At 50.5% G+C, this 68,215-nt stretch overlaps 4 protein-coding genes across 9 annotated transcripts in view; 2 read left to right on the forward strand and 2 right to left on the reverse strand.

Annotated features, from left to right (window-relative positions):
- Positions 1-6,416: 6,416 nt before the first annotated feature.
- Positions 6,417-18,080, forward strand: VSTM2L (V-set and transmembrane domain containing 2 like). Of its 2 annotated transcripts, none has more exons than XM_079321598.1 (4): positions 6,417-6,688; positions 13,934-14,106; positions 15,169-15,219; positions 17,756-18,080. In XM_079321598.1, the coding sequence occupies exons 1-4, from the start codon at positions 6,580-6,582 to the stop codon at positions 18,065-18,067; spliced, it is 645 nt and encodes a 214-aa protein (XP_079177724.1). In that variant the 5' UTR covers positions 6,417-6,579; the 3' UTR covers positions 18,068-18,080. The 2 variants fall into 2 exon arrangements, with proteins under 2 accessions (XP_079177724.1, XP_079177725.1); XM_079321599.1 differs by having other exon boundaries at positions 6,418-6,688; positions 13,937-14,106.
- Positions 18,081-20,842: 2,762 nt separating this feature from the next.
- Positions 20,843-35,333, reverse strand: TTI1 (TELO2 interacting protein 1). Its single transcript, XM_079321601.1, has 7 exons — positions 32,993-35,333; positions 32,335-32,526; positions 31,431-31,573; positions 30,461-30,601; positions 28,868-29,072; positions 28,119-28,206; positions 20,843-22,236 (listed from the first exon to the last, which is right to left on the reverse strand). Exons 1-7 carry the CDS (start codon positions 35,271-35,273, stop codon positions 22,002-22,004), a joined length of 3,285 nt encoding a protein of 1,094 aa, XP_079177727.1. The 5' UTR covers positions 35,274-35,333; the 3' UTR covers positions 20,843-22,001.
- A 93-nt stretch (positions 35,334-35,426) lies between these two features.
- Positions 35,427-59,908, forward strand: RPRD1B (regulation of nuclear pre-mRNA domain containing 1B). 5 transcript variants are annotated; one of them, XM_079321594.1, is made up of 8 exons: positions 35,451-35,886; positions 36,941-37,070; positions 38,098-38,231; positions 44,061-44,173; positions 45,909-46,035; positions 47,129-47,304; positions 56,021-56,076; positions 57,428-59,908. In XM_079321594.1, the coding sequence occupies exons 1-7, from the start codon at positions 35,736-35,738 to the stop codon at positions 56,051-56,053; spliced, it is 864 nt and encodes a 287-aa protein (XP_079177720.1). In that variant the 5' UTR covers positions 35,451-35,735; the 3' UTR covers positions 56,054-56,076; positions 57,428-59,908. The 5 variants fall into 5 exon arrangements, with proteins under 5 accessions (XP_079177718.1, XP_079177720.1, XP_079177719.1 ...); XM_079321593.1 differs by having other exon boundaries at positions 35,474-35,937; XM_079321592.1 differs by lacking the exon at positions 56,021-56,076 and having other exon boundaries at positions 35,427-35,886.
- Positions 59,909-64,212: 4,304 nt separating this feature from the next.
- Positions 64,213-68,215, reverse strand: part of TGM2 (transglutaminase 2) — a 12,734-nt gene continuing 8,731 nt past the window's right edge. Inside the window, 6 exon segments of the mRNA XM_079321328.1 lie at positions 64,213-64,918; positions 65,205-65,341; positions 65,551-65,711; positions 67,284-67,556; positions 67,684-67,923; positions 68,045-68,148. Coding sequence (XP_079177454.1) covers positions 64,762-64,918; positions 65,205-65,341; positions 65,551-65,711; positions 67,284-67,556; positions 67,684-67,923; positions 68,045-68,148 — 1,072 coding nt within the window. The 3' untranslated portion in view covers positions 64,213-64,761.

A 68,215-nucleotide genomic window follows, 5' to 3' on the forward strand; every position in this document is an offset into this window, starting at 1 on the left:
TCAGGCTTTTACAAGGTGGATGACAAATTATTCTCTTCTAATTCCCAAGCTCTTTCAGAGGGAGGAACCCCACTGCTCCAAAGTAGCCCAGTCAGTTTTGATGCTGGTAATCACAGCAGGCCCTGCTCTGCACCCACACTCTGGCACCACACCCCACTGCTGGGAAGCACTGGATCCTCTGCCTTGGTCCTTGGGATAGGCTGGGGGCCTGCCTGGGCACACTGATATTAATTAAGGTAATTATTCAGCTTAATGTGCTCCTCCTGGCCAGCTCATTTGGGCTGTCACATTGAGCAGCACAGAAGAGCCTTGGAGGAGTGAGGATGGGCACCCCGAGTCTTGGCAGTTGTGCAGAATGACATTACTGTGAGGATTAAAAGGTGGAGCTAATAACAGATTTCCTTGAGGAAGCATCCATAGGCTGCAGACAGGGGGTTTTGAGCCCTGCTTTAACCCTGCTGGTTCTGTGGCCCTGGAACAGCAGTATCACTCTTGGCTTTTGTGGGTTTTGCTAATTGTGGGTTTTAAGAGAGGGTGTGAGAGTGGCACAACCCACAGGCAGCACCTGTGGGACTCTGGGCTGCTGGGAGTGATGACAGGGACAGGGTGACAGGAGCCTGGGGGCCTTGGCTCCTCTGTGAGCCCTCACTGTGTTGAGCCACACTCCCCTGCCCACTCTGATCTCAGAATACTGGGCCAGCCTTGGCATAGGGCAGCAGAACATGCAGGGACAGAGACTCCTCCATTGTACCCTTCCCTGGGCCCTGCTTTCTTGTCTCTGATTGTAAACAGATTTGACTAAAGAGGTAAATGAGAAGGTAATTAGAGGGAACATGATGGATGAGGCACTCTGGTGATGGGAAGCAGGAAACTTGCCCTCCAGGAGAAAGGAGCTGGGGGGGTGTTTTTCGGCAAGGCACCCGCAGTGCCTCCTGCTTCCCTCTGCAGCAGGATCCTGGGATGCAGTGGTGGGAGCTCTGACCCCTGGGGACACCCAAGGCTGGCCCAGGCTGAGATGAGCTGTGGGCAATGGCTGCTGCAGGCAGGGATGAGCCCATCACCCAGACATCTGGACTTTGCCAGGGCACTGGTCCAGGTTTGGTACCGGCTGCATGAGACTGCTGAGCACCATTGCAGGATTTGATAGCAGGAAAGCAGCAATGGGTTAAGGAGGTGCTCTCCTTAGTCTGTGGGGTCATCAGATTCCTCTGCTCCATAGAGGTGCTTATTGCAGAGGGGTTTGGTTGGGCTGAGGCCAGGCTGGGCTTGTCTGGGGCTGGGGAAATCCTGGGGAAGCGGGTGTGGGAAGGGGGAGGGAGAGGGATGGTGACACTATCCGTGCAGTGGGTGACAGGGTGGGAGCCCCAGTGCTGGCAGTATCAGGGAGGGTGGGAGCACTGATTTCCTCCTTCTGGGAGTGGCAGGAACTGATGGTGTTTCCCACTGGCCACAGGAGACAGGCACCGACCGTGCTCACTGTGTGTCCAAATCCATCTTCAGCTCCCTCCCGGCTGAGCCTCCCTAAACGGGGAGAAATGAGTGTAAATCATGGCTGAGGAGCATCTCCTGATATCCCAGTGGAGGGACTGAGGTGCTGCTAAATACAGCAGGAGGCTGTCAGCACTGGGAGCAAACCGTCAGCTGCAAAATAAGTCACTTTTCACTATTGATTTTTTTAATATTTCTTTTTTTCTTTTAAGGCCTTACTCTCAGGGAAAGCTTTTCTCCTGGGACGGGAAATTATTTGGAAGAGGAAGGGCTGGTTGGTTTGTGGCATTTTTTGTTTGTTTTTTTACATTTAATTTTTTTGGTGCTTAATGATTTGGAAAGAGGGAACTGTTCTGCAGTGAGGGACACCTGTGATGTTGCTCCTTTCCATTGGGAACCTGGCAGTGGGTTCTGCAGAGGAAGGAGTTAATGGCCTGGAAACGGGCTTGAGTTCTCTGAAGAAATAATTCTTTTCAAGTCATTTTCTTCTGAATTTTATGCTTTGGATATTTCCCTGTGCAGGGGCTGCTCTGGGCAGAGGCCTTTGAGTCCCAAATCCCCCACATGCTGGGGGGGCGGGGGGGTTCTGCTGCCTTTCCCACATTGTGCTGGTACTCCCAGGGCTCTCCAGGGTGCAGACCCAGGGACACAGGGATGGGACCATTGCAACATAGGCAGGGCACCCCATGTCCCTGCCCAGAAATGCTCCCACTGCTCTCCCAGCCAGATTGTGCTGCTGGGAAGGGCTGTGCTGGCAGTGACACAAGGAGCCCACGGTGGTGCTGGTGTCTGGAGCAGAATTCACTCTACCCAACAACCCTCTCCTGCTCAGTCTGTTATTTTTGATGTTGTGGCTGTTGTGGTGTGGGTGGGTTGTGTTTGCTCGCCACTCTGCCTCCCTGGCTGCTCCCTGCACTGGGGATCCTGGCAGGCACTGCCTCCATGCTGGCTGTGCCCAGGATGATTTGTGGAGGAGCAGGCTCTAATGTTGCCTGGCGGGAGCATTGTTTTCCTGCAGCGCACGCAGACCTTTGCAAATAATCTAATAATGCAGGAATGTCAAACTTCAGCTGTGGAAGGAAATCCTTTTATACAGGAATTGTCAAGTCTCTAAACAAGTATCAGAAATGAGCTCAGTATCAATGTGGAGGGTGTTTACTCTGCCCGTCACAGAGATGAACAAGCCAATTCACTCTCCCAGGCAGACACAAATTCAAGCATTGGCTCCTGGACCTCAGGAGAGCTCAGTGCTGAGCCTCGGGGTGCCCCTGCATGAACCCTTAAAGAGGTGAATTAGAAATAATGCATGAGTTAGACCCCAGTGCTTCAGCAGCTCTGGGGTTTGGGGTTTGAGGAATTTTTTCTTCCAGTTGCTGGGCAGCTTCTGCTGTCAAAAGGGAGCATGGGGTGTTGGCATTGGAGTGAGCACGAGCAGCACTTGGATACAGCAGGAAGGACCAATGCTCTTGCTTTCATTCTGGGTGTCCTTGGGCAACTCCAGGTTAGAGCTGTGTCCCCGGGGATGTTCTTTGTGTCACTCAGGGTCTGGGGGGTCCCCCTGAGGCTGATGCCCCATGAGCTGCTGCTGATCTGGCTGACCCCCATCTGCTTCCAACCTCGTCCAGCTCTTCTGAGCTCCACTGCACCCTCCAGCTTTGCAGGTTGCCTTTTCCTGATGGACAGATGTCCCAGAGAATTTACATGCAAACCTCGTGGCTGCACGAGCTCTGACCATGGTGGATGTGGTGCCTCTGGGATCTTTGTGGTTTCACTGTGTGGAAGTGCCCGCTGCTTTCCTCCATCTGGCGAGTGCCCCCCCGAGCAGAACTGAGCAGAACTGAGCAGTGGGCAGGAACCTCACTGACAGAGATAAGGAGTGTTTCATCCTCGAGAGCGAGTCCCTGGGCCCTTTCTGCTGAGAGAGAAGCCCAGTGAGGGAGGTGCTGGCTTTTCAGAGCCAGAACAGTGAGCAGATAAGGGACCTCGCTACACAGCAGGTGCCAGCTTGGCTCCAGGAGCCTCTGGCTCTGATCCCACCTCTGTGTGTGTGACCCCCATATCCCTGTCAGACACACAGGAGGTTCTTTGGGGCCTCATGGAGCTCTGCTCCTGCCTCTGTGTGAGTGACACCCCCCTACCCTCCCCCCCAATCCCTGTCAGACACACAGGAGGTTCTTTGGGGCTGCATGGCTGCACCCACAGGCAGCACCTGCCCGAGGCCTCCTCACTGATGGATTAAATTGAGCAGGAGAACTAAACCTTCCCAGCACACTTAAAATGTGGGCACTGGCACTTCCCTGTCTGCTGGGCCCTGCATGGCCCCAGTACCTGTTTTTCATCCACTGTGATGGCAGAAAATCTGCTGGAAATGGGACTTAATTCAGGCTCTGCCTCTGGAGGTGTTCCTGGCTCCAGGAGGAATTTATGCTCTTTGCTTTCTCCTGGTGTGATTTAAATATCTCTGATGGTGCACAGGCAGATTTCAGCCCTTGAGGTGCAGCTGCATGGCCTCAGCATCCCCCCAATAGTGCTCCCTCGTGTTGGGGTGCAGGAGCTGGGCTGGAGCTGGGAATCCCTGCCCATGCCTGGGTTGTGTGTTCACCACTGTGTGACATCTCCATCTCCTGCTGTGGCCACACCTGTGGTTAGGTGCTTTGCAAAGGGGAGTGCCAAGTCTGGGGGAGCACAGTTTTTAGCTGCCACTTCAGTGTGGGTTTGGTTTTATTCCTTTGCTGGCCAACAGCAGAGGATGGACCCTGGGCCATGAGACTGAGCTAATCACCCAAAATGTGGGGCACACAAGTGCTTGCTGCTGCTGCTTCTCCTGTTAACTCGAATGTGCATGAACCCCATCTTTCAGTACATGAACTCTGTCTTTCAGTGCAAGAACCCCCTATTTTGGGAGCCCATTAACCCTGTCCTTTGGTACATGAATCCCTCTGTTCAATGCATGGGGTTTGCCCTACACATGCCTCTGGGAGATCTGATGCTTTTGCTTTGTCAGGATCCAGCCCAGAGCTGCTCCCTGACACAGCTGTTTGCTCAGCAGCTCCAGGCAGCTTTACCTCAGGACACCCCAAGTCCTTTGCCACTGCTGCTGTTGCCATCCCAGAGTGGGACCCTCTGATCCCAACCAGCCATGGAAACATCTAAATGCAGCCGGGCATGGCCGTGGTGCCCATTTGTCTGTCACCGCCGCTCCCTCCTTCCCTCAGCTTTTAACTCCAGAGGGAGTAATGAACTTGGGCAGAGATCAATGCTCTGCTCTGAGCCAGCCTTTATTCTGACATGCAGCAAATGCTGCAGCAGGCACAACTTTTTTTTTTTTTTTTTAATTATTGATTAGTAACGCAGGTACGAGGCAGCACAGCTTCTGGCCAGGGACTTGCCTTGCTGGAGGGGAATGGGAAGAATACCCCCACTCCTTCTGGAGCCCTGCCAAGGGAAGGCTGAGGAAATACAGTCAGTATTTTCAAATCCAATTTAAAGAATCTCTTTGCAGCCAACATCTGTCATCTCATGGCAGAAAACACCTGAAATAATCTGATTTTTTCTGTTTATCTAGAGAGCAAATAATATCCTTTTGATTGCTGTGTTGCATACAGATACTCTCGTGTGAGTGACGCTTTCTCTGTGCCTCCCCTGGTGCTGAGGCCAGTGTTTAGGAAAGGGATACTGCACCACCGGGCCCCTTGGTGACTTTTAGGCTTTTCAGAAGAGGTGTATGAATTGCACAGGTGCTGGTGCTGTGGTTGTGACCTGCTATGAGGTCTGGAAGTGTTGGTGCTGTTGGTGGGTTTGGCCTCAGGATTTATGCACCCGAAGGGGTATCTGGATCCTACTGGTTCTGTGAAATCCTGCTCGTGGCAGGAGCACGGTGGCTGTTCCAGCTCTCCCTGATGCCACTGGCTGCACTCCAGCCAGGCTCTGAGGGTGCATGTGAGCTTGCAACCCACCCCAGCTGCAGCTTTTCCATTTTGAGACAAATCTTGCACAGTCTGGGACAGCGATCAGGATACACGGGGGGGGGGGGGGCGGTATGTGTCCTTGCTCTTCTTGTAGCGTTTCCAAAACCTCTCGAGCCCCAGATGGGCCGTGGCACTTGCAGTGAAGCCGGAGCACCGGGCACCGCACCCGCCGGGCACTGCGTCTGCAGACGCTGGGGCAGTGCTGGGATGAAGTGGATCGCACTGTACCGTGCCAGACTGTGCCGTACCAGACCGGGCCGTGCCAAATCGGGCTGTACCAGACCGGGCTGTGCTGTACCAGACTGTGCCGTGCCAGGCTGTGCCGTGCCAGGCTGTGCCGTGCCAGGCTGTGCCTTGCCGTACCGGGCCGGTCGGGCGGAGCCGCGCTCTGCGCCGGGCGCTGTCCTGGGTGCTGAAGCCCCGCCGACACCGGCGGTGTCCGGGGTCTCGCCCCGCGGGGAGCGGGGATGCCAGGGAGAAACCTTTCCCTGTGCGGGACCTGTGGGAGCCGCGGGGCTCGGGCCGTGCCAGAGGGGTCCCAGCGAGGCGTGGGAGTCCTGGCAGGACGGGGGGAGGCCGGGGATAGCGGCGGTGCCCGTAGGTCCCGGCCGTGCGGAGGAGGGGTCCGGGTGGGGTGGTGCGAGGAATACTGGCGGTGTCGGGGGGTCCCGGAGCTGCTGTGCAAGGGGTCCCGGCGGGGCAGTACCGAAGGGTTCCGGCGGTACCGGGGAGTCCCGGCGGGGCAGTACAGAGGGGTCCCGGTGCTGCGGTGCCGGGGCTCCCGGCGGGACAGTACCGGGGGGTACCGGGGGTCCCGGAAGGGCAGTATCGGGGGGGTCCCGGCGGTACCGGGGGTCCCGCGTGGGCGCGGCGGGTCCGGCCCCGCCCCGCGCAGTTTAAGAATGAACCGTGGGAAAAAAAACTTGGGGGTGCGCGCGGGCCGGGATCCCTCCGCCGGGCGGGGGAGGCTCCGGGCGAGCCGCGGCACCGCCTCGGCGCGCGGCGCCCTCCGCGCGAGGGAAGAGCTCCGCAGCGCGGCGGCGCCGGGACCGCGGCGCAGCCCCGGGGACAGGGCTCGGCCCGGCGGCGCCGCCGCCCCCGGGACGGACGCGCCCGCGGCAAGATGGGCGCCCTGGCCCTGGCCCTGGGGATTTTCCACTACCTGGGGCTCTACCTGCAGCTCGGCGCCGCCTCCCGGCACCCCCCGTGGGACGCCCCGGCGGCGGGCAGCGGTGAGGCGGCGGCCGGGGCTCGGGAAGGGGGCGGCTGAACGGCGGGAGCTCCCGGGGCTCGGTGCCCGGCGGGGCTGGCGGAGGGTTGGGGCGGCTCCTGCCCGGGCAGCGGGACGGGTGCGGTGGGTCGGGGGTCCCGGTCGGGCTCCGCCGCCGAGGGCAGCCCCGTGTCGCGGTCCGTCGCGCTGGTGGCTCGAGGAGCGGAGGCAGCCGGGGCGAGCTGGGTTTGAGCTCCGCCGCTCCCGTCTCCGGTGCCCGGGGGGCCCCCTCTGCCTTCGCCGCCGGGCTGCCGAGTCGGGGGCTCTGCACGGTGCGTCCCGGTGCCTGCAGCCACCCGCACCCCGTGTCCGTGAACCTCCTGGTGGAGCCGCCACCACCCGCACCCGGTGTCCGTGAACCTCCCGGTGCGCCTCCCGGTGCCCGCTGTCGTCTGCACCCCGTCTCCGTGTGTCTCACGATGTCGCCGCCACCACCCGCACCCCGCGTCCGTGAAGCTCCCGGTGCGTCCCGGTGCCGCCGCCCGCCCCGCCGTGCGGTGCCCCACGCCCCGGCAGCGGGTCTCCTCCGCCGCTCCGCGCTCCTCCGCTCCCTCCGGTGCGCGGTAGTTCGGCGGGTCGGTGCTGCCGAGCCCGCTGGGATCCATCGGGGTTGGGGAAGGGAACCTCTTCTTGCATCCTGCACCCTCCGGTGGGGAGCCTGGCGTAGGGGCAGCTCCCTCGTGGGTACCCAGAAGGTGACGGGGGACCAAGCCCACTCGGAGGAGGCTGCTGAGACCCTCCTGCTGTCTGCGGAGTGACACGGGCACGTTCGGTCTTAGCCAGAGGAGTGACCACGGGGACATGCCGGGTGCCCGGGTCCCGGCTCTTCCTCCGCCCAGTTCCGGGGCCTCCGCTCTGCCCCGAGGAGCCTCCAGGCACACACGGCCTCGGGCCATGCCAGGGTGGAAGGTGCGAGGTGTCCCGCAGTTTGTGGTGTCCCGCAGCAATGCGTGGGCTGGCAGCTACCTGCCTGCCCAGGGGAGGGATGATCAGCCTCTGCACTGGGGGCTCACGGCAGGAGAGTTTGCAGACCTGCCAGCCTGGCATGCCAGACGAAAAGGTGGGTGAAGAGCCTCCATTAGCCACCGCTGTTCCCCTCAGAAATTCAGCAATAGGGAAATAAATAGTGAAATGGTCGCTGTGAGGGAACGGGGAGCCAAGGAGATGAAATATTCTGGGAGGGCGAGTGCACTTTGGAGCCACATTACAGCTTGCTACTCGAGCAGTTCTGCAGCAACTCACTTAATCACAACAGAAACCTTTATTAACGATACTGAAAAGCAGTGAATAAGTGGGTCATGTATAATAAGCCATTTGTGTTCAGTAGGTGAATACCAATTTGATAAAAGCTGTGTGTGCTGAAGACCTGTATAAATCGCTGTTTAGCAGATCGGAGACTGATCATTTCATTACTGGCTGGTACAGCTTTCCCTCCACACCACGAGAGTCCAGCAGGTTGGAGACGTGGAGCGGGAGAGGGGCTGTGGCCGGCGGGATGGGTTCGGCTGTGGCGGGCGGGCACAGGCAGGTCCTGCCGGGCTCTGCCCGCAGCAGGGAGCGCCCGGAGCTCGCCGCCATCTCTGCCCGGTGCTGGAGGCCTGGAGGAACCTCCTCGGCATCGCCTGGCTCTGGCACCGGAGTGCGTTCGCTCTTCCTTTTAACTTGTCCACGCCGGATGCAGCTAGGGAATTGACGGGGTGCAGCGTGTGCCCCGCAGGCAGCGGCGAGCGCCCGTGAGCAGCCCTGGGGCGCGGGCGGGTCGCCCATCCTGCCACCCCACCGTGGGCAGCGAGGCTCTGCTCGCAGGGCAGCCGCGGCTCTGGGGAGGGAAAAGTCACAATCAAAGAAAGTCCTTTACCTGCTCCCGCAGCAAAGGCTCTGCCTTTGGCAGGGATGGAGCCAGGATGGTCTCTGACTGCCCCGTGAGAGCATCTGAGCCGCAGAAATCTTCCCACCATCCCTTCCCTACCCACAGTGCTGCCTCTCCCCCTTCTCTTCTCTCCTCAGGCTGGTGCCTTCAATTATTCATGCCCCCCATTGCAGCCTGTGCACGCTGGGCTGCTGCCATCGGCTTTTTCATGCGCTGGCTGGGAAGCTCCAGCCGCCTTCCCAGCCTGCTGCCTCTGGAGCGGGGCAGGGGAGCCGTGCCGTGAGGAGGAGCTGCCCGGCTTCTCCCGGTGTCGTGTACAGGCGATCTCGCCTCGCCTCAGCAGAGCCGCGGCTGGAGGCTGGAGGCAGCAGTGCCCCGGCTCCCCAGGGCGCTGCCCTGCTCCGTTCCCGCACACCCCGGTGATTATTCTATCAATTACTTCCATAAACACTTTACATTCTGCCGGATTTTTTCACACTTCCTGGTGGGAATTCTCCATGCGATGTGTTTTTCCTGCTGCTGTTCGTGCAGTCATTCAGCGCAATTACATCTGACACCTCTCCTCATCAAATGTCTGGGCTTTCTCTTCCCTTGAAGCGGCTGACAGACGACGGACCAGACACTGGGAATTATTACGTTAGGACAGTGACAGCTAATTTTAATCATAACGTTCCCTGTGAGCGAGGCAGGAATCAGCCAACAGCCGGCAGGGCTGCACGCAGTCTGGGAGCTGTGGGCAGCACGGCAGGGCTGGAGTGAGGACCTGGAGTGGGCCAGGGAGCTGGAGGCTCTGCACTGCTGCCTCCTTCCTCCGAGGGCCAGATGGGCCCTCTGCCCTGCACGGCTCCTCTGGGATTTTGGTTCACGGTGTGAGTGGGACTTGTGCACCTCGGGACAGACAGCCCTTCCTGGCCCCATCCCCGGCAGCTCTGGCTCTCTCCGAGCTCCTCTGTTCCATGGCTCTTTCCCCTCCCGCAGGGCTCTGTCCTGCCTGGCTGTCCCCTCCCCAAGGCTCCGTCTGCGGTGGGTGCCCGACTGAGCACCGGGGACGTTGTCTGGGCTCGGCTCTGGCGGGTGCATTGACGGCTTGGATCGTGTGCTCCGTGTGTGGCTGGGCTGGGCTGAGCTCAGCAGTGGTGGGGTGGGCAGAGCCGGGCAGGAGTGTGCCGTGTCCATGAGCACCAGGCTCATGGTGAGGACAGCTCTCGGCAGCGGCTGCCAGTGGCTCGTGTTTTAGGTGCTGAGACCAGGGGGGTGATCCTATCTGCCCCATCCCATTCCTGCTGAATGATTCCGGCTGAGAATCCTCCCCTGGATGCTGGGAACCATCCCCTGGCAGAGAGCAGCACCAGGGCGAGTGGCGGCTGCACGCCGACTGCACACACTGCTGGAGCCCCACTGGGAGCTGTCAAAAAAAGGCCGTTTTAGGGCTTTGCTGCTTATGCTGTCGAACAGCAGCTCTTCCTTGAGCCCCTTGGGAGGGAATGTTCTAAGAACTGCGAGTCCCCAGGAACCAGATGGGAGCAGCAAGTCCCCTTGTGTGGGCAAAGCTTTGTGTAGCCGGGGCCATACTGAAGAGACTCACCACTGACTCACCTCTCTCTTGCTGAAGGGGTTAAACATTACGGGAGTGGGAAGCAATGGGGGCAAGAGCTGGGGCAGCCCAACGTGATGCGGCACTGGTGGAAATACCTGCAGTTTTCAAGGTTAATTCCAGCTCTCTGGTGAGGTGAGTGCCGGCCCGATCACAGTCACTGAGTTAGGTTTGGGTTGTTTTTTTTTTGTTTTGTTTTTAATTCACATGCTGCAAATCTGAGCTCCTTCTGCTGCTCATATGACAGTAAAGAGGGGCAGAGCAGTGGCGCTGCCATCCCCAGCGTGTGGTGGGAGCCTGCCGGCCCCAGGCGCGGCCGCAGCGCTCCAGCCGCGTCTCGTGGGAAGGGGGATGGCTGGAGGAGAGCAGCGCTCTCCGCCGAGGTTCTCTGGCCGCTCAGCGGCCGGGGCCGGAGCCTCCTGCCCTCTCCCAGCAGTGAGCGGCCGTCACGCCGTGTTTATGCAGCGGTTCGCACCGCGATGTGTTCGCAGCGCCCCGGGGTCAGCATCCCTGCTCGCAGGCTTGTCAGGAGGAGACGCATCCACAGCTGGTAGTGGGAAGGGAGGGGAGGGAGGCTGCGGCCCGACCTGTGCAGCAGCCTCTGGCGGATCCGGTGTCCCGTGGTGGCGACAGCGTGGGTCACACAGGCACTGGGATGGTGCCCAGGGATCTTCTGGATCCATCCGGAGGGTGCCTCCTGTGCCTCTCGATCCCTCGGGATGGCTCTTGGGGGTCTTGCCCAGGAAGGTCTGTCTGTCTCTGGTGTCCCTGCTCTGCCCGTGTTTCGGGATGGGTCTCGGGTGCCTCAGGAGGACTTGGTGCTCCTGGAGCCGGGGCTGTCGCAGTCCAGCAGCCGCAGCAGCCGTGGGTTCCTGGGAAATGGAGGGTGCTGGAGGGGTCATGGATGTCTGGGGAGGGAGCGGTGCCGGAGGAGCTGTGGGTGCCTGGGGAGAGTGTCAGTGGTTGTGGATTCTGTTGGACGCATTTGCTTTTCCTGCAGCGGTGCAGCATAAACCCAGCAGGTCAGAGCCGGCCCCACACCAGGGACGCAGGGCAGGGTCTGGATGGACACTCCAGTGGGCAGGAGCAGCTTCCCCAGGACGTTTCAGCTCCCCCAACCCCTGTCCCTGCCCAGCGTGTGACGGAGCCAGCCCCAGCCCCGCCGCCTGCTTGGCACTTGTCACCCCACCAGCCCGGCTGCAGCTCCAGTGAGGGGTTCCCGTTCCATTGGACACAGAAAAAGATTTCTGACTCCCGGCTTAGAGAAAAAATCCCTCCCGGAGCAGGAACCTGCGCTGACCGAGTGATTAACAGGCGTTTGCAAATGTCCAATGCATATTTCATTTTCCTCTGGTACATCTTTACTCAACAATTAGCCTGAGTTCGTGCCCATGACGCTGCTCTGGTGTTGTCCTTGGTGCCTTGTGGGGGCTGTGGTGGGAAGCTGGTACAGCTATGGGATGGCAGGCAGAGCCCTGGAGAGGCTCCTGGGGGCTGCACGGCTTTCTGTGTGTGCTGTGTGGGGCTATGGACAAGGCAGAGGGATGGAGCAGGGGTCTGTGGTCATTTCCAGGGACTCGGGGCAATGCACGACCTGCTCTTGCCCCAGCACAGCCCCCTCCCCGTGCAGAGCGTGACCAAGGTGATGCCCACCGCGGGGAGGGAGCCTGCAGCCCGTCTGTCTCTGGTTTATGAGAGCACCAAGCTGTCCCAGCAGGCGTTTTCAATTCTGTTTATCTGTGTTTCCCCATTGAGTTCATTTTATTTCCCCTGATTTTTATTTCCTGGAAGATTTATTGATCCTGGTGTTCTCAGTTTATGACAGGTAGCAGCCCATAAAGCACACGGAGCAGCGGCCCCCGACGGCCCCTGCCTCCCTCCTGCTGTGGGGATGCGGCTCCAATGCCAGCGGGGGGAGAGGGACGGGGCCGGGGTGGGCAGGGGACCGCGACACTGGAGGAGCAGGGCACTGGCCACAGTTGGTGGCTTGTCCAGTGTTCGCAGGAGCAGTGTCCAGTGCAGGGTCCATGCCCAGCCTGGGGGCTGCCTGGGGGGACCCTGATCCCCTCTCGTGTCCCGGTGAGGGGCAGGGCTGGGGGTGCAGGGTCACCTCTGTCCAGGCGGCGCCGGGATCCACGGCATCCGTCAGGGAGGGCACACGGTGCTGCTGGAGGACACATCTGAAAGACATGTGTCCCCAGCAAAGGTGATGGCCCTGGGTATCCATCTGCAGGATCTTTGCTCCTCTGGATGTGCATGGAGGTGGCCGAGCTCCGGGGTTAATTAATACATACACTTCCCAATTAAAATCGGAAAGAAAGAAGGCGCTTGATTCAATCCAGCCTTTTCTCAGCTTATCTGCCAAATTCCCGTCTGTGGGAGCAGATTTTAATTGTCTTCCCAGTAATTTGGACCTGGCTGGAGCCCTCAGGCCATCCCCCCTCCCCTGCGCTGATGGAGCTGTGGTGTCTGGGGGCTGGTGCAGGCTCTGCTGGGACCCACTGGCTTTGGCCATAGCTCCTGCCAGCAGGAATTCTGTGGGGCAAGAGCCTGATCCTGGCTGCAGACAGGGAATGGGGGGTGAGTGCTCATTAATCATTGGACACAACAGCCTCAGCACCACCGTGGCTTGGGGCACAGAGGAACGCTTTGTTGTGTGCCAAGAAGATCCCCCAGCCTCTCCCACAGCCCTCGGTCACCAGAGCTGCTCCCCTGCCTGGGGTTCCTTCCACTCCTCAGCAGGTTCCATGTGGCTGCTGGTGCCGCGTTCTGGGTGACTGGGATGTGGGAACAGCTTTGGGAACACCAGGACACCCCGCCTTGGTAAACCCCGGTGCTGGGAATTTTCCTCTGCTCCCTGCCGAGATGGATTAAAGGAAAGCGATAAGTGGATGGGATTTCCACGCGTCCAGAGGGACAGGGAGATATTAGAGGTATTAACTTTTTGTCTGGGCTGGTAATAATTGGTTTTCAGAGGGATCAGGGCTGGCGAGAGCGTTGCTCCCGACAGGCGGTGTGTCCCAGAGGGCCCCGGTGGCTCCGATGGGACCCGCACTGTGGCTGTGAGCCCGCAGTGCCGGCAGCAGGAGGCGGTGAGTGAAGACAGGAGCCACGGGGAGGGAAGCAGTGCCCGGGGTGTGCAGGGGGCCGCCAGCCCTGTCCCCGTGCCTGCCGCGGAGAAGCCGCTGCACGGATCGTGGCAGCAGCGTTTGCCAGTGCCCTGCACGCTGGGGCCGCCTGTACGGAGGAACAACAGTCTCTCCAGAGGAGATGAAAAGAATTCTAATTACATCTCTGAACAATATTTGTTTTGAGCGAGGAAAGCAAACCATATGGCGTGTGGGAGCCTGTTTGGGGCCGCATTAAGTGAGGATTTGTTTTTCAGTTATGTCCTGATCTGAGTGAGATGCGATCATGCTCGATTTATTTCCTTCACCTCAGTGGTGTGGCAGGTCCCACACTCGTTCTGGGGGTCTGAGGGAAGCTGTGGGAGCAGGGGGCTAGAGGCTTCTGCTCCCTCCCTTTCCCTGCTCTTTGTAAAGTACCTGGCAGCTCTGCTGGGGTGGGGAGGAGAAACCTGGGGATGTCAGGGACGTGTCTGCTCTGCCGTAGGGGCTGTGTCTGTTTGGCCAGGGAAGGATCCAGGCTCTCCTGGTGACTCTGCCTGTGTGGCCAGAGCATTGTCCTTCACTGGGACAGTGCTGTGTCCCCACAGGCACCCTCAGCCCTCGCTCTGTCTCCAGCAGCTCTGTTCACCGAGACCCCCCACGACATGACGGCGCAGGCGGGTGAGGATGTGGAGATGGCGTGTTCCTTCCGCGGCAGCGGCTCCCCCTCCTACTCCCTCGAGATCCAGTGGTGGTACGTCCGCAACCACAAGGACTGGACAGACAAACAGACGTGGGCTTCCAGTCAGGTAATGCCCCTCATCCTCCTCCTCCTCCAGGGCAGAGCCCCTCAGGCAGAGTCCTTGCCATGGGAAGGGTTTTGTTTGCAGCCTCTCTTGGGTTTTGGTGAGGGACCCCAACCCACAGCAGCATCACTGGTGCTGGCCAGACCTGCAGAGCAGGGCTTCACCCTCTGCTCTGACAGAGAGCAGCTGGGGGTCCTGTGGTGCAATTAACCAGCTGCATGGGCTGCTCAGCCTCCAGCTGCATTGAGGATGCTCTGGGGCCAGTGGGGCTGGGCTGTCCTGGCTGCCCTTCCCAGCCGAGGGGGTGTCTGGCCCATTGCCAGGACCCGTCCCAGGCTGAGGCTTTGTTTTTGTGCTTGTGCCTTTGCCTATCTCATCACCAGCTCATCCCTCCTGGCCCTGCACCCTCCATCCCCCCCTTGTCCCCTGTTTCCCTGTGTATTGGTCCAGCAAACAGCCTTTCTTTATTTCTCTCTCTGTTCACACAGAGATAAGGGCCAAAGAATGGGAAACAGCTTTGGGGATTTTAATGAGCCTTTATTGTAGTGTCTTTGGCAGGGCTGCTGCTGGTGTTGCCATAAATTGAGAAGCCTCAGGGCAGTGCTGCCAGGATGGGGGGGAGTGCTGCCAGGGGTCAAGGGTGTTGGAGGCACTGGGAGTGCACAGCCAGTGACTGCTGGAGGGGAAGATTGGTGGGAATGGGGCAGGTGCTGGCAGTGATGGGGACAGAGTTCCAGAGACAGTGCCACAGTGATCAGGGCTCCATCCCCACTCCTGGATCATGGGGATCACCTGGAGCTGAGATGCAGTGGGACCTGTGAGTGAGCACCCCATGCCCCATGGCTGCTGTGCTGCTGCTCTTTCCTCCCATCCTGGGTGCCCAGTGTGGCTTCACCTGCCCTGGGTTCCTGAGTTTGCTGGAGCTGGGCAGTCTTTTCTCTCTTCCCCCTTCTCTCTCTTCCATCTTGCTTGGGGTAGCTATCCTGGAGTGGGAAGGGGTCTGGTGGACTGAGCTGACCATTTCTCTCCTCTCTCTGGTCTCCCCCTTCCCTGCTTTTTCCACAGCTGAAATCATCACCACCAGAGGAGCCCGGGAAAGAGGCAACAAAAATCAGTGTGAGTTTGGGTGATGGTTCTTGTGGGGGCTGCACTTGAGGGCTCCCCAGGACATTCCAGGGATCCCAGTGCCATAGGCTGGGAACACCAGGGTGGGAAGAACTGGGTCTGCCTTCGCTCACTCCTGGGGGTGACAGGGAATGGGGGTGGCTGCCCTGCTCTCCCTGACACCGAGAGGCACAGCCTGGACCCTGAGCCTCGTCCAGCATCTGAGTGACACGTTAATGCCAGGGATAAAATAATCCGATTGACTCGGCGGATTAGCAACCAAAGCCATTTAGGCTCATGTGAGCAGAATGAGGAGCCACTAATCAGTTAAATAAAACACTCTTGGCCTTCTGCTGCCAGGTGTGTGTCCCTCTGACTCTCCCTGCCTTGGGGAGCTCTGCATTTAGGGGTGCCACAGACACAGAGCTGTGCTGGAAAGCTTCCCACCATCTCCTGGCACCTTCATTTTTCCTTCATGGAGTGACCAAGGGGGGATGAGGTTGATCAGGCACCTGTGGCTTCTCAGATGGGTGCCCCCCACACCCAGGATCTGTCTCTCATCCCAGAGGAACCTTTCTCAAGGTAGAGCATCACCTTTCAGCACCCATCTGCAGGATCAGTGCATGATTCCCTTGATGGTAGAGAATCCTCCTCCAGGGGTCATGTCTCCTTTAATTAATTGACACCCACAACCCATATCCAAACCTAAGCAGGTTCCTCCAGGGCCTGTTCCTCACCACAGTGCTGTGGCTCCCCGCCCCATAAGCAGCAAAGTTCCAGGACTGCTGCTGGAGCAGCCAGAGGCTGGGCTCTGCCAGACCCTGCCTGCTGAGCTTGGGGGCTGCTGCTCCCTGCATCCCACCTGAGCCCTGCTCCAGGGGCAGGAGGGGCTACAGAGGGTGCATGGAGCCATCCTGGGGCCAGCACTCCCTCCCAGCTCAACCCGTGCATGTTTCAGCATAATTAGGCAGTTAATTGCACGCTGGGATGGAATTGATGGGTGTGCAAGTGTGACCAGGATTTATTTTGAATCATTCGAGGTCTCTGCTGCCTCCTCCAGATCCAGCCAGCAGGGAGAGGCTGGAGCTACAAACCTCTTTTGTTTGTTGTTATTTCAAATGTCCTTGATCATTAAGTGTTTATGGAATGGAGGAGGTAAATGAGCATGGGCGGTTCTGATGGAACTTGAGGTACAGCCACAACAGCAGGTGACAGGGAACAAACAGCAGAGTCAAACAGTGAGGGGGAGATGTAAATCCCAAGGAGGAGCCACCGTGTCAGGCACCCCTTGGCCATGTGTTATCCACCAAACACACCTGGTGCTGGAGATGCTTTGCAGAGATGAAGAGAAGTGAAACAGGATGGGTCTGGGTTTATTTTTTTCTCCATTTGAATCCACCAGCACAGAGCACAGGACTGAGTTGGGACTAGGCACAGCAAATCTGCCCATCCAGGCTGTGCCAGGGGCTCTGCCCTATTCCCATGGGCAGTGAGGACTGATGCTGCCCTGACTGTGCTGGCAGAGCCACAGGAGTTATGGCCAGTCATAAAATCTTCCCTCCTGAGGCTCAGTGACCTGCTGGGTAGCTGCTCCATGGCCACTGGTGGCACCAGCAAATTGGGGTTTTATTTTATTAGTTCTAAATTTCCCAGCCATTAATTTCACTAACTTCTGTCTCTCCTGATGAAGAGGTTTTTTTGAAGCTCTTTTCCCATGATAGTCTCAGCATCTGGACACACTTGCACCAGGCCCTGGCAGCTCCTGTCCCTTGGCTTGTCCCCCCAGAACTCCACTTCCAGCAGAGCAGGACTGGGGCTGCACATGGCCACTGAGCAGCCCTGAGATGCTGTTTGGGGTGGCCCTGGCTGTGACCTGTGGCAGCAGCTGCCTCTCAGCAGCCCACAGTGTGCAGAGCAGCTGAATGCAGCAGCTTGTGTGTGCTCATGTGTGTTTGTATGTGCACGTCTGGGCAGGTGTCATCATGTTCTAGCACTGGATGCCCCCACAGCGAGGGGCTGAGGGGACATTGAGGGGTTCTGGTCCCCACACTGCCTCCTGTGCTGTTTGGGGTGAGTTTTGCCCCTCTCCAGCCCCGTTTCCAAACACCATAAAATCCTCAGCTAACAAATGCAGCGGCGAGTAGAAAAACGGCCTTTGCCATCCAGTGTGATTATAGGGAACAGAGCCAGGGGCCTCGGGGTGGGTTATAAATCTGATTTATTGACCCAGCCCAGAGCAGCCGCGGCTCTGGCTAGTGAGTAAGTCTTAAATTTCATTGGGTGATAAATACTGAGAGCGAATCAATTTGGTAGAAAAGCTAATTAGCCAGCGTGGTTCCGCATCGATCTCTGAGCCCTGCGTGGCCGGGTGCGAGCCGGGGCTTCCATCATCCTGCAGGTCCGGGCTGGGGCCGGGTCCCCCCGCACCGACTTCACCAACCTTTACCGTGTCCTCCCCGGCACAAGGCTGGCACACGCTCGGGTCGGCACTGACCCGGTGTCTGGGGGGCGCTGGGGGCCCCCTGACCGCCCGTCTGCCCCCATGCAGGTGGTGAAGGTGGTCGGCAGCAACATCTCCCACAAGCTGCGGCTGTCGCGGGTGAAGCTGGAGGACGAGGGGACGTACGAGTGCCGGGTGATCGACTCGAGCGACGGCAAGGCACGGCACCACAAGGTGAAGGCGTACCTGCGGGTGGAGGCAGCGGGGGGCCCGGGGCACCCCCAGGACACCGAGCTGCGGGAGGCCCCGCTGGCAGAGCTGGCAGCGCCGGGCTCAGCCCACGCACACCATCACCACCACCACCACAAAGCCGGGAGGGAGCTGAAGAAGCGCTCGGCAGACACCTCCTGTGTGCTGTAGGGGGGCGGTGCGGGGGCAGTCCCCTCCGCCCCGGACTCAGCGGAGCCACCAAGGGTCCCGCACCCCCTGCCAGAGACTGGCCCCACCACCCCGTCCTGTCCAGCAGCCCTCAGCATCCCCCTCTCCCGCAGGGCGCCGCGGGTTTGTCCCCGGCGCGGGGCACAGCGGTGCCGGGCTCGGCGTGCTGCGGGAGCCGGAGCTGTCAGTGCCACGGGTGCATCGCTGGGGCTGTGCCCGGGGCCGGGCCGTGTGCCCACCCTGCTGGTCCCCGTGTCCCGACCGTGTGCTGCCCGTGGTGCCGCGGGCTGTGCTGTGTCCCGGCTCTGTGCCCTCCCTGCCCTCCCCTCCCCTGTGCTTCGCAGACCCAGCCGCCTGTCCCTGTAGGTTGCCCCGTTTAGTTGCTCGGTTCCAGCCCCACAGTGCGTGTCTAAGTTCCAGCCTCCATCCCACGGCCCGTGTGTATCCCCCCGCCTGCCCCGCAGCCCCCAGCACGGCAAGGCCTGAGCTCAGCAGAGGAAGGACGGCACGGCACATTCCTGGCACCCTCCCGGCACATTCCTGGCATCCTCCCGGCACGCTCGGCCATCGCTCAGCCAGGCAGCTGCCCGTGCTCTCCGTGTGCTTGGGAAGGTGTGCTGGCCCCTTGCACCCATCACTCCTCCTGCCCCGGCATTTCACAGAGGATGGGGCGCTCCCGTCCACACTGGCCCCATCCCGCTGCCCGTGCCAGGCTCTCGGCCCCCTCTCGGTCCAGCGTCCCTCCCTCCCTGCCAGGCCACAGCACCACACGGCCCCGGGCAGGGTCTGGCCACGGGCTCCCGTGTCGCAGTGCAAACAGCAGAGCCCGTCCCTGCTGCCCCCACGGGTGAGCACGGCCACTGGGGACGGAGCTGTGGGGAGGGACGGGGGGTCCCCAGGCTCCCCGCCCGCTGCCGGGCGCTGCTCCCCTGCTGCCCCCCAGCCTGCCACCATCAGACCTGCTGCAGCTAATAAAGCTCTTTAAACGAAGCCTCTGCGGGTCTCTGCTCTGTCTGTGGCACTGCAAAGGGACACAGCTTTGGCACTGCCTTGGGTAAAAAGGGGCAGTGCTGACACTGCTGGGCTGGGGCCGGTGGGGATGGGGATGGGCATCAACATCATCACCTGCAGCTGAGGGTCAGAGCTTTAAAAAGCTGCAGCAGGGGAATCCTGCCCAGCCTGGGAGCTTCTGCCCTGAGGGGTGCAAGATACAGCAAGGTCCCAGGTGAGCTGAGGATGCTCCATGCTGTGGCTATGGAGTGCTGGGTGGGCTGCCAGGTGAAATCCTGGCATTCACCTGGGCCCCCAGACCAGATTTCCAGCCTGGTGGTAGGTCCTAAAGCAGGGTGCTAGCTGTCCCTGGGGCCTGGCTCTGCCTCTCCAGTGGGAGAGCAACTCTCAGCACTGGCAGTCTTCTGGGAGGAAGAGAGATTGGGATGTATCAGCCACCAGTGCAGCAAAACACATTTTCCTCTGTGGAAAAGGAAAACCCAGGGATATGCTAGGGAGGGCAGGAGACTGCAAATCACCTCAAATGGGGAGTAAACAAATTGCTGTGCAGCATAGTGATTTGTAAAATCTGGAGGTGAGCTTTAACAATAACAGGTTTTATTAGAAGAGATTAATTCTGCTGAGTTTATAGGAAATCTTGAGAGCAGGAGTCGAGGAGAGAACGCTGCTAGATCTGTGTGTAGCTCAGCCAGGTGCCAGGGTGTGTGTGGGACTGTGTCCCCAGCCCTGGGTGTGGCAGTCTCCCAGGGTCCTGGCTGGTTTGTGCAAGGAGGAGGCAGCTGGACATGGCTTTCTCAGCTCTCTGATCCCAGAGAGGGTGGCTGGAGCTGGGGAAGCCACCCCAGAGTGTTGGGGACTGCTTGGTGGAGGAGAGTTCTGGTGGGGAAAGCCCTGGGCTTGTGAAGGGACTGAGCTTAATATGCAAGTCACTGCTGGGGAGGAACCAGACTCATGAAAATGCCATTTCCACGCAGTCCCTCTCCCAGCCATTATCCTGCCTCAGACAAAAGCAATTTACTCAGCCTCCAATAAAGCAAGGGTGATAACAAAGCTGAGAGGAGCTGACTGTGACAGGCAGGACAGCCTCTCCTGCCACCAGCACCCACCTGCTGGCTGGAGCTGAGGCTGTGGGGAGAATCTCTGGGCAGCACTGTGAATCACAGGCTCTAGGTGGGGTGTCCCAGTGCAGTCAGCTGTGCCAGAGCCCTGGCTGGGTGATGTGCTTGGTTCCTGGGCAGTGATGGGGCAATGCCACGCCTGTCCTGCAGGATGGCAGCCTTGGCAAGGGCAGGCTGGGTTCTTGGAGTCCACAGCACAGCTGAGCAGAGCGAGGCTGGATGCAGCATCTGCACCTAATGGATGAGTTTTGTCAAGTGCTACAACAACCCAGAAAACTGCACCAGCCCCAAGGGCACTTGGAAACCAAAGCCAGTATTTCACTCCCTGCCTGCCCTGTCAGAGCAGCTCTGAAGGCTCCTTTGTATAGAACCCAACCAGCGTTAAGCACTGAACAGATATTAAAAAAGAGTAAAGCTGACCTGCAGCCCTGTCCTACCAGATAAAAAGCCACTGACTTGTGTTTTCCCTGGAGAAGCAAACAGGAGGAAAGGCTGAATAAAAACAGGGAGACAAGGGGAAGCCACTTCAGCTGAGGGATTGGCAACACAGGCAGTGCCCTTAGGCCCTCCTGCAGAGACTTGTTTTGGATATTCACCCGGGATCCCAACAGTGATGCACAAAGCCTGCTCCATATAACAATCTATTTATTGCTTTGGTTTTGTATTTCTGAGTTTGCTTCCAAATTTAGTCAATATCTGCCCTTTTGCTTCACTTGCATAGATCTTCCCCAAGTGTCAGGAGGCAGCTGCTGCCAGGAGCTGCTCGAGTGAAGCTGAGGGATCCAGGAGCTGGTGAGGTCTGGGAGCAGATGAGCAAAGCAGTGCCTGTGGATAATCTCTGCAGCAAGAGCCTGGGGATGTGGGAGCTGGAGATCTCCTCAGCAGGGAGAGTGAGGTGACCCCAAAGACAAGTCATCCCCTACTCACTGCACCACGTTGCACCTGCTTTGACAAACCATGGCACTACTGGGGTGCTCACAGGCACTGTCTGACCACAGACAGATGCACAGGCTGTGCTGGGCCACAGGCAGGTGCTTCCTCTAATTCTCCCTGGGGTGGGGGTTAGAAATGGCCTGAGAACCATGATCTGGGTATGGGAGAAGCTCTAAATCACTCCCAGGTGTAAATCAGGGCTGGCTGATTCTCTACAGAACCTCACGGAGTGAGAGTACAGAGCACGTTTGGCCCCCTCCATCTGGTCTCAGCAAACTGCAGCTGTGAGGAGCAGCCCTGATGCTTCTGAGAGGACACGTTGCTCTTGCCAGTAGCACAGGTGAGGAATTTATTGGAAATGCACTTTAACTTCTGAGATTAACTGCTTTTTAAGAGAACAGGTTTATAGTGCACCCCAAACAAGATTCTCTTCCTAGGAAGGGTAAAGGCCAGAAAAAGCTTTTGCTTTGAGTTGTCAATCACTGTCCAGCTGAGATCAGAGAGGTGGGGGGGGTGCTAAAGGGGCATGCCCCCAGGGATCAAGGGTTAGGAAGTAATTTCTGGAAGATGACTCACTTTTCATACTGCAGAATTCGGAATAGATGTGCCATTTTCTCTGTATGTGGTGCTGGTGAGGCACAAGCCAGGAGGAGTTTGGGTCCTGTACCCACTTCATCCTCAAACACCACTTCAAAAAAAAAACCCTTCTGCCATGGGGAGGTGTCTCAGCCAGTGCCCCAGACTGGGCAGCCCTTCCTTTGCTCCTGAACCATTTGGCCCTCAGTGATGATGTCTTCCCAGGCGAGCTCTATCCTGGTGGTTTCTCTTTCCATCCCAGCTGCTGTGCAGGTATGTCAGGAAGGAGATGCCTCCTGAGTGCTGCTCCTGGGGCCCGTGGCCTCCTGCTGCTGCAGCCTGTGGAGCAGGAGCAGCACGTTGTCTGTGAGCTCGTTGCGCGGCCGCCCCATCCCGCTGAGCTTGACGGGGCGCAGGCTGGGGTGGGGGGGCTCGTACCCCTCGGGGCAGCACACCTCACTCAGGAGCAGCCAGGTGCTGTCAGGGTCCACGTGCATCAAGTGCAGGAAAACACTTTGGAAAACAGCAGAAAGAGAGGAAAGAAGAGTAAGGACAAGGCCTTTTGGTTGGCACCCGACGGGGTCATTAAGAGCTGGGAAAGCCTTGATGCTGTTGGTAACCTCTGGCAGCTGCACAAATTTGGCTCTTTACAGGGGGAAGTGCAGTGGCCCCTGTGCCTGAGAAAGCAGCTCTGTGTCTCACACCTACTGGCAAGTGGGAGAAAAACATTTATGATTCCACACAGTCACTTATGGACATCAAACAAGCAGCTGGTGCAGAACTGACCTGGGTTTGGTGCTGGCACTGTGTGAGCTGCTGCTGGCACAAGCATAAACCTGCCTGTCCCACATGCTGGGGAGGGGACTGTGGGTGACTGCAACGTGCAATGCATATCTGGGATCTTTTGGACAACAGCTCCTGCAGAGATCTTGGGAGAAGCTGTCTGTGTCATTCACCACTCTCTCTGGTTTTGGGCAGTGAGGGAGTTAACCCATCTGGGCTTCTCTGCCCTTCTAGAGGTGCCAAACTCAAGAGTATTTGGGGACAGCTGCCCAGGCTGAGTCCCAAGGGAAGCTCAACGTTGTATTTCAGGGCTTTTTGCTCAAGTGATATCTCCCACCACCCCAAGTCTTTATTAGCTGCCTCCAAATTTTTGTCCTTCTGCACTGTACCTTTCACAAAGCAGGATTTTAAACCAAAACCAATCACAACCTTCACTAACAACAGAACAAAAGAAAAGAGGAATCTCAACTTCCTCTGCAGATTTACTGCTGTGTTGATCAGTTTTCACTTTGCATTTCCATACCTCAGTAAGATGGGATTTGCCTTTCCAGCATGCCCTTCACACAGGGCTCCAGCTGTGAGCTGCTGGGACACAGCTGCTGCTGAAGAGCAGGAAGCTCAAGGAGTGAAAGGGCAAATGCTGATTTGTGTGACCTACACTTACCCACCCCCTCCTGCCAGTTCTTCCTGCAGCAACCTTTGGGCTTAGCTAGGTCTGTGTCAGGGTTTAATGCACAGAAGGTGCACTGGGCTTAACTGGTATTAAACCCTCTGGCTGTGCCATGAACAAAATTAGACTGGAATTTGCAAGGCTCCTTGCTGAATGATGCTGAGTGCTCTGTGAGCACCAAAGTCACTCAGGACTCACTACACCTATGGCAGCTTTCTAAAGTCCCAGTAAAGCCCAGCCATGGGTTTCCAGGTCTCTAGTTTTCAGTGAAATCATGAAGCTGTGAGGAGAACAGCTGCCAGGTCAGGAAATGGGAAGAGAAACCAAGTAGGTCTGTCTCTGCTCCCCCAAGAAGAACAGGACTGAACTTCCTCTCTAAAACCAAAGATCACTTGCTACAAAAGCCACACAAAATCCAGATCTGATTGCTGTCCAAACTTCTCCTGGAAGAGCTTTCATCCCTAAAGTGAGGTTGCTTCCAATGTAAAGCAGGGAGAAATCCCTTTGAGAAGCTCTCCTCTGAAAGGGAGTGCAGTGCCATGGGTAATGTGAAAGAACACAGAAATGAGATGAAGGTAGGAGAGTTCTCCCTCTCCTCATCACCATACCCCTGTGGATGTGACTTGCTACTCATACACAACCAAAGCTCTTGCTTTTGCCTCTCTGCCATTAACACCTCGCCTGTCCCTCAGTGCAGGTCTCTGAACAGCAAGAGGGGACATGTCACCACTGAAGCTGCTGGCAATGTCCCTTCCCAAAGGTGCTGGCAGTGCCTATCTGCCTGCTCCAGAGAAACCAGTGGGAATGTGCTCTGCAGTGATAGCTGGGCTTGGCAACAGCTGCCTCAGCAACACCACCTTTTTTCTGTGAATTGGCCAGATGCAGGTGAGCTCACAGGACTCCTCAAACCCCTGGCTTTGCTCCTGCAGCTCTGCTGACTGGAAGGGGAGGGCTGGCCCACCCAGTTCCAGCCCAAGTGAGGGGCTGGCAGGGTACAGAGCTCTCACTGCTGCCATCCTGGCTCCAGCTCTCCAGACACTGCCATGCCCTCAGCCTGGCTGACAGTGGGAGCACACAGCTCTGTGTGCCAGCAAACACCAGCTCCCAGTGGTTCCACCCAGTTTTCAGTGGGCAGCTGCAGAGATAATCCTTGCTCCTTATGGCTGGGATGGGAGCAGGCAAGGACAATGAATTGCTGAGAAGTGAATATGGGAATGGGGAATATTGTGCAGCAGGCTGCTGATCCCCAGCACACACACAGCTGTAGCTCTTACACTCACAGCACAGACACTCTGCTCTCCAACCTCTTCCCAAGCAGTTGCTCCAGGGAGGGTGATCCTCAGAGATTATCCAGACCCTGGAGAACTCACTGCCTCTGGTGCACATAATGGCTCGAGGTTGTGATTATCCATGATAGCCTGGAGTGCTCTGCAGCTTAAAGAACAACTTGACTTATACATTTTCAAACTAACTCTGGGGTAGTTTCCAAGCAACCTGTTTCCATAGCAAAGAATCCTGGGGTTAATCCAAGTTTGTTTTCTGTTGTTGCCTTTTTCTTTTTTCTCCTTTTTTTTTTTTTTTCTTAAATATCACTTTATTGAATTTTGCCTTGAGCAGGTGGCTGTTCTGGCATTCTTCAATCCAGTCTGGGAGTGACAGCTGACAATGAATAACCAACAAACCACACAAGCAAACCAGAAGAGGTAAGCTGCATAATCAACCTCGGTATCAAAAAAGGTCCCAAAATAGCTCATATTTGTCTCAAGTGTCCTAAACCTATTCTACTAGCACAGAGCAATTTGGCTATTCTGTTGCCTTGTCTTTTCCCAAGCTCTAAGCAAAGCCATGGCACACTGAGCAGACTGGCAGAAGGACAAGACTTCCTGGCTTTCTATCCCTGCTGAATGTTTAACTGGATACAGCCCACCACATGCTTTGGTAAGAACTGAGGAAATTATTTTGGTGTCTTAGAAAAAAAAAAAAAAAAAAAAAAAAAAAAAAAAAAAAAAAAAAAAAAAAAAAAAAAAAGAAAAATCCTATCCCAATTGCTGACTGAAAGGTCATGGGCTGCAAGTGTTTAGTAGGAATTTAGTGTAAATTTCAAAACAGTCACTTGAAACTGAAAGAATGGAAAACTACTTGTCAATTTTGACAGGGGCCAGTGACAATTTCCTAATCTCTTTTCCTTCAAGGTTTTATTCCCTGAAGTGAAAAGCTTGTCAGGGATGATGCAACTTCATAAATTGAGAGAAGCTGAGATTTACATACTGTGACTTTCAGTTTCCACCATCTCTCCTGGCCTTGTTCCCAGTGGCAGAGCCCCTCTTGCTCAAGTCTTTCTGGGCACTTCCCCACCCTTGCATGGGCTCATCTTCTTCAATCATGGCAAAGATTTTTCTAGTGCTCTTTGGCATTCCCAAACTCTTCTTCAGTAGGTTTGGTCCCATTGGTGATTTTGCATTTGATTTTGCTTCTTGTTTGGTTTTTTAAAAAGCACTGGATAATATTCTCCTGGAATACTCCCAGCAGTCATCTTCTAGTAAAGCCTATTGTTATTGTCCCATTTTCTCTTCCTCAGATGTGCTGGAGTTCTTTTTTTCCCAGCATCTATTTTTGCCTGTTGAGTATTGCATGAAACTGCAGTTACAAAAATCACTTACTCCCACTGCTTCATCTAATAAAGCTACAGGGTCCCATAAATGGGATTAAGCAGACTCCTTGGGGCATGATAACATCCCTGAATGATAGCCAAACTCCCTTTTTCCTTTTTCTTTGTGTGGCTCAAGCACCTTGGCCAAAAATTCCTGCTCAGCCCTTTGCATGTCTACTGAATCCTCAGTCAGTGTATGATTTTTGGAGCCACAATTGACTTTGCAAGTCCTGACCTTGCTCTTGACAGGTCACAACCCATCAGTTGAGTAAGAATCCTAGGAGCTGAGCAAAGGCCAGTTAGTATAAATCACCATGGCAAGCTGATTCCAAACATCCTTTTACCTCATATGATTTCTGCAGTGATAAAGCTGAATTATGTGACGTACACTGGCATTCAGGCTGGGGCTAAGATTAGTTCTGGTCTATCTGTTTTTAGAAGCATTTAAAATGCAGAATTTCTCATGTATCAGGCTGATAACACTGCCCTTGCTTAGATGGAAAGGGCCTTATGTGTGACAGCCTGTGTCAGTTCCTGATTTAGGAGCTGATTGTTATGGTCCAAACTAATTTTGACTTTTCCAGTATGAAGCCTCATACCAGGGAAATACAGTTAAAAGTGAGTATGATACAATGAACTCTGATACATCGAGGTTCCAAGACCAGGGATTGCACAGGAGACTAAACTGAAAAAATTAAACCCAAAAGAAAATTCCAAATGCTGCCATGTCTGTAGAGTGAGGCCAAGCATGATGCATGCCTCAGTGCACACCTGTGTCTGGTCAATGGAGTTAAAAAGGAGAAAGCAAGGGTTTCTATGAGCAGCTTGGTTCACTGACATGTGTGATGTATGGTGCATCAAAAGCATGGGGGGAAGAGCAAAACATATAGCATTTTCCCCTTAAAATATAGTAAAAGTAACATAGAGGGAAAAAAATGTTAGTTGCCCTGAACTTTGCTGCCCTTTTGCTCCTACAAGTGAGCTCACTTCACCATACAGCTTCCAACAGGGCTCGTTTCATATTCCCCCTACCCCTGCTGTTGGGGGGAAATTGCACAGCTTCTCAAGCTGCTTGGTTAATGATTTAAAAGCTTCAGATTCCAAATATCTAGATAAATCCTGGTGTTCTGCTTTTCATCCAGCACTGCCAGCACAGACTGAGACATTACTGCATTAAGGGGGTGCACTCCCACAGCATAGAGCCCCTCTGCAGAACAAATGCTGCTGGAGCCTGCTGTGCTGCTGTGAAAGCCTCCAAGGTAAAAATAAACCTGCTCCCACCCGCGCAGAGATACAAACAAAGGAATGCTGCAGCTCGGAGAGCACTGCCTCTGAACTGCTGCCCAGCCACACAAAGCCCTTCACACCCTGCACCCCCGGGAGCCTGTGCTTTGTGAAAGGGAATGGATGGGCCGCGCTTCCCTTTGCTTCCCTTTCCAGCAGCCTGCCCTGGAAATCCGAAACCGCAGAGCCTGCGGAACCTGCTGCTTTCCCCTCCCCTCGGGGGAGGGCAGGGCTGGCCGCACAGGAAGCCTGGGGAGGGCTGCTTTTCACCCCCATTCTTCGGCAGAGGGGCTTTCTGATTTATGTCCTGTGTTCTGTACTTGGACTCGTTTTGTCTCCTGAAATCTCTGGCCTTGGTTCCAGGTGACAACATATGACAATAGTGATTTCTTATCCTGACAGCAGAACATGCTGAGCAGGGTTTTGTACACCAAGCAGCAAAGTATATCTGTCAACATTTCCTAGAGCTGGAGTGTGTTCACCTAAAGTGTCTTTGCTCTTTCAGACTCTTCCAGCCTTCTCAGAGCAACACTGGTGCCAAGACTGACAGCTTCCCAAACAAACTCTGGTCCACCTGGCAGAGCCTGGGTTGGAGCCCAGGGAAATGGAAGGATAACAGAAGTAAATCCCCCAGCCTACAGAAGGTATTAAGTGCTAAAATACAAGGGAATGCCTGGCACATCCTTTTCCATAGCTGTCTTCCCTCTCCAGTTTGATGCCACCAGTGGACCAAGAGCCTCAAGTATTTGGTTAGGAAAAAAGCATGCAGCACATCTTCCCCTGTGTCCCCAAATGCACTGCAAGGTTACCTGTAATGTCTGCAAGCTGACAACTGACCACTCTAACTCGTTTTGGGGAGTAAATGATACTTCACCACAGAAAACTACCTTGAGAGGCCCTGTTGTACAGGACTTGAACATGCTGGAAGGTGGAACAGGTGCATAAGGAATGCTCCCTCTGTCTCCCACTGTTTGTACACCCAACACACCTGTATTTAAGAGACATTACCTCTGGGCAGCTTCTTGCAGTTTCACAGGTTGCTTGGCACTGAGGTAAATCAGGCAGGCATCTGCCACTTTATTCAGGTCACTCTCGCCTGCAGAAATGGAACAGGAAAGAAGGGTAGGAGGTGACCTCCTCAGCAGCTGCTGCCTAATGGAATCAGCTCCAAATTGGCAGCAGAGGCTTCAGAGCCTTTGAGCTGTCTGACCCGGAGCTCTTCTGACCTTGCCTTTTAAACATCTTGCTGCAAAGCCAGGAAAGCAATCAAGGGCACTGAGAGGAAAAGAGCAACTAGCCAGCAAACCTTCTCCCTCATCAAAGTCAGTGCCAAAAATTTCACTTGGGGAAAATTTCAGTTTCATTCAATAGAAGAGCACGATGTGCTGGATTTAAAGGGTCACAGAGATAAGCCCACAATAGAACCAGTCAAGCTAGCCAGAAGTCTTATCTGGGCTCCAGTTTGTCCAGTAAGAATAAAGTGTGGCCCAACAGGCCCTACAGCAATGCAGGGGCTCTGTTGTGTACCCTGTTCTCATCCACAAGTGGGAAAAGCAGTCAGATTTTGCATGTGGTAGGAACCTTCTCTCCAATTTGTCTCCTGGGGAGAAAAGAGTACCCAGCACCTCTTTAGAGAGCTCCCAAAGAGAAGATCAGGAAATCAAGTCTGTGGGCAGCAGGAGGAGAAGCAGGAAGTTGAGAGGAGGGAGTAAAGTCTGGCAGAGATCCACACAACCTGTGCTTCCCCTGGTACTCACCCATGTCCAGCCTCTCACAGAGAGAGCCCAGGCCCTGCAGCACAGCCAGCTGCAGCTTGAAGGCCAGGGTGTGGCTGTACACAGGCCCAGCTCTGGCACTCACTGGGGCCTGACTGAGGAGGGAACTGGTCAGTTTGGGCAGGACATCTTTGGAGAATCTCTGCCTCAGGAAGTCCCCACACGTTTGAGCCAGGGTACACAGCACCTAAGAGAGACATCAGTTACAGGGGATAGTGCACACACTGGCCTGGGAGCAGCTCAGTGATCCACACCAGCCTGGGGATTCAGACATTCACTCTCCCTGGAGAACTGTTTTTTGCAGGTGAGAGTATTGTGACCACACCCACCCCAGTTCCCCCATAATGAGCAGAAGGTGAATGTTTGAAAGGTTGAGTGAGCTGCATCCTGCCCTGCAGTGTCACCTGGCTGACCTCCTGGCTGCCCTTCCCTCATTAGCACAGGAAAGGTAACAGCAGACGTGCAGTTTCACTCAGAATTAGTGGAGGAGTCTCTGATGGAAAATGCCATTAAGTATCATTATATCCTTTAAGTCTCTTTTGTGGTGCAGGCATCCCATCCTTCCAAGCATGTCAGCAAGCAAAAAGGCCAAGTGACCACAGAAAAGGGCACCCAGCACTACTGGTGTGTGCCCATGATCAAACTCAGACTGGGTAGAGAATGGCCTTAAATGCATGTAAAAACAAAGGGGGGTCCATGTGGCCAGAACACTGATTTGTCCTTTGGAATTTCACTGAGCTCATGGTCTCATTGTGCAGGACTGAGATGCTGCTTTACACTCATATGACACTTCTAGTGCTGGAGTTTAGTCAGGAAGACACTCTGGAGGGAACTCATACAGCAAAACCCAAGCTGAGTTCAAAATGTAATGATGACTTGAACTTTCCAAGAGTTAATTAGTTTTTGGACAGTAATCTCTACCTCCTTTTAAGGCAGGTACATGATAGGTATGGCTATTCTGAGATTCTAGTGCAAGGCTTCTAGAATGTGGGGAATGAAATTATTCACGCTGAAGGATTCTAAAATGAATCTCACTCTGCCCAGCAGACTAATTCCTCTGTAATGCTGAGGCTGGCAACCTCTGGAAACATGCTTTACTGGCCAGCCTGTGAGCCAAGAGGAGAAAGGAGCCAGCTGACCAGGTCAGGAGCTCTTTAATAATGTCATTATAGGGCCAAGTCTTTGTTCAACCTCTCCCCTCCCTTGCCAATGCCTCAATCATGAAATGTTCCCCTATCTTCAATCTGAGACTTCCAAGTTTATGTCTCCAGCAAGGCCAAGCTGCACTGTAGGGTGCCCCTAACAGCTTCTCAGGCTGTAGAGCTGTTTTTCTCATCCCTACAATAATCATCACCATTGCTTCTTCCCCCAGCAACAGCATCAAGGTTTATCTGTGGACAAGCTGCAGTGAGAATGGTACAAACCCACCCACAGCAGAGCACGGTGACCCCATGCTCCAAACCACATTTAAACATCACTGCAGGAGCTTGGTGCTCTCTCCTGAGCTGCAGCACTGCCTGAGCCACCTCCTGCCCAGTCCCCAGCTGGAAATGCTGCTGGCAGTCAGGGCCATACCTTGAAGGCTCTGAGCACTGCCAGAGGGTCGTCGCCAACCAGCCGGGTGACGAGAGCTGGCCAGACACGGTGAGCCATGGGAAGCAGATGGTTTCCATGAGGATGCAGCATGGTTACACAGAGCTCCAGCACATCCAGGACCTGGGCAGGAGGGGAGGGAACAGACTCTGAGTGCTGCAGTGCCAGGCATTCAGGTGGATCCCAGCATCACGTCAGGAAGTTGGGAGGAGGGGTTGAACAGCAAAGGGTGCGGTTTTACCGCAGCAGGAATGGGGACAAGTGAACAGGGCTTAGAGATCAGGCCTGCTTGGAAAAGGACAAGCACTGCAGTGACACAACCTGTGCTGGGTACAGAGCTGGGCAGGGAGCAGGGCATGATTCCTGCCCTTGTCCCACAGGCTGAGCTGCACACTGGGACCCCACTGCAGCTGTGGCAGCAGGATCACCTGGCAGAGCTGGGGCTGCTGGGATGAGAATCTGGGTTATGCCTCATTTTTCTGTCTCACTTTGCACTTTAAAAGGAGGCCACCTTCAAAGGGTTTTCATAATTAGAAAAAAGCCAGGCTTTTAGCCCTGCTTATCATCACCCCAGCTACTTCAAAAACATTCATCAGCTTGTGCACTGCAGCCTGAGGAAGGGGGATGGGAGGCACAGATGGAAGAAAGACGCTTCTGTTTCCTCCACCAAAGGACAAAGCACAAGACGTAACTGTCATGAACATCAAGGAAAAGTACCTAATACAAAGCCACCCTTAAGATTCTGTTCTGCCTGGCTTCCATTCCTAATCCAGAGCATTCCCAAAAAGCCATCTCCCTTTCTCTTGCCAGCTTTGGAGGAGCTGTCCTGCTCGAGCATATGGTAGCACAAACCTGGGGATGGCAGGGAGCCCAACGTGCATGGCACACACACTGATGAGCTACCAGCCCCTTCATGGGCACCATCTGTCCCTCAGAGGCGGCGATTACCGACCTTCAGCCGCACTCGGAGGCTCCCGTCAGACAGCAAGTGGATGCACCTCTCCATCACATCCCTGGCCAGCTGAGCATGGCTTGGCAGTGGAGCTTCTCCTTCCATGTCAGAGTTGGGCTCTGGATTAGCAAGGGGAACCTCATCTGGAAGACAAAACCATTACTGAAGTCATGAAAATGACTTGGGAGCTCTGGGAGATCACAGTACCCACAATCACTCTGCAAATTCCTGACTAAGGCCCTTTGGCATTTTTTAATGTGCTTAGATACAGTTAAGCCTATGAGTTCTGTGAGTTAGTGTCAGGTTCAGTTAAGAGTGTAGGGCTAGGGAATGTTCGCTTTCTTTACTGGACAATGCAGCTGGTGTGACATTTGCAGTCTCTTCTCACCGTGGACTTATTTTCCATTGATTTTTATTAAAAATGAAAACCCTGGGTATTTAAACATGAAGTATTTAAAGGTCAGGATTGCAGCACAGCCCAGTGAAGACTAAAAAGTTCCCTATATGAATGTCTGCAGTGCCTTCCAAGGCCAAGTGAGAAGGGAGCAGTGGCATCAATAGCCAGGAGAAAACAGTACAGAGATTCCCAAAGGAACATGAGGAAAATGCACAGGATCCTGGAAGGGGGAAACATTGGGTCCTGAACCCAAATGAATTGTTATGAGGTAAGAAAAACCAGTGTGCTTGTGTCTCAGAACTGGAGAAGCCTTGATCTGCAAACATTTGGCTCCCCCATAAACAGAACAAAGTGAGAACACCCAACAGCACTTTACATGAAAGTCAGCTCAAAGACCTGAGACTGTCAGCCTGGTCCCAAGGCCCCCACAAGACAAAAGGACACCTCAGAGGTCACAGTCTCCCTGCAAGCTGACCATGCTCCTGTGCAGCCATGCTCAGCACTGACCTGTCTCCTCCTCCTCCTCCAGGTCAGGAAGATCACCCTCTGCGATGCGCTTCTGGCTGACATAGTCAAGGAAGAATCGTTCCACTTCTTGACTTGTCACCTTGTGCTGCCCCTGGGACAGAGCCCTGCTCTGCCCCTTGTCAGTCTGCCTTTGCTGGTGCTCCTCAGCGCTGGGCATTCCAAACCACTGCACTGCAAAAAAAGAACTGACATGTCACTGAGCAACCACGATCCCCTCCTGCAAGTCAACAAGGTGCCATGGATTCCATGAGAGACAAGATGGTTCTCACAGCTCATGGGACTGCACCTGATTCAGGCACCTGCTGTCACATCCTAGTCACCTCCTTGGTAGTATGGCAATGTTAAAAAGGAATACATGCCATATGCTCCTACAGAATGTTCACAGGAGCAGTGAATCCATCCTTTCTCAGCCACTGAAGGCCATGCTCCTGTGAAAGGCTGCAGGCCACACAAACTGGAGAGGGAAAGCTACTGGTGATCTTTGCTTGAGCCTTGCCCCAGCAAGCAAAGCACCGTGGCCACCACACTAGAATACCTTGGCTACCTGGAACCTCCCATGGCAAGTGGAAAGGTCCAAGACAAGTAACCCCTAGTGACAGCAAGGCTGAATTGCACAAAGCAAACATAATTTTGGTACCTAGAGCAGTCATGACTGAGTGGAGGACCCTGAGGAAGGTGGAAGCCTGGCTATTGTAAGACTGATCTAGTGCAGATAGGACATCTTGGATTACATCTTCTACCAGTGGCAGCAAGCTGGCATCCGAATTCCTCAGCATTGTGTCCAGGACCTGGGATGCCCGTGGCTGATACGCCAGCTGGCGCAAATTCAGGGAAATGCCGTTCACCAGATAGTCAGAATTCTCATTGATCAAACACTGCACCGAGTCATAGCCACAGGCCTCACATATGTCTGCCAGTGTCCCCAGTGCTGTCTCACTGATGAGCAGAGTCCTGTCACCAGCCTTTTCCAGCACAGGGTAGAGAGCTGACAGCAGCAGCAGCCGGAACTCCTTCCCGAGGACAGCGGCAAAGCAGCCAACACCCTCCAGCTGGATGCAGATCTGCCAGATGTTGCTGTTCATGGTGCGGGTTGTGACTGGAGGCTCTGAGGACAGGAGGAGAACGCTGCTGGACACCCCTCCTGCACGGACAGCGAGTCCCAAGTGCTGCTCTGACTGCTCAGGGCTGCTTTCCTCTGAGTCAACGCTAGTGAACAAATACCAGTTCGCCTGGTCCATGTACTCATCCAGAATGGATGTTATGGACCCTTTGAGATCATCCACATTCAGTGCAGCTTCCCTCTCCTGCAGGAAATCCACTCCCACTCCGGCAGCTCCCATGACCAGCTCGTTGAGGATCATGGCTGCCTGCTTTCGGTACAGGCCAGACTCGCTGTACAGCCCCATGAAGTGATCCACAAGCAAGTAGAGGTTCCCGTAGTAGCCAAGAACACGACACACTTGCTGAAGCAGCTGGAAAACCTTCTCCTCCGTGAAGAAGCGGAAGTATTTCTTCTGGCACCTGCCCTTCTGCACACCCTGCTGCAGGGGGCCTGGTGGCTCAGAGCGCCGGGCCTCCACTATCTTCACATCAGTCACGTCCAGCTCCAGAACCTGCACCAGCGCCTTGGACAGGCGCTGCAGGTGGGACATGGAGTGGAGGACAATGTTAATCTTGGGGCCCAGCAGCTTCAGGTAGCCAAGCAATAAGCTCAGAGTGGAAACCTTGCCCATGTCATCCTGAGAGTTCATCAGGCGGGGAAGAGCTGTGGCGAGGGAATGGAGGTTCTCAGAGAGGACGTCAGCAAGAGCCCTGTTCTGTGCCACAATCCTCTGCTCTGAGATCCCTTGCAGAACTTTGTTACACCTGCTCTGGACTTCGCTGTTTTCATCATTAACCAGCCCAACCAAGGCCTTTAAGAGGTGACTGAACGAGTCCACCAGTGACTGACTGCAGTTCCTCAGTAAGTGGTGGACCAGCTCCACCAGCTCCAGTCTCACCTTCCAGTGGGGGTGAACTGAAGAAGATTCAACCACTTTATGTAAAAGAATAGAGAGTTTTTCAGCAGTACTTTTAGTCCAGTCAGATCCTCTGTGGATCATAAGCTCTGATATTCTGCTGTGTTCCACTGGCAGCTTTTCCTTACTCTTTGGGATTCTGGCTAGCTGTTTGTCAGCCATGACCAAACCAACAATCAGATAAAAGAGTCTGATGGCAGAAACGGTGGTTTTGTGACCTTGTTTGATGTCTCCAGCAATGATTCGAGACAGTGCAATAGAAATCCCGGGCAGAAAAGAAGCAAACAAATCCCCACATTGCTGTTCCTCATCTTCATCCAGGTGTCGGTGCTCCTGGCAGTCACACTGCAGAACCAGGACCTGCAAGCACTCCAAAGCAGAGATCTTGATTTGCTTTGCTTTTTCTTGCTCTGCAAGTGTCAGTAGCAAGGACACAGCGAATCCTAAGAGTGGAAGGCTGGAAGGCTGGTACAGAGACAAGATAACATCCCCATAAGCAGAATGCATCAGGGTGTGGAGTGCCTGGATCACAGCCAGCTTCAGCTCCTCGGACAGCGGGGCGGCTTTGCCCGAGTTGGGAGGGGGAGCGAGGCAGGTGCAGAGCTCAGAGAAGAGCTCCTGCAGCAGCTCCTGCTTCTTCACGCACGTCGCAGCAAGCACGGAGGAGATGCACTGCACCAGGCTCTGCAGCAGCCGCTCCTGCTTGGGCCCCGGCACCCGCAGGGCGAAGCGCAGCGGGAACAGCACGTACTCCTGCAGCTCCTGCAGGGCCGCGCCGCTCACCCCGGCCAGGTGCGCCTGCAGCTGCCGCACGTTCTCCACCGTCTGCGTCCGAGTCAGCTGCACGCAGACGGGGCGCAGCGCCCCGAAGGCCGCCTGCGGGGTGTCGAACACGGCCATGCCGGGGGAGCGGGGGCCGCGGGCGCTGCCCGGGGCCGCGCTGGGGCCAGGCCGGGCAGCCCCGAGGGTGCCGGAAGTGACGCCACGCCACCGGCGCCACAAAGCTCCCGCGAGGTGGGGCGGGCACTGTGAGAAAAGTCGTGGATGCCCGCACTGCGCATGCGCCGACGCAGTGACACTGACCTAACGGTGCTGCCAGCGCCACAAAGCTCCCGCGGGACTGGGGAGGCGCTGTGAGAAAAATCGCGAGTGCTCGCAGTGCGCAGGCGCCGCTGATGGTTGCGCATGCGCCGAGCCTGCCCGCCGTGAGGCCCGGCTCCCTCCGGCGCTCCGTACGATGCCGCCCCTCGCCCCGCGGCGGGGTCAGGGCGCGGGCGGCCATCTTGTGGCGGCGGCCCCGGCGGGTTGTTGTCGGTGAGGCCGCGCCGCGCCCCCCCCCGCGGGCGGAGCAGCCCCGGCCCCATGTCCTCCTTCTCGGAGTCGGCGCTGGAGAAGAAGCTGTCGGAGCTGAGCAACTCCCAGCAGAGCGTGCAGACGCTCTCGCTGTGGCTCATCCACCACCGCAAGCACGCGGGGCCCATCGTCGCCGTCTGGCACCGGGAGCTCCGCAAAGGTGCGCGGGGGGTTTGTCCGGCGGGGCCGCTCTGGCAGCCGCCGCCCCGAGGTAGCGGGGCCGCCCGCGGAGCTGCCGCTGAGCGCGGCCGGTTCCTCCCGGCGGAGCTCCAGAAGTTGGTGCCCGGGAGTTTACGGGAGCCTGGGCGCTGTTTACTTGCTGCTGCTGTTGTTGTTGTTGTTTACTAAACTTCGGGGGAACACCACGTGTGAGGGGTGTATTCCGCTCTTACCGGCGGCGTTTTAGGGAAGGCGAAGGATGGAGGCACAGGGAGAAGATGCTCATCTCTGGGCGGGCGGTTTGGGTGTTAAAAAGGAGATGTACGGATCACGATCCCTTACAAGTGCGCTAGCTCTTTGGCTCCGTTTTTAAATTTTAGGTTTGGATTCATACAACACACCCATTACAAAATTAGTGAGAAGAGATAAGCAAAGAAAAAGTACTTGCGGAAGTCTATAAAACTTTTTGGTGCTATCATCCAGAAACATTTTTGTGGTGGATTAAAAAAATAGGTAATTTCGCAGATGGCTTTATCCTGAAGTCAAGGGAGGCTGCCAGTCCTGCTGATGGCAGGTGATCTTTAGGGTCCCTTCCGACCTTTTTGAGATTCCACAATAGTTTTATCCTACATTTTCACTCAGTTTTGAGTTATGCTGTTTTATTTATTTATTTAGTTTTCCTGAAGTTAATTAATAAAAAATAAACTAATTATTTTATTAATGTGCTGATGGATTAGAACAACTTGTTTTACTTGTGTTTAAAATTGATTGGTTTTTAAGAGTTGAGGTGTCACTGGGCACAAAAAGCATTAAACTCATGTTTGTTTTATGAATTAATTAAAACAGAGCAGAAGTGAGGACATGGACAACTACTTGACTTGAAAGCCCCTGATTTCCTTTGGTAACATGGAAATGTTTTGAACTTTGTTTTCAGACTGCAAAGCTATAAACAACTTTGAAAGTCATGTTAATGATTCCAGGCGAAAGAAGTGAGAAGTTAATGCAAACTCTCCTTTTGTTTTTTCCTTTCTTCTTTTCCTGTTCCCCCCTTTCAGCAAAATCGAGTAGGAAACTTACTTTCCTATATTTAGCAAACGATGTTATCCAGAACAGTAAGAGGAAAGGTCCTGAATTTACCAGGGAATTTGAATCTGTTCTCGTGGATGCATTTTCTCATGTTGCCAGGTATGTTGCTGTATTTCTTCAGCTTTCCTCTCTAGGAATTTGTGTTCTTGTTATTCAGAGCTTAATTCAACTGGGTTTTTTTTAAGTGTAGTGGGTGTTTGTACCCTCTCTGTAACAGAGATTGGATCCTGACTGTTTTGTGGTTGTACACTGTTCAGTTCAAATGGCAAGCTTTTTGTGTGAACCAGTCCTTCACAGCTTCATGTGTTTGTTCTCTATGTGCAGCTTCTATGGACTCTATTTCAATTGTTACCTACAAGATCTGTCAGATCTGTTTATGGGCAGTGGAACTGAACAGTTGGGTGTGTTTATTAAAGCCACATAATGAATGGCTCTGCCCCATTGTCAAATGACTTTGAAAGAGCTGATGTTTTGGGTCACTGGATTCTCACCAGCCTCCTGGTTTGAGCAGTTTCTTTGTTTGTTACCTGGTCAGTAATATCTTCGGTGGAGGAAGGAAGAATTTCATAGTTGAAAGGGAAGAAGTGATGCAGCCACCACCTTACCAAAATGTGCTGTTGTTTAGTTAAGGTTGTGTCTAAACAGCATAATAAATCCTGTTATCTCAGCTAAACAACATTAATGCTCTGGGTGTTTGTTCTGTCAGAGCACACTGTGAGTGCATTTAAGTGCTTAATGATCCAAGCAACCTGATTTTAACTGGGGTGTTATTGGCTGAAACAACTGTTTAAAGTTAATACTCAGAGTGGTAAACTTGTCAGGTTCAGGGATTTTTATGAACTCTTATTGCAAATTGTGAACGATAGCGAGTTTCTTCTTTCACAGCTTTTCTGCCCTTACTTTGAGGTGGGAATGGTGAGCCACTTCCAGGCAATCTTTAGGTCAAATAAAGGGGAAAATTTGCCACAAGTATGTTGTGCATAGTTTGTCTCACACAATATAAGCAAGATTCTCTCCAAATGTTCCCATATTGCAATGGGTGCAGCTGCCAGTTTGGAAGATGCTCTCTGAAAACATAAGGAGTGTTGCTCAGCTGAACTGTAATGATTTCCTAATCTTTGAACAGAGAAGCAGATGAGGGCTGCAAGAAGCCCTTGGAACGATTGCTGAACATCTGGCAGGAGAGGAGTGTGTATGGCAGTGAGTTCATCCAGCAGCTCAAACTGTCTATGGAAGACTCCAACAGCCCCCAAACAAAAGGTAAATGCATATTGCTTGTCACGTGTGTTTTGTTTTTAAATTGGTGCATGTTTCACTGAAAATACTGTGAGGAGTTGAGCTCTGGGCTCGTTTAGTTGAGTTGGTGCCAGAGCTGGTCATGGAGATACTTCAGGACAGTGTTGAGAAGTCTGATATTCATTAAACTCTCAGTTCTGATTTGCATATGTGCTGTCATTTGCCTTGGGGCTGGCAGTGAGCTTACCTGGGTGTGATGTCTGGTGCTGCTTGTGCAGATACAATGCTCCAGGGCTGCATTTGGGGTGAAAGCAAGTCAGTCATGCAGGGAACTGTTGTATCCACCTCAAGTCAAGTGTCCCACTCTGCATCTCTGAGACTGCTTAACTGGGTTATTAGGATGTCTTATTCAATACTGTTAATGCTTTCATTCTCATATTAATTGTTTTGTTTTCCATAGTTACTGTATTTTGTTATGATGCAGCAAGGAGTTTTGAATAATTGAAGTCTGGAATATATGCCCCAGAGGCTTCTCTGCTCACTTTTTCTCTTACACCAGCTGATGTCATTTGGAGAAAACTCTAACTTTGCATAATTTAATATCATTAGAACATCACAGATATAACCTTATTACTGCATAAGGTCTGTGAGAAATCAGGCATAAGCTTGTGTTTTTACTGTGCTTTGTTTTACTGCTTTGGTAGATCTTGCTTCTTCTATAGCACTTGGGGGTGTTTCACTGGTAGTGCTCCAGTGGAAAAAGAGGAGCAGTGGGATGCCTAAACCATAGAAGGTGAAGGTCATTAAAAATCAAGAGTGTTCTGGTTAAGGGAATATTTATCCACCTTACAGCTGAAAGAAGTGGATGCTTCATTCCTGGGAGTGTTCAAGTCCATGTTGGATGGGTCTCTGAGCAAAGTGGTTTTGTGGCAGATGTTCCTGCCCATGGCAGAGGAGTTGGAATGAGATGATCTTTAAGGTCCTTTCTGTTCAGCCATTCTGTGGAGTGTCAGTGTCTTCAAATTAGCTGGAATGACATGGCTGCTCTGGTCATATTTTTTTCTATTCCTCACAGAGCTCTGATGGTGTGATAGAGTTAGTTTGGTCATTAGTAAAAGGCTGTTATGCCATTCTTAGGTGGTAAAAAGAGGTCTGATTGAGTTGGCATTTAGTGTAGAATTAATATGAAGATATGAGCATAAATGAGATCTGTATGTGAAGACATGTCTGGCTGTAGCTTCATGCTTTTTCACACAGTGCTTTGGGCAGGACTGCTGGATGGATGCTGTAGCAGCTCACACCAGCACCATTCCACATGCCCTGATTGAGGTTTACCTTTTGGAAGATTACTTTTGCAGTTTTTTCCCCAAAGTGCCCTGACCAAGGGAATTGTCCCATCTGTATGGAGACAGAGGGAGTCTGTGCTCTGAGGGGTGAGGGTGAACAGTCTCTACATGAGCTGGCTCATGCTGGGGCTCCTCTTGTCTGGGTGCAGTGATTGAGGCATCTGTGTGTCATCCAAGGCCAGAATTTACAGTCCTGACAGCCCTTACCTGATTAACTGAGGATTTGAAACTTTAATTTAAATTAGTGTACCTGGGTAACTGTTTCACAAGTGTCTAACTTTGAATCCAAAGGCCTTGATAATTGACAACTGCTTCTGCTACTGTTGTATTCTCAACTTAAAAACATTTGTACAAAACAAAACTTCCTAAGAGTAGCAGATCTTTGTTTGTGGGAAGCATAGTTAAAGAATACAAACCCTTCAAGAACTGCTGTGTGCACAGCTTCACTTGGCAAGAAACTTAGTTTTTGCCTGGGTAATTAGAGATACTAATGTACTATCTTTTATTTGAGGGAAAGTTCAGGCCTTTTCATGAGAGTGAATGTTACTGCCTTGTTAATACATGGTTAAAAAATTTGAAAAATTCAGCAGAGTTATCCTGTGGATTTTTTCATGCTTTGACTGGTGTGTGTGCAAATTAGCTTCTTGATGGTATGAGCTAGTTTCACCTGGGGCTTTTATGAATTTGTGAGATAAATTGGTGTTTGAGTTTCTGGTGAGTTGCAGAAGGCTTTTTTATGATTACTGTATTCCATTTCTAAACAGGTGAACATAAGCAAGATGGAGATTAAGTTGTCCTGGTTTACAGATAAAACAGTTGTCATAAATATGGAAAACAATAGTCCAGTGGTCCTCCAAAGCCGTTCTGGCTTGCTGGGTTTGTGGGCTGCCAAGGTAGACACAGCTGAGAAATAGGCAATGTTAGTGTCTGTAGATTGGTAAAAGCTGTGCTGTTAAAATGTTGGAGCTCCTCAAGGGCATCTGGTGCTCTTGATAACATCTGATGCTGGGATAACAACTATTCTTTGCTTCAGCCCGAGCTATGGCAACAGGTCGGTTCTCTGGTTATTTTCATACTGCAGCGGCTTAAATTCCTGGGCTGGTGGATGCTTCTCTGTGAGAAGGATGGCTCTGCTTGTCTTGAGAACACCACTTAGGAGGTGTGAGATTTGCCAAAATGCAGTGGAGTGCTGTATCAGTGAGGAAATACATCTTTAAAGCTCATCAGTGAGTGTTTGAGTGGTACAGTTTGTCTCTTGTTTTGTGAGTAATGCACAGCAATTCAGTTGTCTGCACATGCTGAATTCCTGCTGTGGAGCAGAGCTCATTTCCCTTCAGAGAGATAGAGGGGTAGGACATCCAGCCTTTTCTAAGTATTGTATTCCCTGGTTTGACTGCTCAGTGTGCAGCTGACTACCAGATTTTAGTCTTTGGGGTTCCTTAAGGAGATGTGCATATGCATGGAAATGAGCTTTTGAATGTTGATACATTGTTTTATCTCTAAATGTATTCATTAAGCTTGCATTTGCTTTCGCATTTATCTCCTTTTTTATTAGAATGTTTCTTTTCACAATCAATAGGGAAGAGAAAAACCACCCATTTCTCTCAAAGATTGGAAAAACTAGGTCTTAAAGGTTTGATGTGAAGCCCTTCAGGCAATACGACCGATATATATAGCTGATGTGTTTTCTTTTTGTTGTCTTTGTAACAAGCAGTTGAAGAAGGTCCTTGAATTGCTGTGATGTAGGAGTGTGTCACTCTTAACACAGAACCGAGCTGCTCCCTGACTGATTTCATTGTGTTTATGTTGCAAATTCTGGTACAGAAAGTCAGACCTGTATTAAAATACAGGGAAGAACAGAGATGAGAGCAGGCAGGGAGGCTTCTGAGGGTAGCTGAAATAAAAGCACCTGGACACAGGGCTAGTTATGGTTTTGGAGCAGCTCAGCTCTGGTTGTGCTTACCCTAGGAGAGGCTGCCAACAAATATATGTTGTAATGAGAACTTCAGCAACCATAAGTAATCTACCCTCAAAAAGAGAACGGTTTGGAATGGTTGGAGGGGGTGCTGGCTCATTAGAAGCTTGTTTGCCTCTGAACAGGCATCAAGAGCTGAGAACAAAAAAGTGAGCTGGGAAGATCCTCAGGTGTTTTTCCTGACAGGAAAAGCTCATAGTTGTCAGCAAGGCTTTCGACACAGTAACCTTCCTCAAGTAGCATAAAAGTTGGTGCAGAAATACTTTTGCAGATGTCTGTGGACTGTGCAACAGCAAGGTAACAACATCCTGGAGTGTCATTGCAAAGCTGTTAGGAGAGCAGATGTCTGTCATTTTGGGGAAATGGGGAGTGCTTTGCCATTTGGAGACTTCAGGAGTAGTTCAGTGAAGAGTTGACTTCATTGGGCTTTCTCTGTCTTCTTTATATCATATCAAAGTGGGCTCTTGATTTTCATGGAAGAAGCTGTCTGTATTCTACAAAGATCTCTCGTTTGTTTTGGACATGTATACATTCTGATCAGTTCTGGATGTTCTCGGTGCTTATTTGCCCCTGGCTGGATTTGACACGTTTTTTGCTAGTGTAGACTGTGATGGTTAAATTACTTCTGTCTGGCAGATTTTTAAAGTTACCCAAGCAGGGTGTATTATAATCTGTGCTGTGCTTCTGTTCTCTTTCAGGGGTCCTTTTGCTCCATATGCTCTTGGGTTTGTAGATAAGTGTAGGGTTTTTTTTCTATTTTGATGAAATTGAGATAGGCTTTGTAGAATTCTGCAGTGAGTGGTGCTCAGCATTACTGATTTCAGGGTGGTTCCAGTCTGACACACTTGGCCTTCTTCAGATGGAATATTCAATGAATTCTGAATCCTCTGTGTCAGAGTGGTGAGCAAGTGTATTGCTGTGTCTTGTGGTAGACCAGTTGGCAACACAGCAGGAATAACTCTTTAGCAATTTGAATCCCAGCTCTCAGTTTAATTTCACTTGTGTGATCACTGTGGTCATCCATTCATCTGTTGGTTGGCTCACGTTTATCCTCTGTTGGTTAATTATTTTATGATAAGTACATACAAATGATAAATATTGATGATCTGTTGTGTTGGGCTGGGTAATTTTAAATGCTCTCTTTGGCCACTTTATCATCTGCTCATCTCCTGTTCAACCCAACTTGTGTTTCTTGCAGACTGCTGTGGGCAGCAGCTGTTTTCCTTGTTGGTCTGGTGCCTCACTGGCTTGTCAGTCAGATTGTGGAGCACTCATACATCAGTTGGATACATACAATAATTAGCTGTCCTTTTTCTAGCCTGGGTAGCTTTGTTCTATCAAACATCAATAATTCCTTTGGTTTAGGGTAACTTTTGTGTGCTGCTTTGCCTTCCATTGAGTCTGTTCTCTGCCAGATCTGTTTGTGTCTGTGGGAAGGTCATTCAGCTCTTTCCCCAATGATCAAGATGTAACAGCTCCTCTGATTTCTGTCCATTAGAATGAAATTTTTTCATGCCCCACCTGACAATGCAGGCAAAACTGTGTTAAAGGACACACCTTTCTGTTTGGTTCCCCATTAGAATTGAATAGTCTTTTTTTAAATTGAGTGATCTTGGCTTTTCCTGTGAATCAAAGTGTATACAGAGTCTGTTCTTGAGCTCCATGGTTATCTTGGCAAGACTTGATTCCATTGAATAGATGTTCTTAAGACTGTCCAAAGGTTTCTTACAAATTACCCCATATCTTATTGTCTTTGGTGGCAAGTCTGAAAAATTATCTACCTTCTTTTGAATGTTCTGTAGCTGGATCAAAGGCTTCATTATGACTTCTGACTCATTTAAATAAACTATCTCTTCCCTTTCAAACTGCTGTTTGCTGTGCTGAGGTTAATTTAACCAATGCTGTCTTGCTTTATGACACCTCTGTTTCTGAAGCATTGCAGGTTCCCTGCTTGGAGATCAGTTCATGCCTTGCCTGTTGCTGTTGTTGCTGTCACATCTTGGAGTTGTAGTTTCACAGAACTGTCCTGAAGCCCTCATTTTGAGGGCTTGATGAGAGAGTGGAAGGCTGAATAATCAGCAATTATTGTGTTGATTGTGGAATCACAGTGAGCATACAGTTGATGCAAAAGATAACTTGAAATTCTTCTGTCCCTATGTACCTTCACATCCTCACCTGTACACTCAGTGTTAGCCTGAACATCTGAGGGTTCAAATCTGTAATTTATTGACAAATAGCATGTTTATTTGCCTTTCCTACTTTCTTTTTTGGAGACACAATCACATATGAAGTGCACACTGCTCGTGTATCCTCAGGCTGGCGTGTATAGAGATACATGGGGAAAAAAAAATCAATCTTTTATTACTGTTTTGCATTTGAGTGTTTGGAATATGATGCCAGCATTAAAGTCCAGCTGTGGTCATCCCCTAGAGGGCCTAGTCATCAGAGCATCCATCTGGTGTAATTCTTTGAAGTAAAGCTAGTTAAGGTGGGCAGAACTGGCATCCAAATGAGTTGTTTCTGTGTCTTCAGTTACAGAGGAGAAGAAGTCTTTAAAGCGAACTTTCCAGCAAATACAAGAGGAGGAGGATGATGATTACCCTGGAAGCTATTCACCCCAAGACCCCAGTGCTGGGCCACTGCTGGTATGTGGGATGGGTTGAGCCTGGGAGGAGTCTGGAAGCCATATGGCCACCTCCCCTGTGTCACAGCCACAAGGTGGAGCTGACAACAAGTGAAATAAATGTTTAGTGGCCAGATGCAGTTTGGGGTTGAGAAGTCCATGTGAAATGCAACAGATTCCTTCTTCCTACTCCAATAGTGAATCACTTCTGAGCAATTCAGGTAGTCTAACCCAAGGTCTGAATAGTGCTGCCAGGAAAGAATCTCAAAAAACTGCTAGAAGAACAGGCCATATTTTAAATTCTTTTTAAAATCAATATGTAACCTCTCAAACCTAAAGCTGTGAACAGTTAATAGACAATTTTCTAGGCCATATCTTTCCATATCTTTAAATTATTAAAAAGCAAAACATTTTTTATGTTTGTATGGAGCTGGTAGGAAAACCAGCACTGAAGACTTTAGATGCTCCATGTTACTGGTGTGGAAATATATGAAATGAAATAGAAAATCATTGTGGCCAGTTGAGGCTACAGAATGAACATATGTTAATCCTGAGTCTATTTGAAGGGGATAAAAAATTCCACCATCCATCTGGTAAGCTGTAAACATTGAAAAATAAAAATAAATAACAGTTGTCAAGGAAATAAATGAAAATTTTGTTGTTTATACCTCCAGATGCCTTGCAGCTTATGGTTTCTCTTGTTACTGTTGGAAATCATTTGCAGTTTGCAAGGAAGTAGTAAAGATTAGGTAATGGACCTCTTTGTTTTTCAAATTAAGAAAATATTTATTTAAAATTTGTCAGTGTTTTCATTAGTTTTTAAACTAGTTTAAAAATCAGTGCTTGTGTTTATAGGCCTAGTGCTCTGTTTCAAAAACCTCCCCTACTTCAGGATTTTTAAAACAAAAAAGCAGCACTTTGTTCTTCCTGTTGAGGGAGTTTCTCTGTTTAAATTTCCTTGAGCAAGGAGGAAACACAGTGTGTTGGGGATGGTCCTCCTAGAGCTGTCCTCATCCTTGTCCTTTTGAAGTTTGGATTCATTTTAAGTGAATTAATTCAGACTGACACATCTTTGCTCAGTGCACTAAGGCCAGCTGAGAGATGAGCTGAGGGCATACTGAGGAGCCCAGTTCAGTTGCAGAAAGCTGTGTGCTTGCAGGGTGCTGGCAAAATCAGATTACAAAGTTTGCTTTATGGGAAGAGCTTTTGTCATCATTGGAGTTTATAGTCAGTAAGAAGTTACAGAATTCTGAATCTTGTAATGATAGAAATCTAATGCAGTGTTGTTTGGACTGATGGAAATTTGGTGCTGGGTGTTTTGCTCTGTCTGAATGCAGCTTTACAGCAGAACAAAGAGGTGCCTGTACACTCCAGGGAGGCAAAGACTGTCAGGGATGCTTGGGTGGAAGATTCAATCCCAGCTTGAGGCAGCACACAGGGCTGGTGGTTCTCTCAGACTGGTGTGGTCATGTCCTACTTAGCTATGTCTTAAATGATCACTTTTCTTAATTGGACTGAGAAGTTTGCCTCTGCAGAGTCGTGAAAAGGATGACCCTGCTGGAATTATGCAGGAGGAGCTGAACACTGGGATAGTGTAAACTCCATGAATACTCCTTGTGTTAGGTTTAAAAATGACTTGAAGAAAATATTCCCCAGGCAGTGCCTTTTAAAGGTGGGAGAGCTCCTCTGCAGTGACCACATCCCTGTGAAGTGGATGTGGTTATGGTTACCTGGTTTTACTTTTGGCTCACTTGTAGACTGAGGATTTGATCAAAGCCCTACAAGACCTGGAAAATGCAGCGTCAGGAGATGCGACAGTGCGGCAAAAAATTGCTTCCCTGCCTCAGGAAGTTCAAGATGTTTCATTACTGGAGAAAATTACAGGTATGAGACTGGAAGATGAATGAACATAGTTCCAAAGAATAACGTAGTAATCAAAGTGTTAGGGTTTTTTTTGTTTGTGGTTTTTTTTTTTTTAATAATCACAATGTATGAATGAATTCCTGCTTTTGTGTCCTTGCTTTGTAGTTCCGGGGTAATTAACAGATAGCAATCCTGTGAAGTAACACTGAAGATTAAACTTACGTAGCTGCTTCCATTTTTTTGGCTTGGACTAGGCTTTGGTGCTTTGAGAACATCATCAGCATTTTGCAAGAATATAAAGGAAATTGCGCCAGAGTTCTCAAGTGGATGTGTTTGCTTTTGAACACCTCAACTGTTAAGATATCTTGAACTTTTATCAGACTGTGCTGAGTACACATATAGTCTTTGATTGATATATTTTTGAGTTCCACCAGACTGCTGAGTACACATCTACTCCTTAATTGCTATGGGAAAGGCAAATTGCTACCCCCGTTAATCTGTCAGTCTTTGTTTAAATTAACTTCTGCAATTGCATTTGAAAAGTAATTTTAATAGAAGCATTTAGAGTTGAACTGATTTGACTCTTGTTCCTGGAGGTAGTTTTAATTTAGAACTCATTATGAATTATCACTTATTTGGCTGTTCATAATATATTCTTACAGTGTCCAACTGGACTGTGCAGTTCTTAGATTTGTGTCAATACATTTGAAATTAATCATATATGAGGAATTAACAGGTGCAGACTGTGTTTAAATGTAGAAACCATCTGATTTGTTTACCTGAAGGTGCTTCCTAACATTTTAATTAACCTGTTCATAGAGGCTTACTATTCATAGATTTATATCTTTGCTCATAGATTTATATCCCTGCCTTCACTGATACCTCTGCAAGGATTAAATTCAGTTATATCAGTCTCTAAAATACAGCCCACAAAGGGTGCATGTCCTATTTCCCGTATATCCCTGTGATAACAGCCCTTATTTTCCTGTCAAGCCAGAAGTATATTTACGAACAAGATGTTATTGTGCTTGTGGCTTACGAGTTGCAGCCAATTTGTCAACAATTGGAAGTTTTAAACTTTGTCCTCTAAATCACCCAACGCTTTTGCACGCAGACAAAGAGGCTGCGGAGCGGCTGTCGAAGACGGTGGACGAGGCGTGTCTGCTGCTGGCCGAGTACAACGGGCGGCTGGCGGCCGAGCTGGAGGACCGGCGCCAGCTGGCACGGATGCTCATCGAGTACACCCAGAACCAGAAGGATGTGCTCATGGAGAAGGAGAAGAAGCTGGAGGTGAGTGTTTATTACCAGGGCTGGCAAAACAATTGGCTCACCCTGGACTCCTTATCTGTGGGTTTCTCCTGAGGGAGGTGATTCCCGTGTTATCTTTATGCGATTTCCCCGTGTTATCTTTACACGATTCCAGCTTTTACCTTTACATTTAATTGCAGGTGTTATCTTTACTTTTGGTTCTAGGTTATCTAGGTTCTAGTTGTCTTTGCACTTGGAGTAAAAGTGGTAAGAATGTAATGTTGTATCTGAAAAGTGTAGATCTGTTCAGATGTTCAGTCTAGATGTTTCAATGTGCCTGGAGAGCCCAGAGCTCTATTCTTAAAGAAAAACAAGCTTGCCTAACACATGCCTCATTTTGTTATGACATGCCCTTTTTCAAAAAATTTGAAATACATATGTTGCCATACATACCTGAGGTTTTCTTATATTGCTTGAATTTTTTTGTTATTTCCTGATGGCTAGGTGTTCATCTGCCTCCCGAACCCCTGCTTGTTTAGGGGAAGCAGTTAAGCCAGATCATCTGCTCTCCATCCTTTAACATCCTTTAACAGCTTCTGAGGTGCAGTGTAAATGGGGCAGGTAGTGAAAGACAGTGACTTGTGTTTCCTGTGCTGCTCCTTTGAGCAGGGAGAGCAGGACCCTAAAACAGCCTGGGGCTGAACTGAGCCCCCCTGCTCTGCCCAGCATTAGGGGCTGTGCAGCCAGCTGTTTACAGCTGTTTATCCAAAACGTGCCTTCTCCATGGAAGTTCTTTCAGCAGCACGTTGTGGGACTAGCAAGGAGTTTAATTAATGACTGTGGTTGTATGTCACTCTGCCATCTGCTAAACTGCCCCTTGGCGGCACATTAAGGCTTCTCTGCACCACAGTGCTGGTGATGAGCAGCTGCTGCAGGGTGGGATGGGAGGGGATGTGGAGGACAAAATCTCCTGGAAGGAGACTGAGCTGCAGCAATTGCAGTCTCTGTTTACTCTCATGGCAAATCTCATCCTCTGACAGCTCGGCAACTTTGTTCCCAGATAAAATTCATTTGGAGTGTTTTCTTTGCCTGTGTTTATATTGGAGTTTCTCAATGCCTTGTGACTGAATTTCTTCAAGCATAGCATCAATCTTATGACTGAGTCAGAAAAAACATTTTTAGGCATGGATACAGATGATGCCATGAAACCAAATCTTGTTTGGCAACTTACTTATTTTCTGTGGAAGTCTTGGGTCAGGTTTTGGGGTTTTTCTTGCTTAAAGAAGGACACCTGTGTGTATGTAAAAAAAACCCAAAACAAAAATGATAGACATACTACTGTTTATAGTAAATAGGTAGCAAAATGCTGCACAATAATATTTTTAAAGGCCCAGAACAATTCGTAATTTTGAGTCAGTTTGAGACTGTGAAACTGAGAAATCCATAATGACAACATGAAATTAAAATTTCTAATGCATTAGCTGAAATGTTGTGACAGTCGTGGAGGTTTTTTGTTTGGAAAATATTCTTTTAGGAAAAAAATGTTACTTGAAAATTATAACACTGGCAGAGGCAAAAACATAACCCTGAAAATTAAGTGTTTTGCTGGCTGAGTTGCTTTGTTAATGATAGTAATCCTGTTGATGGCAGTGGGACAGGGTTCTGGCTTGCTGATAGGCGTAAATGCAGTTTTTCACTCCATTAGAAAATGAAGAATGATCCTATTTAAATATTAGGATTTTATTAAATATCTGGTTAGGTTGGCATCTTTGTCATTCTGCCAGACAGGGTGGCCTCAGTGCTGCAGCAGTCTAAACAGAGTTGCAGGAAATGCCATTCCAACAGTGAACATGAAGCTCAATTGATATTCGTGTCAGCTCTCAAACCTCAGTGAGGGATGTTGCCTGATTACAGCATTCCATTGTTCTGCCCTTGTAGAGGGTTAATAAACAGTGAAAGATGCTGGTTACAGATAAAGCAGGCCAGATCTGCTTATCAGTTTTGTTTGAGTCTTTGATGTTCTCACATTATTGATAAGCCTGGATTTTTCTTTGTAGTGCTAATAAGCATTTTACTAGAAGGATCTGAAACTTGTAGCAATTAAAAATGTATTAAAAAACCAAAACATTTACTCAGGCAAGGTCTGAAATGAGAAAATAACTTTAAACAATCTAATTTTACATATCTACTCATTGTAGTCTTTGCTCTCTTGAGATATCTTTTGCAGAATCTTGGGTACTTTGAGTTTTTCCTCTTGTGCTCTAAGTTTCCTGACTTAGATGAGAGGGTGTGTTTGGATAGAAGATGGATTGTTTACTTCACCATCCTCATCTAGCCAGGGCTGTTGGTTAAGGAGAGGGGCTTCTGAGAGAAATAAATGACAGGGCTGTATTTTAAGAGATGCAAATACCTAATTTGGAAACTACTCTGGATGGTTTTTGTATTTTGTTTACTCACAAAGTCTTTCACTGTGATGCCAATGAAAGTAGCTAATCTGTGTCTTTTCAAAAAGCAGCTTTTGTGGTCTAAAGAGCTGCAGTTGTTTACTAATCCTGTTAATGCTGTCCCTCATGAAACAGCAAATTGGTAAAGCATATATAAACTCAGTGTATTTGTGCCCTGTGGGCTAATGCTCAGAATACCCCACATGTCAAACCACTGTGACACAGCTCTTGTCATCAGTTGCAGCAAGGCTGTTTGAGGGACACTGCTGAGGAATGTGGCTTTGGAAAGGAATTGCACATCAGCATGGATACAGCTGGCATGAGTCAAGATTTAAACAGTGGGGGGTGAAAAAGCACTGGTGATTTGAATGGAGAAAGCTGGAAGAGAGCCTTAAGATCATAACATAAAGGCAAACTCTGGTTTTAGGGTAGCAGTGGAAAAAAATCAAAGTGTGATAATTAGGATTCCTTTATCCTGGGAGTGGTATTGTGGTATTTTGACTGTAGTCTAAGAGCATTTAAGAAGGTAGATTTTCTTTAATTCCCTCAGTCAGTAAAATCAGCTGGCCCCAAACTGATACCAAGGAGCCTATAAAAAGGCATGTATTTTCAAAGGTAAGTATTTCTCATGTTAGCTTCCTAAAGTGTATGGGAGATACTGTAATTCAACAGCTTAACACTGAATTTCTTTTAAAATGGTGCTTCATCTTGCTCAGCAATTGTGGGCTTGATACTGCAGCTACTGTTTGATCTTCCTTCACTGGGATACATCAGAGGTGGCCTGGACATTCACAATAGCAGATGACAGTAAATAAAATCCACTTTCAGACAGGTGTAGAACCAGGAACTGTTATTTCATAAGAATGTGTCCTTGTACTTCACAGGAGTATTGAACTTACAGTGGAGGTTTCCTAATTTATGTTATTTTTGGCCGTTGCTGCCCCATTACAATTACTGAGCACAATCAGTACTCAGTACATGGGGAGATTTTTTTGTCCTCCAGCACCTGTGCCTGACAAACTTCAAGGAGAATTGTCTTTTGAAGTCAGAGCACTCTTCTGGAATGCATGGCAGGCAAGGAGAAGAAATGAAGGGAAGTAGTTTGTGTAAAATGGAAATATAGTGGGGAGAACATCCCATGCTGGTGTACCAGGCAGCTGTAAAATGAAGCCAGATAAACAGATAAGACTGGAAGAAGCAAGGAAATGGCAAATGATGTAGAAGCTTCATGGGTACTTGAAATTAACTACTAGCAGTAAGAAACCTAGAGTGAGTGGAGGGAGGATTGTTTTAATCTGATGGGGAGAAGAGGCAGAAAAAATAGAAAATTATGCATTCAGAATTTTTGGTTTGATGTGCAGTTGGTGAAGGCAATTCTTTCACATATCTTCTGTATCTGTGCTGGGGAAAGGTGGCATGAGCTACACTGTAGCATAGGCAGTGTACTCAAATAAGTGGGTGTTTACATGTCTGCAGCTATAAATCTAAAGAACATACTGTATTTAAGATCTAGTTCAGGGGAAATATTCTGGCTCTTGGCTGCAGCTGAAAAATTGTCACTTAGAGTCCTGCTGAGAGCTCTGGGGGTTTTTAGATGTTTGTGGGTTTTAATATTCATGGCTTCAAGGCACCTTTAATAAGGTGTTAATGCCGTGCCCACACAAATTTGCAAACCCTCTTTGATAATGCATCTCTGAGGGATGAAGTGCCTTCTCACTTGAGGTTTTCTGGACTGCCCAGCACCACACATTTTCTTGAAATACAATTAAGTTCAGTGGGTTAATAGGCAATTTATTGCTGTGCTGCTTCCACTGCCTGGGTCTTTGTAGTGTGTCACTGTTGGCGTGGCTTTGTGGCTGCTGCTTCCCTGACAGGAATTCTTGGGTTGTGTGGTATATTCATTTCAGTGGTTTAGACAGTGAAACAGGAGATTAAGTTTTAGGGTTCCTGCCAGGAAAGAGAATGTGGTCAGTATTTGACTTGTGTGAAGTAGCAGGAGCAGCTGTGGGAAGCAGCAGCAGAGTGGGGTTGGCTTTGCCATCCTGGCAGGTAGATCCTGAGCTTGGAGCACCCTGACACTGTCTGACCTGGGTCTGTAGGACCTAACTGGTGACTGATGGGGCAAGCTGTGCACCAGTCCTGCCAGCTGTGAGCCACTGGTGCCTCTGGTGTGGGACAAGAGCACAGGCTGCTCTGTAGGGATGTGAGCTGACAGCTGCAGGCAGCCTGGGTCTGTCGGGCTGTGTATGGCTCCAGGCAACAGCTGTTTCTTTGCACAATGCAAGGATACATTTCCTTCACTTTGTAGGTGCTTGTAGATATTTATAATTACAGTAGTACTGCAAATAGAATAATACCAAACAATAAAAGCAAATAAAAATAATACAATATTAACATAAAATGATTTAATGCATTTTACTGAAGTGAACGAGTGTATGACTCTCTTTCTTGGCTAGAAAAGTAATAAGAGTCTTGGAGAGGTGAATATGTAGCTATTGGCTTGTGCCCTGAATGTTGTTTTTTGTGGTGAACATCAAATGCACCGCCCTCAATGTTTATTTCTGGAAGGATGTTTGGCAGATGAAATGATTGTTTGTGTCTGTCATACAGTTGCAGCAGCCTGGGCTTTTTCTGAGTGCTTTTGAACATTGCAGAGGTTGAGGCAGTCCCAGCAGCTGGGGAAGTAGCTCTGTGGAGGCCTCTACTGCTGCCTCTTCTGTTGCCCTAAACAAAGAGGAGAGCAAGGAAACAAGTTATGGTTTGAGAGCGTGGGATTCTGCCAGGAGCAGAAACACCATCTCTGCTGAAGTGTGATGAATGACACCACAGAAGAAAGAAGCCTTGTCAAATTAAAAGAGCAAGACTGGACAAATTTAAGGTGTGAAAATGAACTGAAGACTCTGTAAGGAAATACATCATTCAAGCTCTGATTCCTGGACTGAATCTTTCAGATAAAAACTTCAGATTTGCTGGTTTAGTGCTGCTGCAGAATGAGGAAACCTGGCTTCACCCTGGCATTTGGTTTCACTTTGCTTTTGAGGAGGGTTCTGATGCAATGAGCTTGTGGAATGGCAGAAGTTTTCCTTTCTGTTCTTTTTCTAGTAACTGTTTTGAAAGTGCTGTACATAGGTTAAGTGGCAAGGAGCAGAAGCTAAGGAATGCCTAATCAATCTGCTGCAGTGCTGTGGTGTATTTAATGTTTTTAAAGAGAACACTTAATCACATGGCTGTCAGACCTCTCAGTTCACTATGTGCTCTCCAAATTTCTGCTGAGCCTCTGATGCATTTTTCCCCTGGCTTGTGCTCTTCTGCTTTCCTACAGCTGGCTCAAGCTGCATCATATCAAAACTGTGCCTGACCGGCTGCTCTTCCTATTCACTTTCCAAATTCTCATTAGTGCTTAGCTAGATGTTTTTTCACTAGATGCAATTGCTGTGATGACTTACAGCATGTTCCTGCTCGACCCTGTGCAGGAGAGGATGTGTCCAGTGCACACTGTGAGCCAAAATAAGCTGAAATCTGTGCTGTGAAACGTGACAAGGTGAACCAGGCCACGCAGCAGTGCTCAGGATGAATTTCCTGTCATGTTGATTACAGTCAGTTCTATAATGTTCAAGCACGGCTGCTTTGGAATGAAACACTCTGTCAGCTTCATTCAGCAGTGGTTAATTCTGATTTTGCATTTGTTTCAAGGACTGAGTATCTAATTCTTTTGGCCACTGAGGATGTAGAACGCCACGCACCGAAAGGAAATGTTGATTAGCAAAAGCATCCATGTGGCACAGTGCCAGATTTTTCCTCTATCATCCTGAAACTTCTGCTTACAGCAGAGATCTCATTATTTTGTCTAAAAAAAAAACCAAATAGCATCCAAATACTATTAATCTTAATATAAGCCTACTGAGCAGTGAGGCAATTAGCTCAACACAGAGTACAAACAAAGGCCTCGGAAAGCAGCAGCTTATTTGAACTGGACTTTGTGTTGTTCAGTTTCATGAAATGAAAGGACCTTGTGGAAAAATCTGCAAGGTGCAGTTTCCAGGCATGTCATGGGCTACATGAATAACATGGTTTCCCATAAAACCTGCTTCCAGAGTTCTGTGTTGCAGAATATGGCAAGAACTTGTGGAAAAAGCGAAGCTCTCAAGCTGGAAGGGGGTTCTGTGTCTCTGCTGCTCTCTATTCTTGAGGGGATCAGCCAGCATTCCCAGCTCTGGCTCATGGGCTCTCCACTCCTTGACAGCTCTGCCAGGAGTCAGCACAGAATCTCAGACCCAGAGGGATGGAGAGGGTTTAAGCATGGAACAGACAGTTTTCTTCCATGCTCTGTGATGTATATGCAATCTGTCCAGTAAGTATTCATCTATTCTTGGAAATCTTGGTTTCTGGATTACTCCCTTAGTCTCCATTCCTGAATTTAGTGATGTTTTTCTGAGCCAATTTTTAGTGGTTTGGGGGCTGTTGCTGCCTTTTCCTTGTGAGAACTTTTTCTTTCTTATTTTTTCAGTTTGGTAGTAAAAAAGCAAACTGAAAAAATTAGGCCTTTGATGTTGACTGCATAATACTTGCATTTACCTATTAGTAAGGGGGAGTTATTTGCAATTGAAAGGAATATGGTTTTCAAAGTGACTTGGTGTTTATTTTTGGTCATCATATGCATAAAAAAGTCTCCCAATCGAGAAGATATTTCTGATAACTCAATGTTCCATGTAGCCCTCATTGCAGAGTATCCCTGTAAATGAGGACATGTTAAGAGCAATATTTTCCTAAACACTTGAAACTGTTAACTGTGAATCTGGAAGCAGCTTGGTGCTGTTAATATGCAGAAGAATTCCTCCTAAGTCTGTATGTTTGCCAACAGCACTGTGGTTTGGACACAATTTGGTGGTTCTTCATTTGTCAGTGTGTTTTATGAGAACTGGGCTGTCAGGCAGGGCATTGGCAAGATTCTCCCTCCCTTAAGTAGCTCTGCTGGTGAAGGAATGTTGTTTGCATCTGATATAACTCTAATGGTCATGCAAATCACCTTCAGCTCCAAAGCCATCACATTCCAGTTCTCACTGTGCACGAGAAGTGATGGATCCTGGTCACCTCATCAGTTTTGCCCTGAAAATGGCAGGACATTAGTCTTTGTGTGGAGGTTGTACCTGGTTTTACATAATTGTTTTATGTGGATCCATAATTGGATCTATAAACCCATAATTGTTTTGTGTGGATCTTGGCAATTCAAGTAATATTTGAGGTATTTTCTTGGCTTGTGTCTGGAATTTGCAACTTCTTTTGATCTTCACTGCCCATTTTTCAGACCTGGAGAACTTGCCAGCTACCTTGCCATTTTTTTTCCCTATCTTTAGTGGGAATTACTGCAGGAAAAAAAGAAACACCTGCTGATACTCACTCTTGACAGCTTGGCATTCTTGATGAGGAAGTGCTGTTCATTCTTTCCTGCCTTGATATCCATCACTCCCTGACAATGGCCTGAATTATGGATTTAAAATTATTTTTAAGATGGTCTTCTGTGGATCTCCCAAGTCCAGCCTCTTCCACCTTCTCTCTGCCAGCATTTGGAGTACAAGAGCTCAGTAGATGTTCCTGCTGTCTCTGCTGTGTGTGGAGGGGTCTGGTGTGTTGCTTCTCCTGCCTCCAGCACTGGGGATGTGCCAGCCCTCAGCTGAGCACTCTGGGCACTCTCTCCCTTTCTTTCCCCAGGGTTGGCTCCCATGTTCTTTTGGAGAAGAATCCCAAGGGTTGGAATGCTGTGCCTCCATGGCATCCCTCTTTATCTGCTGCTGCTCTGTTAATGCTAAAGAATCTGGGGGGGGGGGGTGTTTTTGTTCTGTCTTCATCTCATGACTTTCTCAACTTGTTTCTCTCTGAACTACCAAAGGAGTGTGATTAGGAATGTGGGTGCATTATTTTTTTGGTCCTGATTCTATGTCTTTCATTAAAACAAAACAAATCCTCACAAAATTAATGGGGTTTTTTTTATTACTGTTCTCTAGGCATGAGAACAACACCCTGCAGTTCATGGAGCTGGGAGGGTTTTGTTTGGACTTGATTATTTCACTGTGTATCCTGTGTATGTTAACAGAAGTGTTTGGGTATATTAACTCACTGAGCCTCATAAAGGATTGAAGTTTGAAATAGGCTGTTATAAGACATTCCTGCTTGGTGCTGGCAGGAAATTTATGGGATATACTTTCATAGCCATTGCAAAGGTATTGGGAGTTGTTGCAATTGACAGCTGCTCTCACTGTTCTGATTCAAAATAATGAAACACAGAGAGTGTAAACTCCTTGCTTGTAACCCCACAGGAACTGCTGTGCTTTGATGTTTGGAGAAGGTGAAGAGAATTTCCATCACTGAGAAGGTTAGAAAGTCTGGATTAAAGTTGTAAACTCTTCAGAAAGATGTTTTGATTAAACATGTGCCTAGTTTCATTTGATCTTCAGAGATATAAACTTCTGTTCTCTTTGCCAAGTAATTAAGAAATGAAAAGTAAATTGATATTCTAGCTGGATGTGTGGCAGTCTGTTCTGTGTATGGTTTTTTTCCTTAAGCTCATTGTTTCCTGCATTCTGGAGATACCATGAAAAATAGGCCACATGTAGTTGAGTAAAGACTGGCACATTAAAAAAAAATTACATGCTCTGGAGTTTTATATCTTCAGTTGCTGTCTTCTGTGATTGTTACATGAATCTGTAGAATCACAAAACTTTGAAAACAGCATAAACAGTGTTTAATTAATCTTCTATAGTGGATAACTTGGATGTGTGCTGGGCTGCTCTTAAGTGGCCTCTCCCCAGAATTGACCAAAGTACAGTTAGTTTTTTCTTTCTTCCATTTTCAGGGTCCAAACTCCTCTCTCTCCTCATTATGAACACAAGTCACTGGTGTCTCTGGGACCTGGGGGCATTTCTGCACATGGATAGGGATTTCTTACTGCACTTTCACTACTCAATCTAGACCTCATTTGTGGAAAAACCTCTTGCAAGTTGTCTCTTTGGAGATTTTTAGCTTGCTCTTTTTTTCCCTCTGTAATAAAATGCTGAATATTTTAGTGTCTGTGTCCAGTGTGGATGTACCTTTCCCTGGTTTACATTCAGTGGTCCTGCATGTGTTTCCATGGTGTCCCTGCTGTGCCAGTCTCACAGCACAGCTGCTGGGGTTGTAATGTGAACTCATAGAGGAGATCCTGTTTGACAACCAAAACTTGGGTTTGATTTAATGACTTGAAAGGAGAAATTGGATTAATTAAGTGTTCAGAATTGATCAAGTTTGAAAGCAATGAGTATTTTGGCAGCATAGCAATACTTGTGGTGTCCCTCAGCCTGTGGTTTCTGGCAGTGGAGGGGTGTCACAGGAACATTCTGGCAGCAGCTAGGAGTCAGTATTTGGGGAAGAACACAAGGATAAAGCAACTCTGCACTGACACTTCTCTCAAGTGCTCTATCAGGCCCCAGTGTGTGCTGGTTTGGGGACATTTTACATGTAAAATTGGTAAGGCAGAGCAGGGTTATTAGTTTAGGGATGCCAGAGCCTGTCAGCAGGCTGTGAATTTGGGGCAGATGGCAGGGTCTGCAGTCGTGCCAGCAGTTGCTCAGAGTACCAGGGCCTGGCCACCTTCTGTGAGTCCTCACCTGGAAGATACTCCTGGCTTAACTAACAGCACTGTTAATTAACCTGTGCTTAATCTTTGTTCTCTTGTTTCTTTCCCTCAGGAATATAAACAGAAGCTTGCTCGGGTAACCCAAGTGCGCAAGGAGCTGAAATCTCACATCCAGAGCCTTCCAGACCTGTCACTGCTGCCCAATGTCACAGGAGGTCTGGCACCTCTGCCATCTGCTGGGGACCTGTTTTCAACAGACTAGAACAAACCATGTGTCCCAGTTTTCATTATTACCAGCAGAAGTGAGAAGACTCTGGTGTTGGCTGGAAGTCCAGTCTTCCAAGATCTGCAGTAGGAAGGAACTTGCAGACTGTGCTTTGAACCTCTTGGCTGCTCATACTCACCCTCTCTGTGTACACTGGCTCACCTGAGGGGAGGAAGAGGAGTGAGTTTTGTGAGCTCTGAAGGGAGTGGGGTTGGTCTGTTTAGGCAAATACTTCTCTCATCTTTTCCTGTACTCTTTAGTTGTTGTTTGCTCTTAGCACTTGTTACCCCCACAAAGATCACGAATCATGTACACACATACCTGGGAAGCTTCCAGAGGAAGGGTGACCATGCAGCATCTTCTCTCTGTACAAATATTATTTCTGAATAAGTCTCATCTGTTTTAGTTGGGTTTCTGGGCCCCATCTCTGGGAGCAGTGGAATGGCTCATGGGCCTTGTAGGGATTTGTGTGCATGTGAGTCCTGTGCCACGGTGGAGTCAGGGGAGGGCATCTGCTCAGCACTGGTACAGGGAAAGATTTTTCCTAAACCTGCAGTTCCTCATAATGCTGTGGCCTGATGTAAAGGTAGTTCCCATTTGGCACAGATGTAAATTGAAGTCACAGGCAATAAAAATAAGCAGCTTTTCTTTGTGAATTAGAGGTAGACTCATAAGTTACACTGTGCTGAGCAAAGCAGAACTGGATGTTACCTAAGTGGGAGTGGAAGTAAATTTTGTTCTAGCTACCTTAGATTTATACCACATTTTTCCTCTTCATTATATGAAATTAGATGGTGATGAAAGCTTTGATTCAATGATCTGAGAGGCTGGAATGGTGTGTGGCAGCTGCTGGTGTCCCTGTGACAGGCATTGTTAGGTCTGCTCTCAGGATGGTTACATTGAGAATACAATGATATAAACTCTCCATCGCTTTAGTGAAGTTGTCTGATGCACAGAAGTTAAATGTGGTATAAATATTTATTTATATAGAAAATAGACCCATATTATATGCATATATCCTGTATGCACATGTACCCTGTCCATGCATGTAGATATTAGAAGGATGTACTTAATTTTGTGTCACAGATTGTGAGTTGATTTTTATAATCAGGAAAAGTGTAAAAACAAAAAGGTAAATTTTAAAAGCTCTTAATTCCATTATGTTGCTGGCTAGTGTTTTAGCTGCCAGGGGTGTAGTTGCATTTCAGTTTGTGTGTTAGGTGTGACAAGCTGGACTCTGATCACTGAACCATTCCAATCTGGATACAATCCTTTTTAAATTTAGCACATCTCACTATAAAAGAGGTTCTGTTTCTGGAGACACTTGATCTGGTAGCACAGGTTTTGTAAGACAGAGGCTGAAGTGAGCTGAGATGCTCTTGCTCTCTCTGTGGTCTTGAGCTGGTGTCAGAGCCAGAAAAAAAAAATGCAGAAATGCAAAGCTTGTTCTGCTTCACATTAATTTATTTTGCAGGCTGTTCAGTAGCCCGGTCAGCATTCAGGTACAGCAAACAACAGCACAGCATCTTTTGATCATTCAGTTGTTCAGAAGCTCATGTCCTTTTCCTACTGACACTTCCTTTTGTCCTTTTTTTATGCTCCTTGCACCCTCACTGCCCAGCCAACAGATATTTTTTTCTCTTTAGTTTACAGGAATTTTTCCAGTGGCAGAACTATGCGTTCCCTGAGTCACTTTGACTGTGCAGCCTTTTATGGTCCAGACTTTAGATTAAGCACTGTACATTCTCTCTGCTTTTGCCAAAAATGAAAAACGACAGCAAAAAAAAAACCCAACACCAAACTTCAAGAACCCAAACCAAAAGACTCTTCCATCCTGATTCAGCTCACAGTTACCCTGAGGCTGTTAAACCAAGTTATTTTGAGCATTGATTGAATGTGTATCCATCATAGGACAAAAACTGTCAAAAACTGATGTAGACAAATGTGTTGGCATCTCACGTTTGTGTTTTGGGCAGATCTGTGAGAGAGTTGTCTGTCTGTTTTTTTATTTTTTAATTGAATTGTTTTGATTTTTTTTTTTTTTTTCCTGAATATATGCGTGTGTTTTATTTTGCTTAATTTAAATGAAGTCTTGTGGTTTTTAATTTTATTTGTTTTACTTTTTGGGCAAAGGGCATCTGGTGAACTTGGTGACATTTTCTGAAAGTTAAACAGATTTCCCCACAGTGTGTCTTTTTTAACAAAAGCTTAAATCTGTATATTAATTGACTTAGGAATTAATTTAGACATATAGACTGCCATTTGACAGCAGTATATTCTGAAATGTCTCATAGATATCTATTTTTGAATAAAGAGGGTGTCATTGAACAGTAGTGTCCTTATTTCTTTCCTCAATGCTCTGACACCCTGTGGGTTTTGTTTGGGATTTTTTACCCTTCTAAAGCCTAGGCAGTGACTTGGGGAGATCCTTGTGCCAGTTTTCCATGCAGAGTGAAAATGGGGGGTTTCTGTAGGATGTGCCAGTGAAATATACAAATAAAAGCCAAACCTGGAATGGGAGGAAGGTGCCTCCCTGCATGAGCACCAGGAGCTGCTGTTCCAGCAGGATCAGTGTGATCAAAATCTCTCAGCTTTGGAGGTCTCCACATTGCCCTGGGAGTTAATTCTGGATGTTCTGGGGAGGCTGAGGAGTTCCTCAATTAACCAGTCTGCAACAGCCTCTGTGGGCAAACAGTGATTGTTTCACATGCCCTGGAGAGCATCTGCAAAGCGGATTATGTTTTATACTGATTTACAAATCTTCCCTTAAAGGGACTATATTTAGCATTGCTTCCACAAAGGCTCTGCTTTGCAGAGGCTGGGCAGTGTTGTGGGAGCAGGAGGGAGCTGGTGTGGTTCCTCCTAGTGAGAACCACCTTTGTGTGCTGTTGCAGGAACTAAGGTGGGGTTTTCAAAGACATCAGTGTAACAAGGTACTGGGTGTCCTTCCTTGCCTTTGCAAATCAGGTTTTTGTTGTTTTTTTAAGAGCTGGAACAAATGCCTCCAAAAATACTTGACTGTTAGGCAGCTGCCTTTGCAGTTCAGTACCTCAGTGTACTGGTGTGCATTCCCTGCTGTGTAAACAAGGAATGGTGGCTTATGCACCTGTGCAAGGTGAGGAACTCACTCCTGACTAGCTAACGGGTTAACTGTGAGATCCCAGGTTGTGATGGTGATGAGGAAGGGCTGGCAGAGCCTTGGATGGGGGGGAGGGAGGGTGATTGTGCTGCCAGAGCTTTGACCCAGGGCAGGCTGCTGTTGGTTTTGAATTTTTGGGCCGAGTTTTGATATGTTCCCTAAGCAGTTCCAAACTTTATGTATATTTATCTCTAGGATTAGTTGGGAAAAGTCCCTAATGCTCTGAAAAAAAATGACCTAGTAAAACACTTGGATGAAATGTCACAGCAAACACGGCGCCAGTCTGCTGGAGTGAGGCTGGGACACATTTGCCAGTCATTTCACTGGCTTTAGGGATGTGCCACAGGCATCCTTTGCCTCTGTCTCACCTGCTGGAAGACAGCAGTAGGTAGAAAATGCATTATTTATTTATATTTTCAGTAGTGGCTTCATGTAACCACATTTAGGAAGAATAAAGGGCAAGGGCATCACAGGCATTTATGTGTCCTGGAGCAGATGGAATCGTGGTCATGATGGTCATGTACAGGTTTTGAAGCAGAACCCAGAAATCCCAGGATCAGCCAACATGGGAGGGCAGTCTTTAAGGAAAACAAATTTGGGTGCAGAAACATCTGTGTGCAGAGCAACCTGAGGGACCAGTGTTCTGCAGCCCATCAAGGTTGGATTCTGGACAGGGTTGCAAATCCATGTCCCAGTGTTTTCCCTTGGCACAAGGATGTGATGGGTTGCAGCTTGACTGGTGCAAGGTGGCCAAGCATTGCACTGCTGCTGACAGAGCAAAATCTGTGTGACAGCTAATAGTAAATCATTCACAGATTTAGGGTCTTGTCATTTCCTTCTGGGAAGAGGCAAATCTTGTTTAGTTTTCTGGGAAAAGACAAGTCTTATTTTGTCTTTCTGGGAAAAGACAAGGCTTGTCTTGTTCTGGGAAGGGACAAGCAACTGACAATCAGCCCAACCCTCTGCTGCCACTGCCCAGCTGGCCAGTCCTTACTGGTTTGTGTGTCAGCCCACCAAGAGGGGCAGGACAGGGGGGTGATCCCCTGGGAAGCTGCATCAGGGATCAGGCAGGCACAGAGGCTGTTGGAATTACCCACAGGATGGCCATGCTGCAAGAAGCATCTCTCCATAGTCTCCTGCACCTTCTGTGGCTGTGGAAGAGGGGATGGTTTCCCGTGGTTTCTGCTGCCATTGGGGGTTTAATGTCTTTCTCGCTGTTTGATGGTGCCTCAGTTGTCTCATTGGACCAAGGAGAGTAAAAATGTGTTTGTGGAGGAGGAGGGAGACCTTTGGAGAGGCAGTAGCATTTGGAAATCCCACAGATTTTTTTCTTGTGAAAGCTCTGATTTATGGGAGTTTGTTCTATTTTCGATCCATCAATGAAGGTAAGTTAAAGGTCATCAAGTCTAAAATGAGTTTACAATCAGTTCTTGGCAAGTCAGCATCTCCAGTGAGCTGAGATATATCCAGAACCTCTCTGCCCCAAGAATGCTCCCTCCTGGCACTTGGACTAGCACTGAATTACAAACCCTCCACACAATGAATACTGGAAATACTTAATTTACAATTTATTGCTTGCACGGTGAGAGTGCCAAAGGGTCTGATGGATGCAGCCCAGAACTGTGCCTGTGATCCAGGTGGGCAGAGGGAGATGGATGCAGAGTGGTACCATGCCAGTGATCTGGGATGGGTGCAGGGAGATGGATGCAGTGTGGTACCACCTTGGTGATCTGGATTGGGCACAGGGAGATGGGTGCAGTGTGGTGCCACCTTGGTGATCTGGATTGGGCACAGGGAGATGGGTGCAGTGTGGTACCACCTTGGTGATCTGGATTGGGTGCAGGGAAGTCGACCTCAGCTCTGTGGATAATGGAGGATAAACCAGCCCTGAGAGCCAACCTCTGCCACTGTAACTGCAACATTTGGTCTCTGTTCCTTATTGGAGCAGCCTTGCTCTGCCGAGGCTCAGATGGATGGGAGTGACCTTCAGGAATAGCTGTTCTAATGTTTATTTTATCAGGACCCAGCTCTGAAGCAGTGGAGCTGCTGTTATTTTTAACCCAGGCACTGAGCAGCTGGAGGCCTGGCTCAGCAGAGCCCTGTAACAAATGCTCTAAAGAGGGGCCGTGCATCATTGCTGGGCTGAGGAATGTTCCTGACAGGGAAGGCAGCGCTGCTTCGTGTCATTAACTCCTTCAGGATTCTCTGGGGCTCCCTGTGCTCTTGGCACTGCTGTCTGGGGGTTGGTCAGAGTTGGGGCTGGCACGGCTCCATCCCTTGCCCTGAGTGCAGGGGAGAGCCCCCATCCCTCTCCCCATGCCACAGGGTGGGCTCTCTGTCCCTTGGGAGAGCTGCTTGTGCAACTCCTTATGCCTCCCTGTGCCAGGCCCCACATCTGTCCCCACTCTACCCCACGGGGGTTCCAGCCTCCAGCTGCCTTTTTGGGTTGTGTTTGAGCAAAGGAGGACAGAGAGGTGTGGTGGTACAAGTTCCATAAAGGAAGATGGTTTGTGAGGCTCTCCTAGGGGTGTTTCTTGTTGGCCAAACAATCTGCTCCTGCTCGTGAGGCCTGGGCTCTGCTGTGCCCACTCAAGCTCCATGCTGGGAGCAGGAGCCAGGGCTGGAGCTGAGAGGGGGCCTTGGCCTCCCCAGGGGAAGCAGAGCCAGGCTTTGGGGAGTTCTGGCCATGAACCCCAACCTGGCCTGGGGAAGCAGCAGCTGTGTCTGGAGCACTGCACATGGAGATTTTATCTCATCTTAAAGATAAACAGAAAGGGAAGTTGGAGAATGGGCTGTGCTTGATGGGAAACACTCCCAGCTGCCCATCCAGCCTGAGTCATGGCTGGGATGGGAGGCATCCCAATGTCAGGGTGACTGGGACCAGCCAGTGTGAGAGAGAGCCTCCTGTCCCACAGACTGTCCCCCTGGGGCTGTGCTGACTGTGGGACCCTCAGACACCACCAGCTCTCATGGTCTTTTTGGTGTTTGTTTATAGGAGCAGAGGCTTCCATCCTGATTTTGGGGAGCGTGTGGGAGGGTCATTCTGGCACACAAAGTGTTTATCTTCAGTGGAGCCTTGACCCTGGCTCCAGGTGTGAGACAAATCCCCACTGTCCTCCTGCATTCCTGTGCAGGATCCAGTTGCCCTTCACCTGGGTGGGCAGCCCTGCCCAGAGCCTGGGTGTGCAAGACCTGTGGGCTTGATTACGTGTAGAGTTCTCTCTCCAGTTCTCTGAGCACAGTATGGAACCATTCTTGATAGGGAAGGTGTCTTGGGGGCTGAGTGTAGAGCACCCTGAGAACACCAGACCAGGCTGATTTGGGGCAGAGGGGATGGCCAATATAAGGTCAGTGTGGCTGCAGTGCCAGCCATGGCAATGACCCCCCCCGAATGCTGAGCAGGGAGAACTCACCCCTACCCACATGGATGTGGGGCAGGGAGATGATGGGCTCTGCTGTGGAGAGAGGAAGGGCAAGAAGAGCCAGGTCTTGCTTTTAAAGTGAAAAATATAATTTTTATTCAGTGTTTGCATAGTTGCCTCATATTATCAAGGTAATGTCCCATCCCTCCTTGCAGTGTCTGCAGTGCCAGGATGGTTATCGAGTGCCTGGCTGAACCCAAGCAGGTCATTTGCAGTATGTATTTATAATTTCTTTTATAAGTATATGATGCATAGATAGCTTTGTGCTCACAGTATAAAATCTCTCTCTAGGGAGCTGCAGTCAGAGGATGGTGACAGCAGGGGCTGGAGGAGTCATTCTGCTGCTGCCTCTATGGAAATGGGCTCTGGGGGCTACACAGAGGACGGGGCTGGCACAGGGGTCCCAGTGTGCCCTTTAGTGGGGGGCAGGCAGGACAGGGATGTTTCCATCCCACAGCAGCCCCCAGACCTCACCAGCCCCTTCACCCTGTGTGTGCTCCTGGGAGGAGGGTGGCATTGCTGCCTTTGCCGGGGTCAGGCTGGGCAGTCACCTGCTGGCACCATCCTGGGCTAAAGCGGGCGGGGGCCAGCGAGGCAGAGCTTCTGCTGCTGGGGGCTGCTCACACGGGCTGGGGGGCGATGATGACGTTGCGGTAGCCCTTGACCCCTGTCAGCTGGTCACTCTCAAAGTCCACCATCAGCTTCTGCAGCCCCGACAGCCGCGGCATCAGATCCATCCGGAATTTGGCCTCTGCCTGTGGCTCCACTGGCTCCTCACTGTGGGAGGACAGGGAGTCAGCATGGCCTGTCACCCTCAGAGCCCCTTGTCACCCTCCCAGGGCCCATAGTGCTGCAGGACAGTGCTGGGACTTTGGCAAGCAAAGACCTGTGTAAGGGTGGGTGAGCCCCTTCCCCAACAAGGTGTAGTGCAGGGATACTCTGAGTCCACAGGGACCTGGCTCCTGCTGTGCCTTGTGATTGCCCTCCCTGGGGGCTCCAGACACAAATCCACCCCCACACCACTCCCACCATCCCAGCCAGGTGAAGGGGGAAAAGCTCTTACAGCTCCTTGACCAGCTGCCCCTCGGTGAGGCCGGTGCCCTCCACCACGAACACGCAGCCGTTCAGGGGCACTGCCAGGGGGTTCACCAGGCTGATCTCTGCCACCAGCTTCCGATTCTGCATTGGCTCTCCTAAAATCTGCAAGTAGGAGAGGTCGGACCCCAAGCACCACTGATCCTGGGGACCATGGTGCTGCCCCTGTCCTGGGGCTGAGGCAGGACCTTAGGAATGCAGGTCCCAGGGGATGCAGCCCTGCTCAGTGAAGCAGGACCTGCTGCCCAAGCCCCAGATGATCACAGCAACTCATTCCCCTCAAACCTGCCTGGGATGGGACACTGAACCCTTACCCTGATCTTGATTGGTGGATTCTCAACATAAATGTCCCTGACAGATACGATGACGTCGCCAGTCTGGTGATCCTTCAGGAGAGCCACCACCTTGATGAGGTTGTCCTGGGTCAGTTTGTCCCTGTACTCTTCATACAGGATGCGCATGGGCACCCTCTTCTCTGGAAGGGGAAGCAGAGAGGGGTCAGCACCCATGGCATCTCCAGCCCAGAGCCCACAGTCCTGTGCTGACACCCAGCTGCTGCTGGCATGGTTTGGGCTCCCCAGGAGCTTCTCCAGCTGCCTTGCAAGGACTGGGGAACTGGGGTTCCTGCAGGGCTGGGGTTCCAATACTGAGTGCCAGAAAGGATGTTCAGGGTGTGGGGATTGGAAGGAACCATGTCCTAGGGCAGGACTCCAGGGTCATGCCTGCACCAGGGGTCCAGAGGCCAGTGCTTGGCAGCCAGTGTGGACACTGGGAGGCAGCCAGGTCCCTGCAGCTGCCCTCACTCAGCCCTCAGCATTGTTAATCTGAAAGTCCTTCAGGGATGGGGCTGTCCAGTGCAAAGGACAGGGAAAGAGGCTGAAAGCAGCCAGCTGCAGAACTGCCTGGAACAAGGAGCCCAGAGTGGCTGTGACCATGAGAAATGGAGCCTGACCTTCATGAGGCAAGATTTGAAGTGCTGTAGCATCAGCTGAGACTGTGGGGAGAGAAACAAGCCTGGCTTCCAACACTGACACAAAGTGCTGGGGTGCCCTAAAGAATGCAGTCTGGGAAGTCCTGGGGTCTGTATTCTGAGGCAGGAGCTGAGGGTAGAAGTTTCAGGAACTAATAATTATGTTTCAGAAAAAATGGTGTTAGATTAACTTTTGCACGGGAATGTTAAGTACCCCAAAGGCCACAGGGCTCCTATAGCAGGGTGAGCACGTGTCCCACTCCCCCATCCAGCCCTGCAAAAGGCTCCAAGCACCAGCTGGCACTTCTGCCAGCATGAGCAGAGGCACATCCCTCTCTCCTCCATGGTGGCAAGAGCCAGCACATTCCTCATTCCTGTAAAGCAGCTCAACACCTGGAAGAGCGCCGAGTGCTGCGTTTGCAAGAGGAGCTGCTGAGGAGCAGGGCTCGGTGTAGGGTAAACATTTGGCTGTTCCAGGACAGCAGATGTGTGGCCTTTCCAAGCCCTGAAGGGTCTCTGCAAACTCTCATAAACCCAAACTCGTGCTTAATGACCAGATGGTGATGTTCACGTGTGACAGGGGAGGTTTGGGGGCCGTGCCAGGAGAGCTCTGCAGCCGAACGCCCACCCAAGGAGACACCGAGAGCTCCAGTGCTGCTGGCCAGGAAACCCAGTGCTTCTCACTTCCTCCAGCCCCAGGGCTGAGCTGGGCCAGTTCTGCTCTCTCTGGGGTGGGAAGATCCCACCAGAGAGCCCAGCCTAGCCCAAAGGCTGAGGGAAAGCAGGAAGGATGCAGACAAGTGCCCAGAGTGCCTGGGGCACCTTGAAATGTGCCTGGGTGTGCCCAGCTCACTCCCTTGGCATAACAGCTACAGCAACAGTGGCTTGTGCAGCTCCAAATGCATTTCCAGCAATTCCTGAGCAATTTCCTCATCCTCTCACCAAGATTAGAAATCCACAGTGGTAATTAACTAAGGAGAATGCCCCAAAGTAGCATTACCACTGAGCAGCTGAACACAGGCTGACCTGACCCCAGCCCTGGTGAAGCATCTCCTTCACCACCAGCAGGTCTCTTACCTGCCCTGGGCTCGATGTCGATGTCGATGGGGTCGGTGAGGCCGCACTGGGGCCCCAGGGTGCCGTTGTGGCTGGCGGCACGGGCACACAGTGTCACCCTGCAGACACGCTCCTCGTCCGTGTTGTTGTTGACAACAGCAAAGACATCGAAGTCGCTGCCTTTGTTTGCACCTTCTGACACCTTGATCCTGAGGTGCAGCCCCTCGTCCTCCTCCCCGATGGATTTCTTCTGATGCTCTGCCTTCTCAAACACCACCCGCTCCTCCTCAGACCCTGCAGTGCACAAAGCTCCTGTGATTCCCTGGAGTATGGGGAGGGGCTGCTCTGGGCTGTTCTGCCCAGTTGTTTCCCAGCAGCAACATCCCTCCCTGGACATCTCTGTCCCCGAAATCCCCCATACCCTCGGGGTATTTGTAGTTGTGGGTGATGTCCTCCCGGCTGTCCCTGCCTACGCTCTTGGTGCTGATGTACTTCCCCACGTCTGAGGATCGGATGCTCTGTTTGTGCATCCCGTCGCCCTGCACCACCCAGTACACCACGTCGGCGTTCACCTCGGCGAAGATGAAGGGGATGTCGTACTTGAGCAGCATGTCACCCTCTTTGATGGCTTTGACAGGGGCTGGCCCGCAGCAGTAAACTCCTGCACAGAGCAGAGCCACTGTCACCACTCTGGGGTTCAGCCACGAGGGGTGGCTGTGGTGGGGTGACCCAGCCGTGCCGGGGTGGGAGGTGATGGAGCTTCCATGTGGAGCACGTTGTACCTTCACTCTTCTCCTGAGGGGTCGGGTCCAGCACCTGCCACCCATCATAGCGAGCTGCCAGGTCTGGACGGGCCATCCACGACTCCACCCAGCAGTGGAAGTTCCTGCAAGAGAAACCAGCATGTAGAAGTCTCAGCCTCCTCCAGCACCTGCCAGGCTCTGGGGAAGGGG

The sequence above is a fragment of the Erithacus rubecula genome, assembly GCF_903797595.1.
Source record: "Erithacus rubecula genome assembly, chromosome: 18".
NCBI classification, from domain to species: Eukaryota; Metazoa; Chordata; class Aves; order Passeriformes; family Muscicapidae; genus Erithacus; species Erithacus rubecula.

What these genes read in the sequence shown, in the direction of transcription:
- VSTM2L (XM_079321598.1), top strand. Translation starts at nt 6,580, where the DNA reads ATGGGCGCCCTGGCCCTGGCCCTGGGGATTTTCCACTACCTGGGGCTC. An exon ending in CGCCCCGGCGGCGGGCAGCG is followed by an intron (nt 6,689 to 13,933) that starts GTGAGGCGGCGG and finishes CTCTGTCTCCAG; the next exon opens with CAGCTCTGTTCACCGAGACC. An exon ending in AAGAGGCAACAAAAATCAGT is followed by an intron (nt 15,220 to 17,755) that starts GTGAGTTTGGGT and finishes GCCCCCATGCAG; the next exon opens with GTGGTGAAGGTGGTCGGCAG.
- TTI1 (XM_079321601.1), bottom strand. Translation starts at nt 35,273, where the DNA reads ATGGCCGTGTTCGACACCCCGCAGGCGGCCTTCGGGGCGCTGCGCCCC. An exon ending in GCCTCCGAGTGCGGCTGAAG is followed by an intron (nt 30,602 to 31,430) that starts GTCGGTAATCGC and finishes CCTCCTGCCCAG; the next exon opens with GTCCTGGATGTGCTGGAGCT. An exon ending in CAGTGCTCAGAGCCTTCAAG is followed by an intron (nt 29,073 to 30,460) that starts GTATGGCCCTGA and finishes TGTCTCTCTTAG; the next exon opens with GTGCTGTGTACCCTGGCTCA.
- RPRD1B (XM_079321591.1), top strand. Translation starts at nt 35,736, where the DNA reads ATGTCCTCCTTCTCGGAGTCGGCGCTGGAGAAGAAGCTGTCGGAGCTG. An exon ending in CTGGCAGCCGCCGCCCCGAG is followed by an intron (nt 35,938 to 36,940) that starts GTAGCGGGGCCG and finishes CCCCCCTTTCAG; the next exon opens with CAAAATCGAGTAGGAAACTT. An exon ending in ATTACTGGAGAAAATTACAG is followed by an intron (nt 46,036 to 47,128) that starts GTATGAGACTGG and finishes TTTTGCACGCAG; the next exon opens with ACAAAGAGGCTGCGGAGCGG.